The 72,089-nt window shown below is 44.3% G+C and overlaps 1 long non-coding RNA gene across 1 annotated transcript; it reads left to right on the top strand.

The window, feature by feature from the left end:
* The first annotated feature begins 27,031 nt into the window (after positions 1 to 27,031).
* On the top strand, positions 27,032 to 68,422 carry LOC118900221. The gene is made up of 3 exons (XR_005021063.1): positions 27,032 to 27,184; positions 66,674 to 66,774; positions 68,225 to 68,422. It is a non-coding gene; the product is annotated as an uncharacterized LOC118900221 (long non-coding RNA).
* The last annotated feature ends 3,667 nt before the right edge of the window (positions 68,423 to 72,089 follow it).

Raw genomic sequence — 72,089 nt, 5'->3', positions numbered from 1 at the left:
TTCTTCAGGGCTCCCAAGTGCCTCCTCTTTCTTACTCATTAGCAGTCGACAGAACTTAAAGGGAGACTCTAATTAGGGAGAACTTTCATATCATTTACGAGGGAAGGAATGAGGAGGGGGCTGCCTTATGGCCAGAGAGAACTTTCTGAATCTGCAGGAAGGCCCTTTGGCTCCAGGCCTCTGACTTGAGCTCAGGAGCTAAAACAAAAGCTACGGGTCAGGAGGACAGATCTGCCATTTGGAATAAGCCATCATTATTTTTAAAAGATATAAATTCTGAAAAAGTACACAGGTCTGGGGCATCTGGGGTGCCTGGGGATGGGTCTGACTCTTGCTAGTCGAAGAAGTGCAATTATTGACTCTGCTGTTAATGAGGAATGTGGAGTTTACAGGCTCAGGGCAAAGGAAAAGCAGTGGGGACAGCCTGAACCGGCAGAGAAGATTCCAGGGACTGCTCTGCCGTATCCTAACTCTGAGACCCCAACAGGAAGGGGGCAGGTCCACTCCCAGTCCCTCTGGCAATCTGTGAAGGTGAAAAATGTTTAGATTCTTGGGCTGATATTAGCTCAGTGTGTGTCAGCAGTGGAGGAAGGTTGCCTAGAGAGCTGATGTCTTAGGGTCATATCAATGTAGGTAGAGTGTGCTGAATGAGGGAGGTGATAGTCCTGCCAACCTCCATATGGATCATCTCCAATGAAATTGGGGTGTTTGCATGTGGTCTCCAAATTGATCAGGAACATAGACATAATTGGTTAAGCAACAGAACTGAGAAGGTAGAGGAATCTTTCTGACGATGACATCTGTTAGCCAAGTGGCTATGAACATGACCTTGAAATTAAAGGGATCTCAGTGGGAATCCTCGCTCTATATTGCTCGTTGCGTGGCCTTGAGCAAGTATTTTCCTCTTTGTCTCTGAGCCTCAGCTTCCTCATCTATAAAAGAAGATGCTAATGTGTCTGTCTCCTAGGATTTTTCCGAGGGTCAATTTGGGTAATCGATTACATAAAATATTTAGCACATAGCATGCACACAACAGATAGCAGGGATTATAACTATAATTACGCTTACTCTGAGAGAGAGGGAGGCATCCTTGAAGGTGTTTGAGGAGTAGGGTTCTGGAAGGAATTCCTGCCTGGGAAGGCAATGTGCTAAATGACTTGGGAGCTTTGGGCAATGGTACAAGGCAGACCAGGGAAGGGAGTCCTGGGCTATGTGGGCAGCAGCTCTCTCAGGCTGCTCTGCTTCCTCTCCCTACCCTTCTGACTCTGCCAGGACGATGCTTGTGTGATGCTTGTGTGTGATGCTTGTCCTGTGGGTGGGGAGGCGATGGCTCTTCTTAGGTGTGGTCCCTGAAAGTCTTCCTAGGATCCTTCTCACTGTGTTGGGCCAGGATGTGGGAAGCAGTGGCTCACAGGGTGTTTGGGAATAACTTGGATGATGCCAACCCAGAATAAGATCACCTGGGGGCTGATGACTTCAACTCCAGAAGCAAAGGACTCTGGGTGTTACTCTTTCCCATGTCTCTTTTGGTTTGATGTGGACCACCAGCCCGGCTGGGCAGCTCCACATGGGGCCACTGGGACCCTAGAAGGGGTGTGCTCCTGGGCCCCACCTGCAGTTGTTAGCATGAGCCTGAGCCCAGAGGGGAACTGGGCTTTGGTTTCAGCTCGTGCAGTGATAGGAATACAATGGGTCAGGTCTTGTGTGCCTGAAGACCCTGAGTGATGATCCTGTCCTTGCACTGGCCCCAACCCCATGGCATTCCCTGTGGGGTTGGAGTCAGCATCCCCCAGGTAGTCTTGTCCTGGGTTGGCACCATCCACATCATTCCCAAACACCTGGGTCCCAGGCCTGGTGATCAGTGATGGAAGGTGGTCAGGGAAGGGAACACTGTGTTAGGCGTTAGACACGTATTTTCTCATCCATTTACGAGATAGCTATTCTCATCTCCATTTGACTCATGAAGAAAATGCAGCTCAGAGAAGTTAAGCAACCTGCCCAAGGTCACACAGGTAGGGAGTAATGAAACTGATTTTTGCACCTGAGTCTTTGTGACTTCAAAGTCTGTGCTTGCTCTACTGAGACTTGTTTGGCTCCTGAAGGAGATTGGTGATGGAGAGAGGGAGAGAAGTTGAACATCTGTCCCAAGGTCGTGGTTTGAGAAGGAGGACAGGAGAGCCCCCTTGAGAATGGGAATCAAGGTTAGTGAGTGATGTCTGAGTCTGCTCCTGCCCACCACCTCCCTCAGTAAAGCGTGGCGTGGAAGTCAGGGGCTGGCTTCCTTTAGAAGGCGGCCCCGTGGGGGAGTCAGCTGTGGAAGAGCTGGGTGGGGGGACACAGTGGCTATCATCAGGCTGACCCTGCAGTGGTGAGAAAGCCCCAGCCCCAGCTTGGCTGCGGTAGCACAGATGCCACAGACTGGGAGGCGGGGGGAGACACTGTCACCGGCTCTCCCCTGACTTTGTCAGTGGCCTTGCACTCGCCACTTATACCACCTCCAGGGGCCTGCCTAGCTCTTATGTTCTGTGCCGGGGCCCCCTAAACTTGCGAGTGCCTGGGAGTCATCTGGGGGCTTGTTAAAAATTAGATTCTGTTTCGTGGAACTCCCAGACGAGGCTGGTGCTGCCGTCAAGGGACCACACTCTGAGTAACCCGTTCTCATCCTCTGGACTCTGAGCCACACCGTGTAGACAGCGCCAGAGTCAAGGTATTTTTCTTCCGCTGTGTAGACCCCAAGTGTTAACAGATGGGCTTGTGCCACAGGACATGTCCGCCTGGCCTTTCGAAGCTTCCTTCCGGAAGTCTTCTCTGATCTGCTTCCTCCTTCAGTTCCTTTAGGTGCAAAGTGGTTAGGAACATGGACCCTAGAGCTAGATGTTTTGGGTTCAAATCTGACTCGGCCTGTGTGACCTTGGGCAAGTTACTTAACTTCTCTGAGCCTTGGTTTCATTATCTGTAAATTGCAGGTGATGGTAATATGGATCTCACAGGGTAGAGGATTAAAGGAGTGATTGTTTGTAAAGTTCTCAAGGTGAGCCTTATAAATGTTCTCTCCTCTTCATTATTTTTGCCATCATCATGGTCTCTTTCCTCCCAGCCTCTCTCCAGCCCTAGCTTGCTCCTCTCTGGCCCCAGTGCCCAGCACAGAGAATTGTCTCAGAACTCAAGTGGGGCGCCCTGAGGCCGGGCAGAGCAGGGCTGCTTCTCACAGGATGCAGATTTATTGCCCGGAGGCCAACGTTAGGGCCGACTGAGGGATTCTGCTGGGATTACAGGCTCCTCCCAGCAGAGCCGACCTTTTCTCATCTTATCTGGGAGCTGACAGAAAACAGAGGGTGACCCAGTTCCAGTCTCACCCTGCTCTGGGGGCCACGGCCAAAGCCTGTGTGTCCTGGACCTTCTGCCTGTCTCCTGGGTTTTGCTCTGAGGGCAGCCCTCTCCCATAAACCAAGCCTGGTGAGGCTGGGGGAACCCACGAGCGTGGGTGGGGTAGGCTTCGAAGCTGTCGAGACGCGCCGCGGGACTAGGTCTGTTTCATCACCGACTCCCTGGTCTTCTTGCCAAATGCTGGTGCTGCCGGCCCCGCCGGGGGCTGGAGGGGTCCATGCCACACTCTGACAGAATGCAGCCCTCTCTTCAGATCCCTGGCTAACGAGAAAAACACACACACACAAAACAAAGGCCCTGCTGCCCAACATAAAATACTGCTTCCTAATCCCAAGTGTGGCCAAGTACGCTGTTAAGATATTTAGAAGGCTCTTGAATTATTTCCACTTGAAAAATGTTTTTATGTCTCCCATTCTGTTCACTTGATTGGCTAAGGTGTAATTGCTCTCCTGGCCCGGACTTTGCTTCCTCACCGATGGGGACCCCGGTTTTGCATCTTGATATTAAGAACAGATACTGAGAGCTGAATGGGGCATTGTTTCTCGGCCAGATCAGTAGCTGCTGCCTGCGTTTAGCGAGTGAGCACTCCAAGACTGGCAGCCCGACCTAGACCACGTTGTGTCTTGCTTTGATTACTTGGTTCCATCCAGCTCCAATCAGGAATGGATCACACACGTCCGTTCCACCCCACCCATTTTCCACAGCTGCAGCTTAAGGGAGTGGGTTGCGGGGGTTGCCAGCCTGCTTTGCTTTCTGCCTGTTCAGGGGGCTGGGCTGGAGGGGTGGGGAATGTCCCCTGGATGTCCACTCTCCTGCCCTCCACCCTCCACCGTTGAGCCAAAGCAGAGGCTCGGAATATAAGCAATTTCTGCTGATATGGTCCCTTACTTGTGACCAGTAAAAGTTCTAGAAACTTCTCTCAGACTGTGAACAATGAGGAACACCCATTCTTTCCCCAGAAGGCAGAAATCACTTGAAATTTGGCTCTTTCACATTTTAACCAGATAGGTCTAAATATAGAACCACAGAACCTCATTTTAAAAGGATTTGAACACGATCCACTGGTTACTTAAAAACTCTGACTGCAAGTCTTTATTATCCCGCCCATGTCCCCCACCGCCTTCCTCCCTTTGCTCATCATGACATTTGGTCATAAATGCCAAGAACCCAAATAGAAGCCTTTGAGCGGTGCGACCCAGCTAAAGAACAATGGCAGGATGTTGGCTTGCAGAGTGTTAGCATTTGCCAAATAAGTTTATCCTTTATTTATTATTTTCACTGTGGCTTAAAACATGCATCCCTCAAAGCCAAGTCTCTAAACCGAAACGTATGTCAGGCCTGCTTCTGCTCACAACGAACGCAGAGACTTTCCCCTTCACTCCTCGCCAGTGATTGGGACCAAAGAGAGTATGTTTTGAATTTACCGAGAGATCTACTGCTTTGGGCTCAGTTTTTGTACTTTTAAAAAGCAATCAATAACGGCCAGTTTGTAATAAGAAAAATTTATGAACTGACAGGCAAAATGTAATTACGGAGGGGATTCCTTGCAAGAAAAAAGAGGTGATGTTAACAGACATCCCGACAATCTGTTTGCACTCATTTTCATTCATATAAATGATGAAGTGCTTCTGGGTGGAAGCAGCGTTCTCCAAAGCCTTCCCGGGAGCCTGGAAAAGTTGCGCCCAAGTTTTCGCTAACGAGGGGCAATGAGTCTTTGCATTAACTTCTCCTTGTTATTCACAATGTGGATTTTTCACAGTGTTATTTTTATGACTATGACTGTTACCCAGTAGCAATTTCTACACCTCATCTTGTTGGTCCCTGAGGAGACCCAGCGTAGTTGGGAGTTTCTGGAAAACCAGGTGATGTTGCAAGCACCTCAGGGGCTTCGGTTCCTTCCACCCCTCACTGTCTCTGGCCACTTTCTTCTTTCTTCAGTCCTAGCTACTGAGGAGAGATGTCGAACTTCCTGTCTGTAAAAGGTGCCCTTAAAGAGGGAGAGCAGAGATTCCTGGGTAAATAGTAGAAGTTGCCCCCAAACTGCCTGATCCTTATGAGGATGGAGCATAGGACTTTTATATATCATAGGTTTTAACAAATGCTTGAAAAATAATAATAATGACACCTGTCACCTACACGTCACTTCCAAATCATAAAGTACTTTTGATACCAATGTCCGTTTTGACCTTCACAGCAATCTGAAGGAACATTTACTATTGTACCCATTTTACAGATGAGGAAATTCAGGCTAAATGACATTACTTGACTTGCCCACAGTCATGCAGCTTATTAGTACTTGAAGCAGGATTTGGACCCACATTTCTCTGTCTCTTAAGCCTGTGGTCTTTTGAACATGGCAAAAATAGAAAGGCCAGTTCTTTTAGGAAGAACAAGGACCAGAATAGGCACTCTTGTTAAAGAAATACAATTTAGTGACATTTTATTTAAACTTGTTGACTTTTAAAGTGAGACCAAGGTTGCCAGAGGTGAGAACTGTTTAACTGTTTTGTATCTGCAAGGTGTGATGATCTTCCAAGTGTGTCCACATCTTGGCTTTCTGTCATTCACTTTCTGTCACCACAGCTCTGTGGGCGGGCAGGGAGCCATCACTATCCCCACATTGTGGAGGAGAGCAAAGCTACCAGGCTGGAAGACCTGCCTGGGTCAGAGAGGGCACCCCTGGAAAACTGGAAGCTCTTGACCACTTCACCACAGCTCATTGATGTACAAGAGGGGTCTTTTTCTTGCTTTCACAGGAAACCTCAGTGTGCTTTGCTTTTTTTCCTCCACGCTTACCTCTCCGTTGAAAGCCGAGTGATCACAAATCAAGTTGAGATCCGGGAGTCAGTTGAAAGCAAGCAGCATCCCCCAGAAGAGCAGTCACTAGAAAGAGGGGCCGGGGCCGGCACGTCCCACCACAGCCCGACCCCCATCCTGACATTCAGGCCCTCTGCAGCCTGGGCAGCTCTCAGTCACCTAAGTGGACGGTGACGTTTCATAGAGATTTTCAGTAATGAATGTGGAAACAGGAGGGGTCTTGAGCCTCCGCTTACCGAGGATCCAGATGCACAACGTCTCTATTTCTCTGGTCAAGGCTGCTGGGTGCAGGTTGGGTGTGTTTGGCTCTGTGCCCCCTCCCTGGGCACAGTCAACGAGTGACAAGGGTGGCCGGAGACTGCTGTGGCCGTGGGGAGGATGGCAGCCTTATCAGTTAGGAATCTGGTTTCTGGATCTCCATCTGGATCTTTTATTTATTTGTCACTATAATAAAGCTACAAACCCTGTAGCTTAGCGGTTTCAAACCTCACTCTCTTCTTGCTCCTGTGTTTGTGGGACATCTGGGCGTTGGTCAATATAGTCGGGGTCGGCCCCAAGGCTGCGGGTTGGATTCAAGTCTGCTCCCTGTATCCTTCCTTCCTCCAGGGCCAGTGGACCACCTGGGCTAGAGCCATGGTGGTGGCAGATGTGCAAGAGCCCAGCCAAACTGCTCAGCACACAAAGGCCTCTTCTTGTGTCACATTTGCAAACATTCCACCCGCCAAAGCCAGTCATGTGGCCAAGCCCAGCCTCAGTGGACCACGGAAATCTGTTCAGGGAACCCGAGGGGAGTGAGAATTTACTGAACTTTCAAACTATCACACCAGCTGCCTGACTCGCGTCCTATTTCTTTTTTTAAAATTTATTTTTATTTTTTATTTTTTTAACAGATTATTTTTTTTTAATTAATTAATTTATTTATTTTTGGCTGTGTTGGGTCTTCGTTTCTGTGCGAGGGCTTTCTCCAGTTGCGGCGAGCGGGGGTCACTCTTCATCGCGGTGCGCGGGCCTCTCACTGTCGCGGCCTCTCTTGTTGCGGAGCACAGGCTCCAGACGCGCAGGCTCAGCAATCGTGGCTCACGGGCCCAGTTGCTCCGCGGCATGTGGGATCCTCCCAGACCAGGGCTCGAACCTTTGTCCCCTGCATTGGCAGGCAGATTCCCAACCACTGCGCCACCAGGGAAGCCCCATCCTATTTCTCAATTGACTCTAACTCAGAGGGAGAAAAGAGATGTGACTAATTATGATAGAAATTCCCCTGAACCCCTACGCAGGACACACTGAGCCCTGGGAGCTGAGGGCAGAGAGGACTTCGAGAAGGGTGATCAGGCAGGGGCAGCTGCCTCCCTGTGATGGGCTGAGGTTAACCGAGCTTGGGACCAGCAGATCCTGGGCAGTGGCTTGAGGAGCAGCAGGAGAGGAAGACAGGACAGGGATGGAAAACAGAAGCACCAGAGCCGGGATGAACTGGGTTCAAATCCCAGCTTCTCTACTCACTGAAGGCATAGTTTCCTGCTCTAGGTCTCCATCTCCTTATCTGTAAAAGGAGGACAATCCCATGTACCTCAAGGCAGGTGAGCGTGCAGGGAGAGGAAGAGAGCAAGGATGCTGGGTGCAGGAGGTTGCTCAGAAGGGAAGGAGGGAAATGCAGTAATGTTTGAGGAGGCTGGGTTTCTGGATAGGAAGGGAGCACAGGGATAAGTTTAGTGAGGGAAGCTGAATGGGGTGGCTTCTATTTCGGCTGGTTAGAATTTCTCCCCAGTTCCTTCATGCCTTTCAGAAATGTCTACTGAGCTACTGCCCTGTGCCAGGCATCAATCTAGGTGCTGGGATTGCATCAGTGAATAAAACAGATGAAACTCTCTGCCCTCATGGGGGGTGGGGCTGAATTTATGAAGCACGTACTATGTTTCAGACACTGTGCTGGGCTCCGTATGCATCACTGAGAGATGGTTACTGTTACATCTGACCTGAGGTTCAGAAAACTGAGATTCACTGAAGGTAACTAACTTCTCGATGACCATCTGCAGCCAGTAAGAGGCGCAGATGATGCTGCTCAGTCCCTGAGTCTTTCTACTCTGTCACATCCCCAGGCACCAAGATGGCAATTTGAGAATTAGCCCCGAGACTCTTGGAGGAATGTGGGAGACTAGAAGAGAGGTGGTGATGACAGCATGTTAAGGTGATCTTTAAAGACTAGACATGATGTGCAAGAGGCACTGGGCTAGGGGTTCCGGGTTGGGGGCTGGAGCGTGGGTGAGAGTCCTGGCTGCAGGGCACTTCCTCTCCCTGCCTGTCCAGAGGGGCAGAGGGGCCCAGGGCCCCTTTTAAGACTGAGGGAGCAGGGATGGCTCCAGGGGGATCCCTATGAGCTGCTTCACCATTAAGCCCATCCAGCTCCCGTCACTAAAGTCAAATGCTCCCAGATAATGGGGCCAAGGCCTGCCTGAGAGCAAAAGAGAAATCTGGAATAGTTGTTAGTAAAACCCCCTCCTTTTTTTTTTTTTTACTTTAAATGTGAGGATGAGCCCAGCAGTTATTGGCAGAACTCTGGCCCATGTCAGAAACAATTAGCTGCCTGGCCTGAGACCAAATGGGTCCCCCAGCTTCCTTTTATTTCCTTTCCAGCTCAAGCCAGACATTCCTCTGAGGCCTAGGTGTGGCCTTCCCAGTGGGTGGGTGGACCTCAGGCCTCTGATTCAGTCTGGACTTCAAGGCTCTCTGCTCTGCTCCTCCTGACCCACTGTCTTTCTCTCTTCCTGACCTTTTCTTTCTAATCCCCCCACCCCTAACTACTAGTCGTGTAAGCTTGACAGGTGCCCATACACACACACACTCTCACACACACACCAAACACATGCAAATTCCAATCTTGGCAACTGCCTCAGGGTTCATAGTGGGGGTCATTCTTGACCAGACAGGGCCATTCAGAGATTTATAATCCTCCTGTTCACCAAGTAATCTTTCTGTGGAATTTACTCTTAGTCACAGCAACTGAATGGGCTTTGGTCTGGGACCCTGCTTTGGAAGTTCCATGAGTGCTGGGTTCAAGAAGATGATTAACTGAGCACCTATTGTGTGCCAGACAAGCATATTCCAACTCTGTTCAAGTTCTCTCCAGCCTGTAAACCTAGATGGGGTTTCTGTGGTGGTCAGACCTCATGTTTCATTGGTTCCTGCCCCATCCTGCAGGACTCCCTGGTCCTGTGTGGAGGTCCTCAGGATGCTTACCAAGCAGCTCCCGACCCAGCCGGTTGGCTGTGATGACCACATGCAGCCTGTGGGAGAGTCTTCCTCTCCGGCCCTTCTGCTCACGGCAGTCACTGGGGATGTCACACTGGTGAGTAGGGCCAGGTCTGCAGAGCTCCTCCATCTCCCACCCTTCAGAGGCTGAAACATGACTGGGCTCCACGTAGGAGGTCTTCCTTCTGTCCTCTCTCCACCCACATCTGTGTTGCTTGGGTCGCAGACCGTGCTGGTCATGGATTACGTTTCATCAAGTCCCTCTGGAAACCCCTTCCTCCCTCTTCTGCCGCAGCTCTTTTCTCCATGGGACTCAACGCTAAATTTTCTTTAGCTTGATTGGGTGACCAAGATCCCCAGCAAGCATTACGTTGTCACCCCTTCTATGTTTTTGCCCCTTATCTCCTCCTGCCTACATTCTGTCTCCAAAGAGAAAGAGGAGCCCGTGTTCCCTGCCCAACGCCTCTGGGCACACCAAGACGTGACTGATGTCCCAGCGGTACCCACCACTTCATCTCAGCGTAGGTTATGTTGACTCCTCACAACGATCCTGTGAGGAGGCTGACCAGATATAATTTTATGGTCCAATTCAGGGGGTGGAGGCTGAAAGTGATGGAAGAAAGATCACTGTGCTCCAAGAGTCCTGGGTTCTAGACCCGGTTTTGTCACTGATCCCAGTGTGGCCTTTGGCAAGTCTGTCCTCCACTGTGGTTTTCCGAGCTCCTACTCGCGAACTGAAGGCAGCAAGAAGACGGCTCTCCAAATTCTCTTCCCGCTCTAATAAGAGGGATGCCTTGCTCAAGAACAGGCTGCGTGGATCTTCTTGGCGGTCTCCTTACACACTCGCCACCTGGCCATGCACCCCTTGAACATCCTTAACATGTACATTCAGTGCTTGAAGGACTGAGGCGACTCGATACCTCTCTCTGTCCCAATAACCAGTCCGAGAGCCTTGTTGCTTCTCTGCGTTAACCTCCACTTTCACTTGGCCTTACATAATGAACATGGTCCCCGGGACCTGCCAGACCTCCTCTCCTACTGCCCTCCCCTCGCTCTCTACTTCAGCCACACGGGCCTCTGTTGATCCTTCACACACTTGACGCGCTCCAGCTGCAGGGCTGTTCCCTCTCCCTGAGCCACTCTTACTCCAGAGATGCACAGAGCCTGATCCTTCATCCCTCAGGTCTTTGCTCAAGTGCTACCCTCTCAGCGAAGCCCTCTAGGAATACTCTCTTTGAAAGTGCCCTCTACACCACCACTCTTATCCCCTTTCCTGGCTTTATTTCCCCCACAGCGTTTATTACCATATGACTTACTCTATATTTTCCTTATATTTGTGAAATGTATTGTCTGTCTCTGCACATTGAGTTGTAAGCTCCACAAAAGTAAGGGATTTGGCCATTTCTGTTTAGTTTTGTGCCTCAAGCATCTGGAACCTGGGCGAAGACATTGTACAACTCTAGGGGGCACCTTTTACATAGCATGAAATGTAGAATATGATGTAGTGGCTCTACCTGAAACAGTGCCTGGCACATAGTTGGCATTTAAGGCATTTTTGTGGCATGAATAAGCTGTCTATTCTTGGCACAATTAAATCTCTTAGAAGCAGAATGTATACTTGACTTTCCCATTCAAAGGCAACAGAGGCATTAAGTACAATGGTACAAGAGCAAATATCCTTGTGGCCCAAACGGCAGGGCCAAAACATCCTGCTTTTGGTACCTGAATATAAGACATGTAGAGGTCTTATATTCATACGGTGCAGAGAAATAAGGATGGATACAAAAGAAAACAATAAACCACCTGAGCTTAGGGCTACCAGACTCAAACTCAGTGCTCGGGGGGCAGAGAGGAAGATTCCACTTCTTGAAGAAATTAAGAAGGGAACAATGACCACGTTCACTAACCCACCCTGATATGGAAATACATGATTTCTCAAAGTGTTTCAGGAAAAAGGCTGAAATATAGATTAGGGGGGAAAAAAGCTTTTTTGGTTAACTTTCAGTAAGATAGAACTTTCCAATTATCCCCAGTCTCCCCTCTCTCCCCCCTTGCCCTTTCCTGTACACTCTGGTTAATCAAGGTTGAACCGTACCTCCTAGGGGGTCTAAGAGAAGTGCCCTTGAGCTTACTGAACATTCGGCTTCAGGGATGGAAAGACACTTATTACGGTGCTGTGTCTCTTAGACATAACGGGCTAAGTCATCTTTCTTTGTCTCTTTTTCTAAACTGAGTATCTATTAATACATAACCTAGCCTGGTGGTACCGGGACACAGAGGGCTTTGACGGAGAGGCTACACGTGCTGCTGAGAAAGCTTTCGAGGCCATTATCTCCTGGGCCACAGCAGGAGCCAAAGTGGGTGTCATTAGAAGCCTCTAAAGGGCTGGTCTGCATCCCACCAGAGACACAAAAAAGGGTTAATTACAAAGAGGAGCTGGCCGAACAAAGGACCAGAGACAAGAAATTGTAAAAGGCAGAAAAAAAGAAAAAGTGAGACAAGATAACTTGGGACCAGATGGCAGTTTCCTAAACAATAAACACAGTGGGAAGTTTCTGGGCCTCTCTGTAATTGTGGGAGCCATGAGGGAAAAGGGGCTTTTAGAACACCATTAAGATAGGAATCTTCAAACCATGGCTGTTCCTAAATCTGGCAGAGCCAGGCATGCAAAGTCCAGTCCTGCCTGGACTTTCAGGCAGGGTTCTTTCTATACACCTCACAGGCTACCTTATCTCTTTAGATATTTAAGGAAAATACTGTAAGTTTCTCATCTTTGAAATCAGCCAACTCAGTAAAAGTAATAAGATGCATTGCCTCTCCTGGTTTGCTTATAGTGACACTGGTAATAGAAGCCTCTATTAACCACTACTTCATTGATACAACGAGGAAAGACCAACCAGAGAGCGCAGTCTGTACCTGCAGAATGAGTTGGATACCAGGACACAGGCCCAGCTCGAAATCATTACCGGCCCATGTGCTGTAAGCAAGTCTAAGACAGAAAGAATATCGAAATAAAAAAAAGACTTGGATTTAAATCTCAGCTTTGCCACTTATTAGCTGTGAGTACTTGAGTGGTCATTTCACCTCTCAGAGCCTCCATTTTCCTCTCTGTAAAATGGGAACAATATTACCTGCCCCAAAGGGCCAGCAGGATGATACAATGAAATGGTTCCAAGTCTAGGACTACTTTTGCTGCATCACAACTGTCTTCACCTGCTTTCAGTGGCCCCATCAGACTCATTGTATCAAGGGAGCTCATTAAAAATGGCAATGATGGGGCTTCCCTGGTGGCACAGTGGTTAAGAATCTGTCTGCCAATGCAGGGGACACGGGTTCGGGCCCTGGTCTGGGAAGATCCCACATGCCGCGGAGCAACTGGGCCCGTGAGCCACAACTACTGAGCCTGCGCTTCTGGAGCCTGTGCTCCGCAACAGGAGAGGCCGCGATAGTGAGAGGCCCGCGCACCGCGGTGAAGAGTGGCCCCCACTCGCCGCAACTAGAGAAAGCCCTCGCACAGAAACGAAGACCCAACACAGCCATAAATAAATTAATTAATTAATTAATTTAAAAAAAAATGGCAATGATAGTGTCCTCAATAGGAATGGTGATGACAAGGATGGAAGTACAACCTCAAGCTTAGATTTAGCCCCCAAAGGAGGATATCGTACAACAGGGAACTTGACAATCAGGGTAGATGGAGACACTCTTCAGACACTGTGGGTTATTACACCAGGAAGTTTTAGAGTGATCTCCTTCACTGTTCACATTCACAGTGATTATTGATTATATAGGTGGGTGCCTCTCCTTGTGATATTTCTCATGGATTAGCCAGATAATTAATTTCATGGCATACGCCATTTACCAGCACTCTTGGGAAATCTGAAATACAAATAAGCACTTCTACCAGAAGTTATATTAGATTTAATATTTGATTAAGAGATTCGTAGATACCTAACATTACATGGTAATCTAGAGAGAAACCTTGGGAATTCCTGGGTGACTTCAGTCTGCAAAATTTGTTTGCAACCCATGGCATTTTACTTCCCTTCCTTAAGGGCATTCAAGCACATAAGACATCTTTACTCTTTCTCCCATCCTGGGCATCCTTTGCAGGCTCTGAGTTTCCAAGGAGGCCAGGGAGCTCGCGTTAGCTCTGCCTGAGGTCAGCTTCTCTCCTCTCAGCCAGCACCTCCCACCATGCCCATGATGTCCTCTTGTGATGTCCGCAAGTCTGGCCGGTTGCCCGTTGTACTAGGTAGAATGGTGCTTCCCCCAACCACCCCCCACAAAAAAGATACGCCCACCCAGAACCCGTGAATGGGACCTTATTTGGAAAAAGAAACTTGGCAGATGGAATTGTTAAAAATCTCGAGATGAGCTCATCCTGGGTTACCTCAGTGGATCCTAAACCCAATTACAAGTGTCCTTACAAGAGACAGAAGAGCAGAAGACACAACCAGAAAAGACAGGAAGGCACATGAAGATGGAGACAGAGATGCAGCGATGTAACCACAGGGAACACCGAGGACCACCAGAGCTGGAAGGGGCAAGGAGGGGTCCTCTCCCAGAGCCTCCAGAGGAAGCATGGCCTGGCTGACACCTTGATCTTGGACTTCTAGGCTCCAGAACCGTGAGAATAAATTTCTGTTGTTTCAAGATACCCGGTTTGTGATAATTCGTTACAAAAGGCAGCCCTGTGAAATTAATACAGCAGTCCAGCTTGTTTTCTGCCAGGCACTGGTCTCTCCCAACCCTCTCTCCAGTATTGCCTGGGGAGGGTAATTTATATGCACACATTCCAGCTTTATTTAGTTTACTTTAACATTTAATATTCAGAGCCTTCAGACACGTGCACCTCAGCCTCACTTCTTCAACCTGAAGATACCAGGGCTTTGAGGCTGTAGTTAGCAGGCACCTCCCCATCCCTGTGCTCATGGGAGATGGTCATCTAGAGCATTCTCTCTCCTTCTTCTGATTTCTCCTCTACAGCATCTTGGCAGGGGGGATTTTCTGGCCCCTGTTTGCTTGCTTGCATTTATTCATAGATGAGGAGCTCGCCAGCCCTAGGGCAGCCTGTCTGGTTAGAGTCTGTCTGCCTGTTAAGACCTCATAGCGCCAGATATTGAGACAAACTTGCTTGTTTACCTGTAACTTCGCCCACGGCTCTTTTCCCCCTTTGGAGTTACACGGGATGCACAGGCTTCTGATATTTGCAGAGAGCCGTCACCATCCCTAGGGTCTCCTGTCTCAAGGTGAACAGCCCTGCTTCCTCCAGGTAGTCAGTGCCTGGCGGTGCTCTCTGGCCCCTTCCAGATGCAGCGCGCTCTCCTCTGCAGCGCCTTCTTCAGTGCAGGCGTCTCCACGGTGGCTCCCGAGGATGATAAGCGCTCTCCAGCCCCTCGCACCACAGCCCTGGGGGAAGGGATGGGTCAGCCATTGCTCTCTTGCCTGTTCACCTCCCTTCCTTCAGGAAGAGTCCGAGTCCTTGTGATTTTGATGAGGCTGATCCAGGGTGTCAACATTCTCACCACAGGGAGAGCAGGGACCCCAGGCAGAGCACCTCAGACCCCTGGACACAGTGTGTGGGGCTGGACGGACTCCTGCAGGGACTAATTTGTGATCATAAGCTGTTTTTATCATGTAAGCCTGAGCCCCTCAAGGGCTATCTTCCTACCCCTGGAGAGACCCTAATAGAGAATGCTTCAGGCACAATGGAAAACAATGGAGAAGGAGGGAAAGAGAAAGAGAGAGAGAGAGGTTGAGAGAAACTGAACTCTGTGGGTATTCTTGGAGCATCTGGAGTCAGCTGTGTTTGATGCTTTCCCACCCCAGGATTTTTCAGGAGGCTAAAAGTTCCATCTTTGCTTGAGCTTATTTGACTTGGGTTGCTGTTTTGCAAGTAGGAATCTTGACCAAACACATCCAATCCTGCCAGCGCACCTCTACAGGCCATCCTGGAAGGACTAGCTGTGTTTGACTTTGACCGTCACCAAACCTCCTTGCTTCTTTCTGCCTCTGCCTTCAGCCAAGGTCATGCAGATTCCTTCTTTTACGACATCCCAACCATTGCTGTCTCCTCATTTCACATTGGTCATTTGCAATCCAGCCTCCAGTCTGGATGTCCCAGTCTTCCCTGCCCCCTGTGCCCCGTTTCTGAGCTCTGCTCCATTAGATCTCTTGTGCAGAGGGGTGTTCCCATGCACTCTGCAAGGTCCTCCTCAAACCCAAAGTGAGTTCCTTTGACCTGGTTGTTGTCTCTGCATGCCTCAAATGGGAGCCACACTGCACGGGCTCCAAGAAAGCTTGTGCATGCTACCTGAGAAGTATCACCTCCATTCAATCCAATTTAACTGTAAGAATAACAGTGCTGAAAAACAATCTTTAGCAATCAATGCTGTGATGAATTATGCAGCAAATCATAAGCATCACCCCCAAATATTATGTCTACAGGAAATGGCCTTATGCAGCTAATTGTTAACTGGGAAACTCTTTCATGAATTCAAATGGGTCAACGTTTTAAATGATACTGTCATATAAATGCGGTATGAGGGTTTACGTGCAGATCACTCTAAGGTATCCCTTTTTTTTTTTTTTTTTGGTGAAGCTGACTAATGCTGCATTATGTTTTATTGTGCAATAAAATTGTGTGCTAAAATTATGCTCATAAATGTACGCAAATGTAAACCAAGCTATTAGTTATGTTTTCACAGATAAAAGTCATTAGCATAGCTATCAAACTCTTCTTCCAATTGAATAACAGAATTATGTCTGGAGTCTCTGGCTGCCTTGCTGGGGCTCAGTCTCCGGGGGAACAAGTGTAAATCTTGCTGCCTGTTTGTTATGTGGGAATTAGTATCCCGACCTGACTTCCACCTGCTGAGACTTTGTACACCGAGACTTTGTAAGGAGCCCACTGGGGTCACCAGCTGAGGAAGGACCCTTTCAGCATCTCTCAGCATCTCACATCCCTGGGAAGTCATTCTTAACACCTCCCCACCTACTTCCTGCTAATTACACTTATTGAAAAACAATTGCAGATCTTTTGAGATTTCAGGAGGCTGACAGCATCTTTTAGCAACAGTCACACGGAAACAAAGTTTCATGTATAATTCATGAGGTGCGTGGTCATCCTGGTGGGAAATTATCTCCTGACAGACTTGGCGGTGGTGGTGTCCTGTCAGAATGGCCTACAGTGTATAATTAAAACCTGAACAGAACAAATTAATGCTGATTACTTTATAAACAATTTGAAAGCTTGAATTCTGTTCCCTGTCTTGCAGGAAGAAAACAGATATTTCAGAAATGTCTAGATTCCCCCCACCTCCTCTCACTAATAGTTCTGCTAATAAAGGACCCTTGAATAGATATTACAGTTAATATTCTTTGTCCTCCAATTTGCTTTCATGAAGCTCAACTACATGAAGTCAGAGGCACCCAACCAAAAATTTGGCAGGAGCTAAATTTCCATGCCTGAAGTAACTCCCTGTCTCCTGCAAATGCATGTTTGTCTGTCTGTCCGGGCTGATAAAAGCACTCAGAATACGAGCACTGTAAAGGCCCTACCAGGTCAGCTAGACATACCCCTTATTTAGGAGAGACAGGGGCATGGAGGCCAGTGAAGGGAAATGGCCTGAGGTCAAGCAGGGCTGTGATGAGATCACTGCTGGCCAGTCCAGAGCTCCTCAAGCCCCCTCCACTTTTGCCTGAGTCACTGCACCAGTTTTCTAAACAGTCTGTCCCATTGCCTCCAACTCTGATCTCTTCAAATGGATTCTCCACACCTCAGCCAGGGCTAGCTTTTAGACACAGAAAATGCATCATTTCACCTCTGGCATAAAATAATCAGTTCAACAAATCTCTGTTTAGCTCCTACCACCAGCCAGGCACAGTGCTAGGGACAGGGTGTATGTTAGTGACTAAAACAGACCTGGTGCTCACCCTCAGGGAGCTTATATAGTTGGGTGGAGGGGGCAGATGATGGCTCCCTGCTGCGCTTGGGTCAAGATCCAAGCTCCTGAACGTAGTTGAAAAGGCTCACCAAACCTTGGGCTCTGTCTTTGTCTCTAGCTTCACCTCCAGCAATCCTTCCTCCATCAGACCAGTTTAGGAAACCAAGAAAATAGGTCTCAGCTGGCTTTATCCATTGCAAAAACCTGTGAAATTGAACTTCATGCCCTTCTGTTCTGTCTGCCCCACAAGAACCCAGAGCTAGACTTCTCTTTTCATTGATGGAAGTAATATCATGCAGTCTCACATCATATCCCCCCTGGCTGAGCCGTATTTCCATAGAGGAGGGTGGTGAGACTGGGTCAGAGAAGCACAGGACTGAACCAGATATGGCTTCAAATTCTAGCTCAGTCTCTTAGTAGTTGCCTGAACTTGGACATATTACTTTCTCTCTATAAGCCTTAGTTTTTTCATATGTAAAGTGCGGCTAATAGTACCTAGATCTTATGGCAGGGGTGCTCAAACTTTAGCACGCATCAGAATCATCCTGGCTTGTTAAAACACAGATTGCTAGACTCCATCTCTGTCTGATTCAGTAGGTTTCGTTGGGGTCGAAGACTGCATTTCTAACAAGTTCCCTGGTGCTGCTGCTGTTGCATTAGGAAACCTACTTTGAGACCCAATCATTGTCATATAGTGTTTGTGAGTTTTCCTTTTTGTTCTCATTCTTTGAAGTGTAACAGTGCATATATCTTAAGTGTACAGCTTGATGAATTTTTACACATGTATACACCCTTATAACGACCACTCATCCCAAATGAGATATAGACAATTTCCAGCACCCCAGAAGGATCCCTTGTGTTCCTTTCAGAGATAACCACTGTTCTGAATTCCATCACCATCTATTGATTTTGCTTGTTCTCAAGTTTCTGTGAATAGAATCATACAGTATGCACTCTTTTGTGTCTGGTTCCTTTTGTTCAATATTATGTCTGTGAGAATCATCCATGTCGTATTTACCAATAGTTTGTCCCTTTTCACTGTTATGTAGTATACTATTATATAAAAATACCATTATTTCTCTATTCTACTGCTGATAGACATTTGGACTGTTTCCAGTTTGGGGCTAACGTAAGTAGAGGTACTATGATCATTCTTGTATCTTTCTTTTGGAGGACTGAGAACTCATTTCTATCAAGTGTAAACCCAGGTGTGTAATTGCTAGGTCATAGGGAATGTATTTGACTAGCTTTGGTCAATTCTACCAGCTTTCCAAAGGGGATGTAACAATTTATACTCCCATGAACCATGTATGGGCATTCCAGTTGCTCCTCATCGTTACCAACACCTGGTATTGATAATCTTTTTGATTTTAACTATTTTGGTAGGAGAGTTTGTGAGTTTTTAAGTGTGAACTTTCCTGGCTCATAGTTGGTGATTTAAAACGTTAGTTTCTTTTGCTTTCTCTTTTCTCCCCATAAATGTATGAGACGGGACTATTTTTAAACCAAAGCCTCAGATCACACCACTTCCTTCATGCCTTTGTCTTTTCACTGTGGAAGAGAAGTGACACGCGTAACAGAATTCAGAATTCACCTACTCATTCTGCCATTGGAGGAAGAAAATGGAGCCTATGGGATACGGTCCGTCTTCAGGTCCTGGTAGGGCTGGGTGCAAAGTGGTAGCTTCTTGGGCAGTGACTAGTCTCACCCTCCACAACCCATCCAAGCCCTGGCCTCCTGCTCCATTTCCTAGGATGTCCAGCTCCTCTGCTCGTAGGTAAGCCAGGGTGAGTGGAAGAGCCTGTGAGATGCCTGGAAATGGTATGGGAGCCTGTGCTGGCTGAGGGGGCCCTGAAGGACAGGGGCACAGGGAAGCAGTGTGCCAGAGAGAGCACTGGGTGAGGAATCTAGGTTCCAATCCAACCTGGTTACAGCTCAGGGTGTGATTTTTGCCAAGTCTTTCTGCTTCTATGCCCATTTTCTCATCTATAAAATAAGAATGAATATTCCTGCTTTCTTTCAGGTGATTCTGAGGACCAGATAACATGAAAAATCTTTTCATGGCAGAGCCACACAAGTAAAGACAATTAACTGTGTTTGGATGAATGCGTGTAGCCTGGGCATCTAATCTAATCTATTTTTCCTCCAGCTTTTGCTGTAAGTCTGTACTAAAAAGCCAGCCAGTGCCTGCATTCCTTTCATTTCCTCCCCCCTCCCCTTTATGTATTTTGGCTATTAACACCTTATCAGATACATGACTTGCAAATACTTTCTCCCATTCAGTAGGTTGTCTTTTCATTTTGTTGATGATTTCCTTTGCTGTATAGAAGCTTTTCAGTTTGATGTCCCACTTGTTTATTTTTTATTTTAATTTTAATTTTGATGTCCCACTTGTTTATTTTTGATTTTGTTGTCTTTGTTTTTGCTGTCAAAAAAAAAAAAAAAATCACTGCCAAGACAGATGTCAAGGAGATTATGTTTCTCCCTATGTTTTCTTCTAGTAGTTTTATGGTTTCAGGTCTTATATTCAAGTCTTTCCATTTTGAGTTGATTTTTGTGTATGGTGTGAGATAGTGGTCCACACCATACACACAATTTCATTCTTCTTCATAGAGTTTCATTCTTTTGCATGTGGCTGTTCAGTTTTCCTAACACCATTATTGAAGAGACTGTCCTTTCCCCATTGTATATTCTTGGCTCATTTGTTATAAATTAATTGACCATATATACAAGGATTTATTTCTGGGCTCTTGATTCTGTTCCATTGATCTATGTGCCTGTTTTTATGTCAATACCATACTGTTTTGACTACTATAGCTTTATAGTACAGCTTGAAATCAGGATGTTTCTTTTTGATACGTTATTCTCTTGACCTGTAGTATGCACACTTCAATAAGTTCAGGCAATGAACTGGCCCACTTGCAGACAGCCACCTCCATTTCTGCAGAGGTCAATGGCAGCATAGCCTGGTCTGCCATGGCCAAGGAAGTCCTGGCCTACACATGGCTCAGGGGGAATTATCCTTTTTGCTCATGCTTTGGCAAGGGGCTGGGGACTGATGAAGGCAAGGCTTTGTTCTTTCAGTGTTTCTTGATTGGGTGATCTCTGAACCTTGTAGAATCTAGGAGGAAAGTCTATTTGCTTCTTAAGACGTAGCACCCATCTAGAGATGGAAGAACTTAAAGGCCAGAGGCATCATGAATGCCCATGAATCCTGGGATTAGAATATCCTTGGCTCTACTGGTTCCAAAAACAGCAGCTTTATAACTGGATTGAGAAGAATAAGGGTGGCTCACAGGCTGACTCACACAACTGTTCTGGATGTGCATTATGAAACTCTAATGCATGTCATCCATTGCAGATTTGTATATTTATTATACTTCTCTGGCAGATGGCAGGTAGTAAAGTACCTCAATGAAGGAGTGTCTTTTTCTAACTTGTACAAAGCATCCTAGAGGCCGGGGTGGTGCTGATCACATGTTGACTCCTTCTTGCATCCCCCAGATCTAGAATCCACTCCCCACCATCCCTCTAGTCTGCTGTGTGGTTGTTCTTCCTCTTAGGGCAATGCTGACCCTGGTGCACCAGGCCTGGTTGGCTGGGTCCAGATGCTTCTTGGCCAGAGCCAACTTCTGCCTGTGGGGAGAGTGGACTCAGGGTCCAAACAGCCTGAGTGAAGTTCCCAGCTACGAGATTTTCAACAACTGTTTTCTCCCAGGAAGATCTGGGGAATAAATGCTGGATGCTAGCACTGGTTCACCCCCATGCCCCACTTCCCAGGAATAGGACTATCTTACTCCATGTTTTTAGAAATGTGGAGTGAGATATTCACCCCTCTGCTTGGAGCCAGGACTCCTTCCTGGACTTCTTCCCTTCAGCTGTGCAGAAAGAGCCTTGACCAATGAGCTGAAACCTGTGTTCTAATCCCTCCAACTCTCACGCATGGACAATGCAGCTCCGCTCTCTGGGATTCAGCTTTTATATTGATATATATATACATGATGGCAGGGTAAAGTATATAATGTCCAATCACCCTTTTCTATATTCTATTATATTCCAGGGGCCTGGTGCACTTTTTCATCCCTCCAGGTCTCAATTTATTTTCTTGTGCTATGTGTTCAAAATCCACGGCTGGCCTGGCTCCCCACCACCCCTTGGAATTCTCTCTACCCCTGCCATTACTCCTATTAGCCTCTGACTTCATGTTAATGTCTAAGGTGTGGGTAGGGGTTGGGGGTTGTGTTTGCAGCTCAGATAGCCTCTCCTCAGGTTGTATCTTCTGCAAATTTAATTTGGGCTATCCATTTTTACACTTCTTGGCACTGAATCTTTACCAGCATTTTAAGTGAAATCTTCAGATTATTTTATTCCTTTTAGAATGTGAGATCTTCAGCAAGCCAGCAATGGCAATATTTAAGTGCCAAGACTGTGTAGTTACAGAGAAGCATGTGCATTAGAGTGCTTGATGGGGGTGATGGGAGAAAGCTACAGAAGGGGCTAGAAGGGCGTCTGTTCTCTGTCTTAGCAAAGAGCAAGTGGAGCTATACATACACTCAGCCCAGGAATGGAGATTAGACACCATGGAGACTATTGAGAGGGAGGAATGCAGACTTGCAAAGTCTTTCTGCAGGAATGCCAGCTCCCTGTGAGGCACTGCACTCAGGCTGTGAATCCAGAAATGAGCAAGACTCAGAGCCACTGCCTTCATGGAACTTAAGTGGAGGTTGGGAGAAAGATAGAAACAAATAATTTTATGTTTACAACTCTGGGGTAGCAAACATCTTTATAAGCAAGAGGCAAAATTTCAAAGCCATAGAAGAAAAGATTGATACACTTGAAGACATCAAAAATTAAAAGTTCTGTGTAATAAAAGAACATAAACAAAGTCAATGATAAGCAAAAGATTGGCAGAAAATATTTGTAACATATATAACATGCAAAAGATATTCAACTGTGTTGTTTAGAATGCCTGCAAATCAAAAGAGAGAAAAATGGGCAAAGGATGTGTATTAGTTATCTACTGCTACATAACAAATTGCCTTCATATTTAGTGACTTAAGAAATTTATGATCTCACAGTTTGTGTAGGTCCAGAATCCAGGCATGGCTTAGTTGGGTCTGCCTCCTTGAGGTCTCATGCAAAACTGCATTCAAGGTGTCTGCTGGGGCTGCATTCAACTCAGGCTCGAGTGGGGAATGACCAGCTTCCAAGCTCACTCACATGACTGTTAACATGATTCTGTTCCTCACAGGTTGTTGGATTGAGAGCCTCAGCTACTCTCTGGCTGTTGGCGGGAAGCCACGCTCAGTTCCTTGCCATGTGGGCTTCTCCACAGGACAGCTTGAAATATGGCAGCTTGCTTCATCAGATTGAAGAAAAGCCAGAAAGAGAGAAAGAGTGCTAACAAGATGAAAGTCAAAGTCTTTTGTAACCTAACCTTGGAAGTGACAAACTATCATCTTTGCCCTGTTCTATTCATTAGAAGCAAGCCACTAGGTCCAGCCTGTCCTCAAAGGAAGGGGATTACAAGAGCATGAATACCAAGGGGTGAGGGCCATTGGGAGCCAGTTAGAGGTCTGACCACCACAGGGTACCAGTGGGCAACCCACAGACAGAGAATGATCTATAAACTTATGAGAAGATGCTCAGCTTCACTAATGATGAGAAAATTGCAAATTAAAATAATATAGAGGAATCATGTTTTATCCATCATATTGGGGAAAATTAAATACTGGTGATATCTACTTTTGGCAAGAGTTTTGGGAAATAAGTATTGTCACACACTATTGATAGAAGAGCAAAGTGACAATGAATGTAAAATTACAGGTAACTTTTTACCCAGCAAGGGAACTTCTAAGAATCTACTGCAGAAAAATGCAGGTGCACAAAGACACATGTTGAATAATGCTCGTTGAAATAGTGTCTGTGAAAGTGAAAAACTGGAAACCACAGCCATGCCCATTTGTAAGGATGGTTAAGTAAATTACGAGACCTTTAATCTATGGAATTTAAGCCAGAGCTAAAAAGAATGAGTTAGATGGAAAGATCTACAAAACATATTTTTAAGTAAAGAAAGCAAACTGCAGAATAATTGATGTAATGACATGTAAAAACAAAACAAAAGCACACAACAAAACAAAACCATTATTTTTCTATATGCACGGATATGCATGTAGATACATATTGAGAGTATGGAAGGACACAGATCAAAGTAATGACTGCTCACCTCTGGGGGAAGTTAGAAGGGAGGAAGTATGGCTAGAGGGGGTTTTCCCTTTATCTGTATAGTCTTAACTCTTACAATAAGAATGTGTACATGCATTATTCATTTAATTTAAAAAAAAACGGAAAAGAATGGATATTTTTAAAACACGCAATTACCATTGGTAGAAATTGTGTTGAAAAATTCTTTCTCCTAGGAAAAGAGAGCATGCTGTAGCCACAATTCTTAGCCTGGACCCTGAATGTTTTTGAGGGCTATAAACCAGGTTAGGTTACAGAGACCTGAAGCTAGAGCAGCCTCATAGTAAAAAGCAGAAAGTCTAATAGGCAAATAAAAATGGAGGGAACTCTGTGAACTTTTGGAGCTGCTCCCCCAATCTCTCTGACATTATCTCCTCAAGGCAAAATATGAGACAGTTTGGAAATTCCATATATTCTACAGGTCTATGGGCACCTTAGCTTGGGATTGGTGGGAGCCTCCATGAATAATGATGAGATCAGATGAGTATCTAGATGCCTTTCTTGTCTATAGTATCTGCAAGGCTATCATTTCCGGCGAACTGTAGTTAATATATTTGAATGTTTCCATACTAGTAATAAACACCCATCCATCCCCCACACCCAACACTTTGCCTCCTCTTGGACCTGCACCTCCCCATGAGTCAGCAGGAAAGAGAGACTGTCTGGCACACCAGGGGTCCCAGGACCTTTCTTGATAGGCTAGCATCAGTTCTGATTGGCTAGTGCCAAGTCACTGCAATTGTTAAATGTATATATGTTTTGGGTAATTCAGACTGTTTGATGCATGGCATGGGGTGATAATGTTGTAAACCTATGTAGAATATTAAAGGAAGAAACAGGATTAATGGACATCATAACATCTCTTTCTTTCCCCCCCTTTAGTGGTAGGTCATTATGGTAATGAGAGAAATAGAATTGGAAGGAGATTGGAGAAGTTATTGCAATATTGGGGCCTATATTTTTAAAAAAATCCTCTCTGATTGACTTGGCTTAGACATGTCTGATGATAGATTTCATGCTATTAATAATGCATCCTAAGGTTGCACTATCAATAGCATGGGGCAACATAGACAGAAGGACAGTGCAACATAGGCACACATGTGGAAGCATGCATGCTCACAGAATGCTATGGGAACCCAGACAGAGGATGGATCAGGGAAGGCTTCCTGGAGGAGGTGATCCCTGAGCCCACCTGCCCTTTGGAAGACAAATAAGAATTAACCAGAAGAAGAGGAGAAGGAAGGGTGTTTCAGACAACGAAAAAAGTGGCCAGAAAAAAAGAGTCTTGAAAGGGTGTTTAACATGGTTGGAGAAAAGGGTGTGGATCATGGGCTGGGAGGCGACTGGGTCCAGAGGCCAGGACAGGGGTAGGTGGTGGGAGTCCTTGGTGACATAACTATTGTAGGAAGAAATGCACATTGCTGGGTTTAAGTACAAGTGCCATTTCCCCACCTTTCCTACGCTGCCTACAAGCTTTTCTTTAGTCTAGATTCTTCCTCTCAAAAATCCAGCTCTGTGCCTTGCTGCCTCCTCCCACCCTTCATCCAGGAAAAAAGATTGAATTTTGAACCAAAGCACTCGCACGACAGGAATCTCAGGCAGCAACTGCATTTGAGGCTTCTCTGGTAAAGAAGTAACCCATGGCTGCAAAATGACTGACTTGGGATCGTACAACCTTGGTCCTTGACACCAAGGGGCAGTCAGAGTTCACCTGAGACAGATGACCAATTGTAGACTATGGAATTCTGGGTCTGGAAGGGCTTTTCTCAGGGGAGTGAGGTGGACATTCTGTTGCCATCACAAAATCAAAATCCCAGAGGCCGCCCCATCAGGCAGGCTGCAGACACCATCTTCATCTCCTCCACCCCTCCCTCTACCCATGAGGAGTCTGGAAAGGATGGAACTCATTCGGCTCTCATGAGGCCTGGGAGTTGTGATTTGCCTTTTCCAAGCAGATTCTGGTGTCGAGAATTCAGACCGATTTCATGTGTATTCGCTATCTTAACAGTTGCCGGCAAAGATACCATGGATAAGGTGTTTAAATTCTCTGAGCCTCAGATTTCTCAGCTGCAAAATGAGGAAAACAATAACCTCACAGAGCCCCTCTGTAGATACCCTGGAACCATGTGTAGTAGTGACAAGCTCCTTTTGTGACATCTACCTACAATCCTTCCTGCAGCTCCTGGGGAATAGGGTCATTTTTGCAAGAAGCCCATACTTTTGATCTTGGACAAACATTTTGATGGAGTTTTGGATCATATAAAGGGGACACCCAGCTCCTGTTCCCAAATGGTAAAGTTGAGAAAATGAGAAGAGAAACTGCTTTGTACTGGGAATGCCTCTCCGTGGATAATTTTCTGGACGGTGCCAACATGGGGGCTGGTTGACGTGGGGAAAATGGTTTGTTTTATTTCTCTGTTTGTTTCTCCTTCTTACTGGTCCAGGGATAAAGCTGAGGTGCCCAGATGGAGAAGCACTCCAGAAAATGACTTGAATAATGATGGCAAGACTGATGAGGAGACTGGAGGTGGGGCATTTTTCCTCCCCTTTTTATTAGTCTAAAAAGTTTTGAAAGGATAGACGCACATGGTCAAAGGCACTCCCTGGTAGGGGGATGCCTGCAATATGGTGGCAGGTGGAGAAGGGGCAGCCTAAAGAAGGGGGGTCAGAGAGGCTCCCCATGGAGACACACCTGGTGGTCTTCAGGAGCCGTGATGCCCTGAATTCAGTTGAGGTGTTTTTTTCCTTTTTTCAGGTTTTCTCTTCTGATTATTCTCAAATCCTCACCAACATTATGCTAATTGTTTAGTCCTTCCTGGTCTCACCAAGTGCTAGGAAATTACATCAGAGCCAATGTTTATACTTGGGGCAAAGGGCTGCAGGGAGAGCACGGCTGTGGCAGTGTGAGGCGGGAGAGGGGGAATGGCTGGGGCGACCCTCACCCGCACAAGTGGCCCTTCCGGAGGACCTCAGTTTGGGAACCTGCTGGAAGGACAGGCTTCCTGGAGTCAGTCGCCCAGGAATGGAGCTTGAACTCTGGAGTTGGGAGTTGTTTCTGTTTTGCAGAGCTAATTGGTCACCTCCTCCCCGCTCTGGACTCTGAGAAATAGACACAAGGGTCAAGGTGCAGGGTCAGCGGTCCTGCTGACGAGGCAGCTGGCACCAGAATGAGAGTCTCATTCTGCACCTTAGTCTAGCTGTCAGCTGCCTGAGGGGAGAACTGGGTCTGCAAGTCACCCTGGGCTGCTGGCCTGGAGGATCACAGTGCCCTCACCTGACAACAGGAGGGATCAACAGCCCTAACTAGTGAAGCCACCCCTCACCTCCTCCTGTTACAAAGGGATGGACCAAGGGAAGACACATTCCTGCCAGCCTGCCCATCAGACAAACCAGTCGTCCTAAGAGGGAGCCTAGGAGAGGGTGAAGCAAAGGGCAAAAGATTTCTTCCTAACACCTTGGAGGAGAGAGAGAACGGTTTCCCCGTGTGTATTAAGATTAAAATGATCCTTGAAGGAAGGAGAACCTGGAGACGTATACTTACAATGGTAAGTTATGAGAGGCAGCTAAGGGACGGGTTAAAAGCACACACACAGGAATCATCCTGGTTCTGCTACTTGCTAGCTGTGTGGTCTTGGGCATGTTACTTAACGTCTCTGGAACTAATGTTCTCATCTGTAAAATGGGGTTTGATAATAACATCAACTTCAATTTTTGTTGGATTGAATCTGCGTTGTTATAAGGATTAACTAAGTTAATATGTGTAAAGCTACCAGTTCAGTGTTAACTCATTGCTTTTATTCTTACGAATGCCTATGTGCTCAACCCAATCCCTGGCACACAGCTGGCAGCGGTAAATGGTGGTTGAATCCACTATTTTATCTTTGAGGTGAAAATCATCACTAGATATCCTGACAGTGAGAGGGAGTGGTCAGTGGGAAGAGCCATGGTTCTGGGCATGGTCCACTTTTCAGAGAAAATATAACATTGTTCCAATAATAGCATTTGGAGAGAAATTCCTTTCCCAAGTGGGGCCAGTGATTTACTCTCCAACTGTGAGTATAGATCGTTGCTAATGCAGTGTATGTGACCCTAGCCCTTCTAAACTTTTAGTGTCTCTGGGTTTTAGCAATCCCTGGCCTCTCCTAAAATTCTGGAAAGTGGGCCTGTCTCTCCTGCCCTTCCTTCCAGCTCCTCCCTGCAGCCCTCTAAGGAAATGGCAGCCCCTGGGTAGAAACTGTGAGCTCTCAGAGCCCTAGCCAACGAGAGGCTGGACTCAGCTCGCCTGCTTCCTTACGGAGCGCAGGACGAGGCAAGAGGCCAAGGCGATTTCCTCTCTTTTACTGCATCGTAAAAAAGCATCTCATTCTGCACGTGACACCTCTTGGGTGCTCATGCCCAGGCCATGATTAGCAGATACTCATAAAGGCCTGTGGTCCAGCTGCCAAGACCCACCTGTCGGAGAAAGTGAGGCCTGCGACAGAGAGCCCTTCCCACAGCCTCGAAGGCTTGTTCTGTTGAAGTCACCCCTTTTGCATCTGGGGAGAATCCAGGGCCTCCTGCCCCTTGCTGGCTTGGCTTCCTGGCCGCCTTTTCACCTTCTCAAAGAGAAGCCTGCCCCCCAACCCCCCAGACTCTACCAAAAAAAGAGATCTCATTCTCTGACTGAATCACAGAAGTACTGAGCTGGGAACTTTGGAAATTGTCCAGTAGTAAAAACTTTTCACGTTATTTTTGGGGAAAATGAGGCTCAGAGACATCAAGTGACTTCCCCAGGGTCACACCAGAGAGGAATGGTAGAGGAGGAATTAGAATCTAGACCTCCTGACCCTCAGCTGAGGGATCCATTGTCTGCACTCCCACCAACCATCACTCAGACCTCCTTCTTGACTGAGCGTTTCTTGTGTCAGAGCCAGCCAAGAGATACCTGCTGAGAGGGGCCATGAGTTCCCAGACTGGCCCTGGAGCATCTCAGGTCATCACCGGAGCTGTCATTTGCCTGTTCAGTTCTGCAGGGGCACCCAGGAGGGGACGAGGGGATTCAGTACTGTGGTCATCAGCAGAGCCCCCCATGCGCTCTTGACAAGCAGCCGACTTGTAATCACTAGGAGACCCAGATGGAGTTAGGGCCGCCGGTCACAGCCCCTATGGGTGACCAGCACAGGCCACTCCTCTTCCAGCCTAGAGAGAGCACAGGGTAAAGGAAATGGCATGGCATGGGTTTGGGCATGGGACAGGCTACTTTCTAGCTGGGTGACATTTGGCTGTACAATTCTCTCTGAGACACGTTTTAAAAATTAGAGTAAAAATTGCTGGTATCATAGGCTGTTGTGAGGATTAAAAAAGGGATTCTTCATAGATATGCCTAGCATGGAGCCTGACTCATGGTAAGCACTCAGTACGCAGTTATTACCATTATTATTATCCCTCCTACTTGTACAAAATCAGACAAATCACAGCCTATCTGAGCCTCAAAATTTTCATCTAAGTGAGATTATTCCTACCCCAAAAGTTGGTGGAGAAGCACTCAGTGGGTTCTCCAGTCAGCACTGGTTTCCTTCCTTCCATGTAGCAAATGTCTTGTAGACAGAAGGAAATGCAAGTCAGCTGGACGTTAAAGCTCAAGCTCTGTTATTCCCACCATGGGTGCTAAATATCTGTATCTATATCTATCTATATCTATATCTATATCCGTATCTATATCTCTATCTGTCTCTATAGCTATTTCTAGATGACATACATGCTGCCAGTCTTTCCCTTTTTAAAACAAAACGAATGGGCTTCCCTGGTGGTGCAGTGGTTGAGAATCTGCCTGCTAATGCAGGGGACACGGGTTCGAGCCCTGGTCTGGGAAGATCCCACATGTCGCGGAGCAACTAGGCCCATGAGCCACAACTACTGAGCCTGCGCGTCTGGAGCCTGTGCTCCGCAACAAGAGAGGCCGCGATAGTGAGAGGCCCGCGCACCGCGATGAAGAGTGGCCCCCGCTTGCCGCAACTAGAGAAAGCCCTCGCACAGAAACGAAAACCCAACACAGCCAAAAATGAATAAATTAATTAATTTAAAAACAAAAAAACAAAAACAAAAAAACACGAACCATTCAATTGTATTTGAAAAAAGATACAAGCTTTTTATAAACCTCATAACAGAGTTTAAAGATAAAAGTAGTAAAATAACCCCACATACTACTGCTCAGAAATAACCCTTATTGAGAATAAACATCATCGCTGTTATCTTTGTATTTGTGTACATAGACAGAAAAACAGATATCTAAAAACACTTTAATAAAAATGGGATCATTCTAAATATTGTTTTAAAATCTGAAGTACTACCTTTAACTTTCCTGGAATTAACAGAAGAAAATATGCCAGAGTCAAACTACAGATTATTGAATACATGCTTCTCCACTGTAGCATAGTATTTCATGAAAAATCCTTTTAAGGTTGATCAAAGTGATTATGGATACATCAAGAGGTGGCAGCCATTGTTTCTTTTTAAACTACATGTTTCAATTTTAAGTATCAATTGTGTTTGGGCTGTGAAAGGTTAGGACACTAGTACTCTCACATCTCTTCCAGCTCCCCTCCCCACACAATTTGAATTTTGTTAGCTACATAATTCGTTTTACATTGTTCAGATGTACGGCTCCGACTAAACGCTCTGTTAACTAGAACAGTTCCCACATTTCATGCAACTATTCAATCCCAGCTCTCCTGACTGACTTACCTTCTATGGGGTGGGGACAGATAATAAAGAACAAAAGAGTAAAACATATGGTATATTAAAAAGTGATGTGTGCTATAGCATAAAAGCAACAAGTAAAGCGGAGGAAAGGAGATGCAGAATGCTGGGGTGGGGTGGAGCTCCTCCCACCAGAGTCAATAAGGCGGTCTGGGCAGGCTTCATTGAGAGACAGTACTTAATATTAGTATGCATATTAAATAGATATATTGCCTACCACTAGGGCTCCCTCATGGTGTTTTCCTTTCCTTTTTCCCCCTTCTTTGTTTCTTAATTGGCAGAATGTCACTGTCACACAGTTTTGTTCAAGAAGGGCTCATGGGTGCTGTATTCCTGGGTTTTTCAGGTTTGAGAAGGTCTGTTTCTTTTATATTTAACAACGTTCTTGTGTGGCTACAACATCCTGGGGTGCACTTTCTTTCTCTTAGATCATTGTGAACACTGTCTTTTGGCATTAACTGTTGCTGTGGAGAAGGCTGAGGCGAGCTTGATTTTAACCCCTTGTAATGATTTGCTTGTCCTGACTGAATGTTTGAAGTGTCCGTATTTAACTAGTATAGATCTATCTTGAGCTGTCAGTATTAAATTTTCCAAGAACATGGTATGTCTTTCAATTTGCATATTCAATTCTTTCCTTTATTTAGATAACTTTAAAAAGTGTTACCTTGGGGTTGGATATTTCTTATTTTTTATTTATTAGACTTTAAAAAAATCTATTAGCTTCTCTGTACCTGTTTCAAATATCTTTGTTTTAATCTGCATTTGCCGTGATTATCTCAAAGTCTCCTCCATATAAATAATTTATTTTCAGTGGAATATACCTGTTCCCTGCTCTAATTTTTGTATTAGCTCTATAATGATGTGGTTTGTCTCCTCAATTTGTTTCCTTAGATCCTCAATCTCCCGTTTTGTTTTTAATCTCATTATCTTGTCTTTCAGCCCTACTGCTCCTGAATTTATATTCTTATTAAGATGTCCTATAGCATGAAAGAACTGTGAAGAATTTTCTTTTGTTTCTTTACTATTTTTTTCTCCTAGGTTGGTTCTTTGCATCTCTCTCTCCCTCCCTTCTTTCCTTTCTTCCTTTTCCTTCCTTTCTTCCTTCCTCTTTCCCTCCCTCCTTCCTTCCCTCTCCTGCCTCACTTTCTTTCTTCTTTCAATAACATGTCTGCATAGTTCTTTCATAAATAAGAGAGGAATTTTTATGATGCTGTTTCAACTCCCCAACATAACATTTGTAGAAGCTCATTATAAAGTGTCTGATTCCGTTTCTCTGCCTTAGAAAGTACCATCTGGGGAATACATTTGAATCTATCTCTCTGAAAGAGGCTGTTTCCCTGTCCAGTATAGTGAATTGAGACTTAGATCGGGAACTCCATGGGGCATCCTGACTGGCTGGAAGGCTTGGACATAGACAGTGGGGGAAATGCTAGGGCTACACTACAGGAGCGCAAAGAAACTGACCTGAGGGAACCAGGAATCCAATTTGTAGTATCCCAAATGAAAACTTAGGATCAGTATCTACAGAGGCTGAGAGATACAAACTGGTGTTTCGTCCTGGCTCTGCAACTCACTGGTCTTATAATCTTGATCCTCTGTTTTCTCATCTGTACAAGGGGGTTAACAATGGTAGCTCCCTCATAGAATTGTTGTGAGGATCAGATGAGGCAATGAAAGCAATAATGACCTCAGTGCTGACAGCTTTAATAAATGCTAGTATTTTCTATCATTATAATTAATGGTACACAGAGCTCTGACAGGCATTGATATCAGAGAATGTCTAATCAGAAGGTAGCGCTGAGCAGCAGAAATATGTGTTAAAAGTGACACAAAGTTAGTTTGGTGCCAGCCACAGTATTTAAGGCTGTTGGTTAATCATTCACCATAGGACCCCATACTGTGACTGGGAGACCAGGGAGCTCAAACTCCCACCTCCATGGTGCTGGTGAGAGGTCAGAGAAAAGGAGGCACCTATGAGAGCTAGATAGAGTGACTTGCTGTGGTCTAGTGGTTTTCAAAATGTGGTCCCCAGACCAGTGGCATCATCACCTAGGAATTTGTCAGAAATACAGATTCTCAGGCCCCATTCCACACCTACTCAATCAGAAACTCAGGAATTGAGATCAGGAAATTTGTGCTTTAATAAGCCCTCCAAGTGATTCTGATGTCCTTTTAAGTTTGAGAAGCATTCTGCGTTCTCTTATTGGGCTACTGTTTGGGGAATTGAGTGGCCAGGATGGGAAGGCAGTAACCCTGGAGTACCTTGGCCAACATCTTGGAAACTTGAAGTAGGCTGTGACACTGTAGGCAGAATTAGACTGAGTTGTGCTTGTTACTAGCAAAAAAACATTTAAAAAAAAAAAAACATTTTAATAGGCATACAGTCAACCTGTATATTTATTCTCCTAAATATACGTCTTATCTGTATCATCTGCATAGATGAGGATACTACTATGCTTACCTAATTTTTTAGTGAACTATAACTTTGGTTATAAAATGATAAAATATAGAAAAACACTTGACTCCCATAGTTAAGGTAAAAATCTGGAGCTTAACATGAAACCAGAGTATCATTTGCCACCTGGTGGCAGCCTACCCTATTGACAGGTTTCCACAGCAGTAACTACAGAAATCTCAAAGATCTCAGAGACATAGGAATTGGGGGGGCATCTTGGGTCTGAAGAAAGTAGGGGAAGCTTTCCCCTCCTGTCAGATCACTGTGGTTCCCTTTCAGAGAAGTGGGTTGGGATGGGGGGGGGGAACATGGATGTTAGACTCAAACAGAACTGGGTTAGAACAACCTTTGGAAAGGCACCAAATGTCTCTGGGCCTCAGTCTCCTCATTTTGAAATGCAGATGATAGTATAATAATGCTTCCAACTCCAGATTATTGTGGGGGTCAAATGAGGGAATTGGTTGGAAACAGCTGGACGTGTTTGGAAAACTGTTAAGAGCTGCCCAGATGTGAGTTGTTTATTATTTAGGTTTGAAACTTGGTCTTTGATTGTGGAATGTAATGTACTCTGTTGGAAGAATTCTAGATATTAGCAAGCAGGTGGAGAAGGTATTTGGTGTTTGGGTTTGTCTTGAAAATTTTTTTTTAAAAACAAGGACCTGGGGGAGGGATAGTCTGCCCTGCGATTACCCCAACTCTAATTTAGGAAGGAAAGAGGCATGACCAACTCTATGCCCCGCTGAGCTGATGGGCAAGAAGACCAAGAATCTTGGCTGTGAGCCATTCTGCTGCTTCTTGTTCCTGTGCTGTCTCAACTCGGGGGAAAGAAGGATGGGGAGAAGGGGAGGAGACTGGATGGGAGTTTAAAGAGACAAAGGTGGGAATGAGAAAAAGGGGGAGAGAGAGAGAGAGAGAGAGAGAGAGGAGGGCAAGACAGAGGGCAGGAAGGGAGTTAGTAGCAGAGAGGATCAGAGAGAAGAAAGAGAACTTGGAGGAAACCAGGTTAAAAGAGGGCTCAGATAGAGGGAAGAGGGAAGAGCATGTGCCTGGTGCTGTGACCTTAGTTGGTTCTAGGCCTTTCCAACTGGCAGCACGTTCTGTGAGTCTGCTTTTGCAACTGAAACTCTTCTTTCTTCAGGGACCCTGTGCTTTTGTACCCGTGAAGTGGCTGGATTCAATGTGCTCAGTGAAAGAGAAGAGTCATACATTGCTGGAAAAAGAGACCAGATGTCTTTGAAATCATCTAAATTGTCTCTATTTTTAAAAAAATTTACTCTTTCCATTGCTGCCAGATCTGAAAGTCCAATTTGCCAGGATAATATATCCGGTGTGGATAAAGATTTCCAAACTTGAAGTGTTTGTCACTTAGCAACCCGGAGGTGTGAAGGGCTCACTTGGGCTCGGCCATTGAACCTTTCGGGGGATGCAGCTGCCCCCAGCTGTGGGGGGCACACCGGCAAGGAAGGCGGCCTCCCTCAGGCCCTGGGCCCACTGTCCCTCCCCTTCCAGATTTCTTCCCAGGTACATGAGGCTAATAAAACATAAACAGAGGAAGAAAGGGAAGCAGGGAGAGAAGCAGAGAGAAAGGGAGCCACCTAAAGACCAAAGTCCCAGGGATGGAAGGAGTTGAAAAGAAAAACACCAGTTGTGCCTATGACTTGATCCTTGGTCTACAGCACACATCCGGATAACTACTTCTCAAGTGGTGTGGAACAAGAAGAGTTTTGTTCTTTCACAAAGGCTTTTTTAATATTAACTTTTTAAAAACCATGCACAGTATCATTATTGCTATTTTCCCTGCTGTTTAGGAAGAATGCTTTCAGTCCCTACGTGGTGGGTTGAGCACTTCTCTCCTCACTGACCCAGAACTCAATCAAAAGTTTGAGGCCTCAAGTTCCAATGGAGACTTGTCTCTCCACTCAACTAGGTCCTGCCGGGGACTGGGAAAAGGAGAGGTGGACATTGTAGATGTTCCCTCATTCCCACTCCTTCTCTTGGTAAGTACTCTGACTGTGGGTCCAGTTTCCATCTTCCTGCCTCTACACAGTTCTTGCACTGGCACCAAAGGTGACTCTACACCTAGGGCTATGGTCCAGACCTAAGCTAGCATGTACAATTCCACCTTCTGGCCGTAGTTATTGGTTCAGGGACAGGCCTGTAAGCTCCTGCTGGCTATTGAGCTACAAGAGGAGGAATTTGCTAAGGATTCCTAGGAGCGCTCTTCCTCACACATCTGGGAGAAATTTCTGGGTGTGGTCCTTTTTTGTTCTCTCTGGATGCTTACACCCATTCTGGGGACCATGAGAGGGAGATAGCCTTAGGGTAAAGCTGAATCTATGAAGGGCAGGGTGAAGAGAGAGGAAACAAATGAACAAATTCTTGGTTAGGCCACTGAATCAAACTGCTCCTAAAGCCCAGATTTTTCTTGAATCTCCAGTTATATAAACCAATAATTTTCCTTTATTGTATAAGCCAGTTTGAATTGGGTTTTCTGTTACTTAGAAGCAAACATTCCCTATTGATACAGTAACATTTATTGAGCACCTACTTTATGCCTGACACTCCATGAAATGCTTTTATGTGTATTAGTCTCACCTAATCCCCATGGTAACCTGGCAGAGAAGGCACAACGTCTCCATTTTTCAGTTGAGGAGAACTCCAGTTTTAATACTGAAGTGGTTTGTGGCAGAGCTGGAGTTTTAACCAGCAGTTTGACTGCAGAGCTCAGGCCCGCCCCCAGGCTCAGATTCTCAGCTGGCAGCAGAGGACATCTGCTCTGAGCAGAGGTGGCAGGGAAAGCTGAGGGTGAGGGCAAGTCTGAGCTGTCAGGATTGACAAAGGCCAAGACGAGGGCCTTAAGTAGGATCTGCAGCGGGTTCAGATGAGCTGGATTGTTCCGGGTCCTCACGTGGCACACCGTCTTCAGATACCACATGCCCCGCGCCCCCCTCCCCCCCCCCACTATGTGCAGGCCACAGCTTGCTTTGAATGTCAGCTTTCTGGACACCATGAGGAATAACAACTTAATGACAACTACTCATCCCTATAAACATATGAAAAGGCTTGTGAAATTTTATTTTACTTAACTCATGTTTCCTAAATTAATGTCTTCCTTTCAATCTCCCTTTTCCAAGTCAAGACAAATTAGCAAACCCCTGGAATGACAAGACCATTGGGACATGAAAATACTAGTTAACCTTCACAAGATATTTTCTCTGTGCCAGGCACTCTTCCAAGTGCTTTCCATATGTTTCGTGTATGTTACGAGGCAGTGTGTTGTCCACCCCCCTTCATCGCAAATGTGGACATGGAGGCTCAGAGAGGTTAAATAGCTTGGCCAAGGTCACACAGCTAGATCCTGTGCTCTCAACCCCTATGCTATATTGCCTTTTCATATGGACAGAATGAACAAAACCTCCTGCCAAGGTTCTTGGCAAACAGGACATAATAGATCTAGTGATAGATTGGGCATGCCTGACTCTAAGTACCAGAATAACACCTTCGGTATGGAAATGAACTGGGTGTGGCTTTGAAGTTGTGAGACTGATTTTTTAAAAACACAATACATCTCATAATTCATATTACTGCCATACTATTAAAAGTTACCCTCCCTCCCCACACCCTCACTTTTGAAAGAAAGAAAACCAGAAAAAGACTATATAAAAATCTTGAAAAAGAAAATGATGAGAAGAGACTAGCACTGCCAGACATTAAATATACTACAGAGCAGTAATAATTAAAGCCGTGTGGCCTGTGAATGAAAATAAACAAGTAGATCAGTGCAAAATAACAGAAAGCTCCTCAATACTATTATTTGGTATATAATAGAAGTAGTATTTCATGTGTGGAGGGCTGGGCAAAATGTGGTACCTAGAAACATATTAATTTGGACTCTTTCCTCTTACCATATACCACATTAAATTCTAGAGAGGTTAAAAATAAAATATAAAAACTAAGGCCACAAAATATGGGAAAATTTAGGATATGGTTAGGGAAGTCTTTCCTGAATATTGCATCAATAGCAGAAACTATTAGCAAGTTTATAGATTTCACAATATGAAACAAATATTTCTCTATAGCAAATATACCATAGAATATATGAAAGACAAAAGGTTCATAGCCTTAGCATATAAAAAACTCATAAAATCAGTAAGATAAAATGGTGAACATAGCAATATAAAAAAATGTCAGGCCATTTTCATCAGTTGTTAATGGAAGTATGCTAGCTTTGAAATTAAGCTAGCTTTCTGAAGAGAGAATAGATTAAAGAAATGACATCTCTCCATTCAAAGAACATTTAACAGTGATTAATAAGGATGGTATAGATGTATATTGCTGACATCAAAACATGTTCTTGATCTGTTGTTAAGTGGAAAAAGGAAGTTACAAGTATGTATCAAAATATGATCATATTTGTGTATAGATGTAACCTTCTTCCTCTAAGTATAAAAATGCTTGGCAAGCAATTTACATAAAAGTAAATATATTTGTTGTGTGTGTGTGTGTGTTGTGTGTAATTCTATGTTTTCCAATATTTTCTAAAATAAATATGCATTTCTATGTAATAAATGTAAATACATTACAAATTATTTTGTATGTATCAAATATTACATGATAAAAAACAAACAAAAACTGAAGATGTGCCTATAAACAACAAGACCATTTTTCCCTTTTTCTGGCCTGAGTGACTTTGGAATTGGCCCATTAGGTTGCAAGGAAGAGCATGAGCTTGGAAAGCCCACTGACCTGGGTTAAAATCTCAGTTATTACATACCAGGTGTAAGATTATAGGCACACTGCTTAACCTCCCTTAGACTCAGTGTTCTCACCCACAAAATGACAGTAATATTTACCTTACATGATTATTTTGTGGAATACATTAAAATGATAAAACGTCTCGCTCAGTGACTGGCACATAGATGAGTCTTAATAGATTGCAACAAATATTATCATCCTTTGATACTCAGCTCCAATGCCTCTCTGGATGTCTTCACCAGCTACCCCAGACAGTTCATTCTTTACTGAGTGTTTTCTTATAGCTCTTTATGGACACCTATTACTCACTCTGCTTTGACCCATTAGATGTGAGCTCCTGGAAGTCAGGGATCAAGTGAGCTTACCTCTGGGTCCTAAGTACCTAGGTCAGTGCTTGGAACATAGTGGGGCCACATGAAATAATTGTTGAATGAATAATAGAATAAACGAATAACAATTATGATCAATGACAGCAAAGTTTTAAGTAATCATTTCCCTAAGGGAGTAATTTTGGACGCTTACACTTACTCACTGGTATGCATAAAAAACTACATGAATATTATTTTGGAATCTCATTTCATAAAGAAATTTGATTATAAGATTTCATAAGGAAATGGGATTATGTAATAGATATGATATAATATATAACAATAGTGATTGCAAATATTTAACACTTAACTGAGTACCTGGCAATATGCTAGGCACTATATATATAATATTTATATAATGTATACTACTTATATAGTATATGTAATATTTATATAATATATACTACTTGTATATGTAATATTTATTTAATATATACTACTTGTATATGTAATATTTATATAATGTATACTACTTATATAGTATATGTAATATTTATATAATATATACTACTTGTATATGTAATATTTATTTAATATATACTACTTGTATATGTAATATTTATATAATGTATACTACTTATATAGTATATGTAATATTTATTTAATATATACTACTTACATAATATATATATTTATTTAATATATACTACTTGTGTATGTAATATTTAATATATACTACTTATATAGTATATGTAATATTTATATAATATATACTACTTATATAGTATATATTATATATATGTATAAAATTTCATTTATTACTTTCAAAAGATACACAGTGAAGGAAACTGATGACTAGAGAGTATAAGTCACTTGCCTCCAGTATCTAGAAGTGGCAGAACCAGGATTTGAACCCGAGTCTTTCTGGCTGATTCAGGATCCTATGCTCTTAACCATGACCCTCTCCAGATGACATTTTAATGGCTTCACTGAGAAGAATGATGAAGGTTCTGTAGCAGCTGGCCCAATGGGCCTCAACAGCACTCTGGAGAAGCCTACAGTGGTGGAAAATGAGGAAGAGGAAACGGGTTATGCTAAGAAGAGATAGGAGGAAAGAATGATGGCAGGGAGGAGGCGGGAAATGATGGGGAGAAACAAGACAGGATGCTAGATTGAGTGGAAAAAGTCTCCATTGACTGCTGTGGCCTGCCATGTTGGGAGGCAGCATTTTTATTATTTGGGCAAAATTGTGAAGCAGGTGATACTTACTGCATAATCAAAGCAGAGATGAAAGGTATGTAAATGGATTTTGTTTAGTTTTATAGTTTAGCAAAAATCAACCTTTATTGAAATAAATATATTGATTTGTTTTTTAAATTTTTAAATTTTTTATTTTTAACATCTTTATTGGAGTGTAATTGCTTTACAATGGTGTGTTAGTTTCTGCTGTATAACAAAGTGAATCAGCTATATGTATACATATATCCCCATATCCCCTCCCTCTTGATTTGTTGTGTTGAATTAAAGCAAATTGACTGTCCAGGAAAATCTTGGCAGGAGGAAGAGGTCTTTTACCTCCCGTCCCCACCAGCCCTAACCTTCCCCCCACCCCATAAGGCTTTTCGGTGTTCTATTTCTGCTAATCCTTGCTAAGAAGTAACTGGTGAGCAAGAGGTTAGCTGAAGGGGTCTCAAGGTGTGACCTTTCCCAGGGGCATTTGCATGTTAATAGAGGATACTGGGAACCCAGGAATAGCTTCCAGGTCTCAAATGAAAGCAGTCCTGAAGGTGGAGGAGAGGGGTGGCTCGGACCCCCAGGGGCCCTGCTGTGTAGGCCATGTTGAGTCGGCCTGAGTGGATGGCCGCTGGTCTGGGCTTCCCTCCAGCTGCTTTTACAAAGAAATGGTTTGGAGAAGAACAAAGCCATTGTGTTTATTCTCCCGCGAGTTCTCCACTGCCAGGGCTGTGAGCTTGGTGCCCAGCTCGGAGAATCTGGACCCAGTAGGCTTTGCTTAATGGTAATTCACTGAATGATTGAAGAACAACCTCCCCACTCCCCACACCACACACACACGCCTTGAGCCCTGTTGCGCATGAGCGCCTTACGCCCAAAAGCCCGGACCCAAGACCTGGGCCACTTCTTTCTAGCGATAAGAACATTGCCAAGAAGAAATTTCTACCATTGCATTTTATTATTTTCCTGCCTTATAACTAGAAAACCTCAAAACTTGTGCTGAATTGCATGACCTCACTGACCATGTTTCACGTTCGTCGTTGAACTGTGGTTAAAGCAATCTCCTTCTTAAGTACGGCCCAACTGCAGAAAAGGAAATTCCTACATGGACACGATCTCATGCACACGCAGACTTCAGGGTCCTGGGGCGGGGAAGGGGGCGGGGGATGGATGGGGAGAGAGCAGTGAGGACAAGACTACTTTTCTCTTTGGCTGAATTCATCAAAAATCTCCAAACCCCATACCAAACATTCATCACTAATTAAATCCTAGCACCATAATTCAGAGAAAACAATTACAGCATTTAGAATTTTTAAAGGAACTATTATTGCTGCCTTGGCCCTTTTAAAAATTATGCTCCCCAAAGGACAAAATGTGATCCATTAATATGTATGTATTATTACTTTTTTTGTAAGGGGAAGATTGCTGATGCCTGTGAATATGGAAGCATTTATCGGTGCCGACAGCCGCTTTGTTGACTTGCAGTTTTAAGTGCAGTATTTTCTAGAGTCTAAAAGGCTATAACATTAATTACCTTTTTGCTTCTAGCTGGTGGCCTGCTAGGTTCTGTCCCATCTTCTCTTCTCTTACCCTGCCACACGGGTAACTGGTTATCCAGGGTAGGGGTTGGTCAGAGCCAGGAGGAGTCAAAACCATTACTGGGAAAGATCATGCAATATTTCATTCAATGGAGGGCAGTTGCCTTTGATGCCCAGAATGAGTGAGTCCTTGTGTCTCATTTTTCAGTTGAAGCCCCTCATGCTAGTCCCTGAGCAAAAGGCATTCTGAATTCCTAAGTCAAATCTGAGATTCTTCCCTGTCAAGTATCCCCAGCTAAACGGGGGACCACAGCTCTACTCTTTTCTCTTTCATTTTATTCTTCTTTGCCTTGATAATTTAACGAAGTTATTCAAAGGTGAGTTAACTGAGTCTGGCATCAAGGATTACTGTTAGGATGTCCTGTGTGTGTGGTGTGCATGTGTGCGGGCATACACAGAGGTGCATGCGTGTATGTTCGTGTGCATGTATACATATATAAAAGCACGACTCAGAAATTTTCATTCGGCTCCCTGATCAGTCTATTGTCACATGCATTTGGCATTCATTATCCGTGAGCCTCCGGCGCCTCTGGTCCTGTGCCCTGGCTAACAGTGATTTGGTTTATAGAGATCATATGGCAGGGAAACAGACCTTGAAAGACAGAGCTCTGAGAAGCACATTTGATGAATTTCCTACGATTTGAGTCTGGGTTTATTCTTCCCTGTGGCGGGGCAGACACCCCAGAGCACACACAGACGGCCTGGGAGCCCAGGGAGGAGTGGAGGCTATGACAATAAGCGCAGTGTTTTTTTCTTCACACGTCTCGGGTTGCATTTCCTATCTGGGAAAAAAGAAAAGGGAGCCTTGTAAAGGATCCAGAATCTGGGCAGGAAACCACACAGAGTGAAGGTTGCCATTGTCATTAGCAATTAATGTAACCGCCAGGGCTGGAAGGAGAAAGCCCTGCCAAGGCGGTGGGCGGTGGGCGTAGGGAGGGGGTAGGGGCTGCTGGGGGGAAGCGGCTGCTCACCCCCGTTCAGCAGCCGGTGCTTGGTTGGAGGACTGAGCAGGACATCTCGCCGGATACTCCCGAGAGACTCCATGGTGCTAAATGTGTTTTATTTTAAAATAAGGTGCCCAGGACTCGATAAGTTTTAAAATGTCTCGGTCACCCATTTTCACTCTCTGTGGCTCCATGACCAATTCCTTAGTCCCCTCGATAAGTGAATTTTTTCTGCCTAAGTGAGTCTGTTGAGACTCATTTCTTCAACAGTATTTACTGAGTGACTTCTATGTGCCAAGCACTTGGGGTGCTGGTGTTAATCTATAGCATGTGTTGAGTGTATGAGTACCAGGCCCAGTGCTATGTAGTTTCCACTTATTACGTCATTTAAGAATCACTGCAACTCTATGAGCTAGGTTTCTTCTTACCCCATTTTACAGAAGACATAGCTGAGGCTCAGGGAGGTTAATTAACTTGCTCCAGGTCATAAAGGCAATACATGAGCCCAGCTGGGATTTGAGCCCTGGCAAATTTATTTCTTCAGACCTACGCATCCACTCCTTATTTTATGCCTTCAAGGAGCCCACAGTCTAGGCGGGGTTCCAGCAAGTCAATCAGTGATGAAATGACAAGTTGATATGGGCTACGATGAGGGTAAGCTTAGGGCCTCTGGGAGTCCAGAGAAGAGACACCTAATCTAGCTGGGGGGGGGGGGGCAGTCAGGGAAGGCTGCCTGGAGGAGGTGAGTTTGACATTCTTCCTGTCCTCTCTTGTTTCCCAGTGGTGCCTTGGCCACACTAGTCAGTCTGGAAGGAAACGTTAATGTATCAGTATGTCTGCACCGCTTACTCTACAGGTGTTGGGATATTTGGCAGATCTGTCCAGTCGCTGAAAATGTCTGCTTCTTAGGTCCTACTCAGTGAAGTCCCAGCTTGGCTGATAAGAGCTGGGACTTCCACATTTCTTCTATACTTTAGATGGATTCAATCTCTCTCCTATTCCTCCTTCCCCCTCCCTACTTCGTCTCTCTTCCTCTTCATCCCTCCCCTCTCTGACCCCACCCTCTTTCTCTTTCTTTCTGGTAGTTTAAAAAATGCCACTTTTCATTAATGTGACCAAAATGTCATCAAGTAGTTTAATGCTCTTTAATGTCCTTGTATCGTTTACATTTTGCGAACAGTGTGGAAATGAATCCCATCTGTGGGTTCAAGAACATCAAAAAAGTTGGACAGGCTATTTAGACGTGCTCCTTCACATTGCATTAGCGTGTACAATGTCAGGGGGCCGAGCCAAGCACGGCCTGTCCGGGCCTCAGCCCGCCCCTTCCCCAGTCTGCGAGGGACAGATCATTTACTGCGGGAACTCAGAGTCAATCCTGGAGATGGGGTCTGGAAGGCTGCCCGGAGGCCCCAGGAAAAGTGTGAAGGCTAAATAAAAAATGAGAAATGATTCAGGAAAATCTCTCCCTTCCTTTCTGGTGCCAAGATGCCCCAACAATAGCTTTTTCATCACTTGGGTAAGAGACTGGTTATAATGCTGTCTGACTTCTTCAAAAGTAATTAACTAGTCTCTCTCTGTCTTTCTCTTTCTCTCTCCTTCCCCCACCCTACCCCAGTTCGCCAGGGAAGGAAGTTCTGGGGCCAAAATTAAGCTGACAGTTTGTACAGAGATGTCTATAAACCAAAAATGACTGCAGAGCATCAAGTTCAGGGCCAGCAGAACTCATACCAGAGGTGCTCTCTGGAGGACCCTGAGAGGGTCTCAAAAGCCACATCAGCAGGGTGATGATTTCGGGATGACCGGTTTGCTGTGGCAGCCGGTGAAGGGTGCTGACGCTAGAGTCACCCTGCTGCAATTCTGGCTCCTCTACCTTCTAGGAATATGGTCTTGAGCAAGCGAAGCACTGTGTCTCAGTTTCCTTACCTGCAAAATGTGGGTACTGATTATACCAACCTAATTAAATGAGCTAATGGATGTGAGGCACACAGATCAGTGTCTGGCCGTAGTGAGTCCTCGATAAAGGTTAAGGATCAGCTGTTATTAGTTATTTGTGGCCCCGCTCTTGCCACCTCCCTCCCTCCCCCCACCCCGCCACCTACCCTGGGCCCCTTCAGCTGTACTTCCGGGTGGAGTCAGCCCCCCTTCCCTCCCAGCTGAGCTCTCAGCCTGCAAGGGCAGTGGCGAGGGGGAGGGGCAGGGGACCTTGACTCCAAAATATCCTGGCTTATTTCCAGCTCTGAGGAAACCCCTCATTCTAATGCATTCCCTGGAAAGAAAGATGTAGCTTTTCGTTTCAGAAAAAAAAAAAAAACACATCCCAAAACAAAAGCTTCTATTCTTCCCCCAGACATAGAGAACAGCAAGAGTGGATTTTTAACTGTTAATCATTACAGCGGAATGAATAATAATCCACCTCTCTGAAGGCTCTTAATCAGTAACCAGTATTGTAACCCCCTCCCTTATTTTGCATTTGCTTATATGAATACCTAATTCTAAATATAAACATAAGCAAATAACTTCTGATTGTTATTTCACAATTTTCAAGACAAGGTCATTCTGTTTAAACTTCTAAGGTAAACAAACATGTTCCCTTAATGCAATTACCAGAAGGGCAACTTGCTTCTAAGTTCTTTATAGGATGTGGTTTATAAGATGTGCGTCAGTCAACCTGTTGGTTATTTATGCTGAGGCAACTGGGAGAAGGCCAGTGGGTGTTATATCTGGAGATCCCTGGAGACTCGTGAGCTCAGCTTATAGAAGCCACCACTCCAGTCTTTGTGCTCAGCCTGGTGGGAACGACACTGGATTCTAAACACCACCAGGCCTGACTCTAAGACCTGAATCATCCCTTACTTGCTGTGTGATCTTGGAAAAGTCCTGCAGTATCGTCCAGCCTGACTTTTTCCATCAGTATAAAATGGGGCCGGTCAGTGTGTGCCCTGTGGAGCTCTCAGTGTCCTGTCTTTGTGACACTAACATGTGCTCATCTGCAGGCTTCAGTTAAGAAGGTTTTCCTGACCTCCTGACTGGGTTAAATGCCAGAGCCTTCTTGATCCATCCACTTTCCATTTTAACTCTCGTAACACTGCCGTTGGCTGGTGGTTTCAGTGCTATGGCTAAGAGCATGGACTCGGGAGCCAAGCTACATGGGTTTGATTTCTGGCTTTGTTACCTGCTGGCTGGTGACCCAGGATGAGTTACCCAACTTCCAAGGCTAATAATAGTATTCTCAAAGGACTATTGTAAGGATTAATTGAGTTAATATGTGTTGGCACTTAGCCTAGTGCCTGACACACAGTGAAGGCTAGGTATTAGAACATCAGCTATTATTTTCTCTTCAATTATTTAATCTCTCTTTAGAACTACACTGAGAGTTCTTGGAGGACAAGGACCATGTCTGCTTCTACTGCCATAGGCCACCAGTGAGCACAGTGCCTGGCACTTGGAAGACTCTCATTATTATTTGCTGAATCGTAGCGAAGTGAAATACACAATGTAAAAATGCTTTGTAAACCACCATGCAAGAAATTTTTTATTATCAGCTCTGGAAAGACTTTATTAGATGAAAGATCTCCAGGGCGCTCTCAGAATTGCTGCTGCTGTTGAATGTAACACAATTTTGACCAGTTGGCTAGTCAGTTTATGAATCACCTCTGTTATCAGTCTTCTCTACGTTTAGTTGTTTCTTCCTGGTTTGTGCTGAGTGGGTCTGCCAGAGAAAACCTTCAGGTTTGCTAATATATTCGACTCAACTGAGGCTGACTGACTGTGCCTTACAGGGCGGGAAAGGCTGCAGACAGGGAGCAGAGTGAGACCCTGTTCCAATCTCATAGCCTAGTAGCGGAGGAAGATGTATGAACCCTGGCCTGGCCATGCATAGTATCTTTTTTTTTAAAGTAGATATTCTTTTATTTTGTCAAAAAAAGGTTACAATTTTCTGTGACTTTCTACATTCACAGAGCAGGCTAACACACAGATTAAATTAATTCTGTTTTATGAAAATCTGCACTAGGGGACAAACTGGAATTTATGCAACAATGCCCTGATTGTTTCAGATGTTTTATTTTTAATTTTCATGCATAGTATCTTATGGCCCTGGCCACGGTAATAAAACAATGCCTGATCCAACCTGGGCCAAAGTCCTTCCTCAGGATTTTGCATATGGTGACTGAGAGATGCTAGCTCTCTCTTTTCTTTGGGGTCGAAGGCTGGTTAAATGCAAGCCAGGACACGTCTGGAGGCCATACTTACTACTTCCATGTTGCCTGGAGGGAGCCCATCTGATGTAGCCAAGGATTAGGACAACTCATGAAGTAAAATGGGGTGGGGAGTGAGGGAGGGCTTTGGGTGTTCTTTGTTATTGCAGCAAAGCCAGCCTACTCAGCTAATACAAGCTCCCTCTTCTCTAAAGCTCTGTATGATGCCACATACCATGGCCTGAAATTCCTACCCTTTGGAAAGCTTGGGAAATGAGTTAAGGGATTCCAAAGCCATGGAATGTGCAGGAATCTTAAGCAGGGCTCTGTTTGTATCTGTCTTGTTGTTGACACCCAGGTCCCTAATGAGGTCATTTGAACATCTGTAGTGTATCTGCCAGGAGCCAGTTAACTGGAAGTGACATCAGTCACTGTTAGCACAGTGTCTCTTCCCCTTTCTCCCTTGGCTCTGTGCCTTGGGGACACTCAGTCATAGCTCAGAGGTTCTTAGAGCCCAGACATCAAAGGGAGGGATATAGTCATCAGCAGCCCCCTGTGAAAACATTCAACATTTTACTTGCTGCCTCCCAGCCTTTCTGATACTGAAGACTTCTTTTAGTAATCCCTCCCTCTGAGTTTTGAAAGATCAAGTCTTCAAACATAAAGCAATGATTAAGTCATAATCTACTTATTTGCGCATTCCCTATTAACCCACCTTCATATATAGTACTGATCAGATAACACTAACAACACGGAATTGATATATTGATAATTTCAGACCAAAGAAATTTTAGTTTGGCTAGGCGGGCTTAACTATAGTAAGAGGAGGGTTTCCAGTAGGTCTTTTATTTTATTTTTAATTTACTTTCAAAACTGAGAAATTACTGTTAGACCTTTTAAATGAATGAAATAGCCCAGAAATCACTACCTTTGAGCACCTGAAAAATATATGAGATCTAAAACGGCCTTATACTCTGCCATTAATGCCTCTGGGGCCTGGGGGCCAATGTACAAGGCAGTCTGCACACTCACTGTGGGCTGGGCCTAGGCCAGGGGCTTTAGAGTCGTAATTCCTTTTACTCATCCCCAAGCCCTGTGGTAGAACCACAGGAGTGTCCCAGCAGGGCTAAGCTTTGGCATTCTTCGTGTAGCTCTTAGCTCCTGGGGATGAGGGGCAAGGGAAGCCAAGAGCCCCCCTCAAGAAGAACCTAGTGCCCACCCTGAGCAGAGGATGTACTCATAAGGAGCCAGGGTGCAACTGGTCTGAAAGGAAAGGCTTGGTGTCCCCTCCCAGGTTGTGTGTATGTGTGTTTTTGCACGGAGGAGTTGGATTCCTTATAAATATTTCTCGCCTCGAGGTTTTCACTATTTCTATCAACACAAGTCACCAGGCAAATATGCTGTGACTTAATGGAAATTCATGTTGGAAATCTTTATTTCAGAGATGAGGAAATGGTGACAGGGAAGAGCTCTGAGGTGCCAGAGGTCACACATCAAGCAGGGAAAAGTTATTTCTCCCAGAGCTTTTGGTTCCGAAGCCCATGTTCTTAGAACTGGGTAGAGTGGCGGGGCCAGGCGAGCCCACAGAGACTATCTGGCCCAACTTCCTCATTGTGCAGATAGAGAAACTGAGGCTCAGGGTATACCCATGACCAGGGTTCCAGTTAGTTCATAAAGGAGCCAGGGATAGAACCCAGGTCTCCTAACTCCAATTCCAGTGCATCTAAAATTTTTGAATGACCATCAGAGATGAATGGAAACTTAGAGATTCATTCATTCATTCATCCAACCAACCAACCTTCATTCCTCATTAGAAATGAGGAAGCCTTGCCCAGAGGTCTCCTTCAGCCATGTCTCATTGTCTAGAATTGCACCTCATGCTGAAGTCTAACCAATGCACTGGTCAGGGAACTAGGACCAACCATTCTCCTGATCGTCACGCTCCTGTATCCACCTGCTGACTACTTAACATCTGCACCTCGGTGTCTAGTAGGCACCCCAAACCCAGCACGTATCAACCCAAGCTCTGGATCTCTTCCCACTCAGAAATGCTCCTCCTCGGGTGTTCTTTTTTGTTTTAATTTTAAATTTATTTATTTATTTATTTTTGGCTGCATTGGGTCTTTGTTGCTGTGCGCAGGCTTTCTCTAGTTGCGGAGAGCGGGGGCTACTCTTCGTTGCGGTGTGCAATCTTCTCATTGCGGTGGCTTCTCTTGTTGCGGAGCAGGGGCTCTAGGTGCGCGGGCTACAGTAGTTGTGGCTCGTGGGCTCAGTAGTTGTGGCTCGTGGGCTCTAGAGCGCAGGCTCAGTAGTTGTGGCACACGGGCTTAGTTGCTCCACGGCATGTGGGATCTTCCCGGACCAAGGCTCGAACCCGTGTCCCCTGCAATGGCAGGCGGATTCTCAACCACTGGGCCACCAGGGAAGCCCTCCTCTGGTGTTCTTTATCTCAGTTAATGGCACTCTTATTTACTTAGTTGTGTGGGCCCCAAACTTTCATTCTTTTCACCAAATTCATCAGCAAATTCTTTTGCCTCTACCTTCAAAATAGTTCCCAAATCCAACCAGTTATCACCCCCTCCCTGGCTACCACGCTGGTTCACCATGCTCACCGGTCTCCTGCTCTTCTTCTTGTCCTACTTGAGTCGGCTTTCCACATGGCAGCCATGGTAATCCTGTGAAAATGGAAATCAGATCAATTCTCTCTCTCAGTGAAGAGCCCCCAATAATTCATTATCACATTTAGAAAAAAATCCAAAGTCCTTTCCATGACTCAGTCCCTGCTCACAACATTGCAGCTGCATTGACCTTCTAGCTGGTCTCAAGATGTAGGTTCATCCCTGCCCTGGGACTTTTGCACCTGCTCTTCCCTCTGGCTGGAATGTGTCCCACCCCCCACCTCCGAGATTCACATGGCTGGTACCCTCCCTTCATTCATATCTCTGCTGAAATAATCACCTCCCTCTGCCCCCTTATCTAAAACAGCGAGCCTGTTTCTCTCTAGCCCTTTATCTGGATTTATTTTCTTCATAAAACATATCATTGCTTGGCTTGACATTGTATATTTATTATATAATATATATATGTGTGTTTATTTCCTATCACCCCAACTAGAATTAAGGTCTCATGAAGGCAAAGACTTTGTCTGATACTTTCATGACTTTACCCTCAGTGCCTAGAACAATGCCAAACACAAAATAGGTGCTACATAATGTTTGTTGAATGAATGAATGAATAATGAATGAATGATTGGCTTAGACCCATGAGGATCCACCCCTCGAAGTTGGGGATAGGCCAGTCTTTCCTAGAGGAGGGTGCAGATGTGAGCAAAATTGGGTTCTACCAGCTCAGGAGGAAGGGTAAATGGCAATGGCTGCTGAGTAGATGACCAGTAAACTCTGCTATATCACCTTTGTCCAGTTTCTATTGTTATGGAGTTGCTGAGCACTTTTGGGTGAACTCAGCATGTCCCATTCTGTTTTGTTTAAACAAAGCAGCCAGCAGGAGGGTGTGCACTGGCTGTCTGGGGCTTGGCCAGGGTGGGAGCACAGGGTGTCTACTCTCTAGACCCACAGCAAAGCCAAGAAATGAATTGTGACTTCCGGGGGCAGCGGGGACTCAGGGCTGGGCTCCATTTATTAACTCCCTTGGTGACAGGCTGGTCCCCAGTGATGTCATCTGAGCATCTGCAGGCACCTCTGCCAGGAGCCCACTAACTGGAAATGACATCAGCTACCAGCAAAGTGACTTGGGCGCCCGGCAGACACGTCCTGCTGATACCCTGTCTGGAGCTCATCTCCTGCCTACCTGGAAGTCTTCTGGATGGCACTTTGGCAAACAAAGAGGCATTTGAGAGGGAATTAAGTTGACTTTGAAAGATAGCCTCAAAGTATTTCCCAACACATTGATGCTTACATTGAATTATAGGTGCTAATAAAGCTGTCAGAGCCTTGGCGCGAGGACCGAACTCAAGCTAACGTATCCCTGAGAAATGATGAGAATTCCTCTGGGCCTGGAAAATCAGTCACTGGCCCAGCTGGAGGCTCACACACACACTAGAAAGGTGAGGAAGGGCTGGAATTACCCATTCTGACTACCATGTTGATTGGCCCAAAGGGCTTGCTGTAGTCTTAAAGCAGAAGGTAGCTTTGCTGCAGTCCTCCATGTTTCATTGTATTCTGGGATGCCCTGATCCTTTCCCTTCTAAAATACTCAGTGTGGTCGTCAAGCCTGGGTGACTACCAGAATTTGCAGTAAAGAGTAGTGCTTAGAGTGTTAGGGAAAAGGAGATACAACAACAGAGCACTCCTCCTGGGACTTATCTAAGATCAGGTCTGTGATTTTGTTCAAAAGACACACAGATAAGTCCCAGATCCCACATAGGTCTCTACTTCTCAGGAACTTATTAAATGTCAGGCCCTGTACCAAGTTCTACACATTCATAATCTTTAGAAAGCATCCAAGTCCTATGAACAACTATGTATGTATATATATACGTATGTATTCATTTCACCAAATATTTATTGAGAACCTATAACATGCTAGGCCTTGAGCTAGACTCTTGGAATACAATGAGGAATAAGACAGACACAGCACTGTACTCTGTCCCTTGGATTTGGTCACATGAGCGACAATCATTAACAATCGCAAATGCAGTGAGTATTAAGGAGAAGTCTGGGGTGCTGTGTGAGGATATAATGGGCAAATATAAGGTTAAGGTGTCAAGGAAGGCTGCCTTGAGAAGGTGAAATTGAAGGTATGAGCTGAAGAATAAGTGGGAGTTAAGGAAGGCAATGGATGCGCCAGAAAAAACAAGTTGTGTTAGTGCCACTGTATTAGTTTCCTATTGCTGCTGTAACAAATTACCACAAACTTGATGGCTTAAAACAAAACAAATTTATTCTTTTACAAATTCTGGAGGTCAGAAGTCCAAAATCAGTTTTACTGAAGGAGAATCAAGCTGTTGGCAGGACTGGTTCCTTCTGGAGACTGGAAGAGTTTGTTCCTTGCTTCTTTCAGCTTCTGGTGGCTGCCAGCACTCCTTGGCTTCTGGCTGCATTACTCCAATCTCTGCCTCCATCCTCACATTTTCTTCTCCTCTCTGTAGTCAAATCTCCCTGGCTTCCCTCTTATAAAGACACTTGTGATTACATTAGGGTCAACCCAGGTAATCTAGGATAAATCTCATCTAAAGTAAAGATCCTTAATCACTTCTGCAAAGTCCCTTTTACCACATAAGATAGCATTCACAGGGTCTGGAGATTATGATGTGAATATAGCTGGGGACCATTATTCAGTCTACCACAGCTACAAAATGGGGAAAATCCTGTGGAATGCATTTAGAGAGGTAGCATAATGTAGTAATTAACCTATGGGCTCTGGATACTGACATCTAGGTTTGCAACCTGACTATAGTGATTCTTTACTGGATGACATTGGACACCTTATTTAACCTCTCTGTGTTTCAGTTTTCCCATCTATAAAGTGGGGGTAATAATAGTACCTACTTCATAGGATTGTCATAAGGATTAAATGAGTTGTTTCAAGTAAAGCATTTAGAGCAGTGCCTGGCATCTTGTATGTACTCAATAAATGTTAGTTTTTATTATTAACTATTACTATTTATTATTAACTATTTGTTGCAGTTTTATTGAGATATAATTGACAGATAGCATTGTGTAATTTAAGGTATACGACATGTTGATTTGATACACTTATATATTGCAAATAATTACCACCATAGGTTAGCTAACACATCTATCATGTCACATAATTACCATTTCTTTTTTGTGGTGAGAACATTTAAGATCTACTATCTTAGTAACTTTCAAGTACATAATACAGTATTACTAAATATAATCAACATGCTGTACATTAGATCCCCAAAACTTACTCATCTTATAACTGAAAGTTTGTGCTCTTTGCCCAACAGCTTCCCATTTCTCCCACCCCCTGCCCCTGGTAATAACCACCTTTCTAGTCTCTATTTCTATGAGTTTGGCTTTTTTAGATTCCATGTCAAAGTGATATTACACACTATTTGTCTTTCTCTGTCTGACTTATTTCACTTAGTATAATGCCCTCAAGTTCTATCCATGTTGTCGTAAATTGATTGACCATATATGTATGGGTTTATTTTTTGAACTTTATTCTGTTCCATTGATCTATGTGTCTGTTTTTGTGCCCAAACCATGCTGTTTTGATTACTATAACTTTGTAGTATAGTTTTAAATGAGGAAGTGTGCTGGCTCCAGCTCTGTCCTTCTTTCTTAAGATTGTTTTGGCTGTTTGTGGTCTTTTGTGGTTCCACATAAATTTTGGGATTATCTTCTCTATTTCTATGAAAAATGCCATTGGAATTTTGATTGGGATTGCATTGAATCTGTAGATTACTTTGGGTAGTATGGACATTTTAATAATATTCATTCTTTCAATCCATGAGCATGGAATATCATTTCATTTATTTGTGTCTTCTTCAACTTCTTTCATCAATGTCTTCTATTTTTCAATGTGCAGATCTTTCACCTCCTTGGTTAAATTTATTCCTAAGTGTTTTATTCTTTTTGATGCTAATGTAAATAAGATTATTTTCTTAATTTCTCTTTTTGATAGTTTGTCTTTAGTGTATATAAATGCAACTGATTTTTGTATAGTGATTTTATATCCTGCAACTTTACTGAATTCCTTTATTATTTCTGGTGGAGTCTTTAGGGTTTTCTATATATAATATCATGCCTTCTGCAAATAGACACAATTTTACTTTTTCCTTCCTGATTTGAATTGTTTTCTTTCTTTTTCTTGCCTAATTGTTCTGACTAGGATTTCCAGTACTATATTGAATAAAAGTAGCAGGAGTGAGCATCCTTGTCTTGTTCCTGATCTTAGAGGAAAAGATTTTGGCTTTCCACCCTTGAGTATGATGTTAGCTGTGGACTCATCATAAATGGCCTTTATTATTTTGGGGTAGGTTCCCTCTATACCTGCTTTGTTGAGAGTTTTTCGTGAAAGGATGTTGAGTTTTGCCAAGTGCTTTTTTTCTGAATCTATTGAGATGATCATATGATTTTTATCCTTCACTTTGTTAATGTGCTGTATCACACTTATTATTAATTATTATAGTTTTACTGTTAACAGTTTTTCAAGAAACCGAGTGAAACAAGGAGAAAAGTATCTAGGTGACTCAAATGATAAGCAGGATTTGATTTTAGACAATGCAGAGACTTGAGAGCCATTTCATGAATTTGGATCACCACCCTAATGATGACAGGAATCATGAAAATGTTTTAATGGGAGTGACGTAGCTGACTTGCCTTTAAAAAGTTTGTTTTGGCTGCATGGTTGAAAATAAGTTGAGACCAATTAGGTATCTCCAGTGAGAGATGATGGTGGGTATCACCATTCACATTTACTGAGGAGGAATCTGAGGCTTAGAAGGATAAAGCTACTCATTTAAGTGGCCTTAAACTACTTTGAGCCTTCATTTGCTAAGGACACTGAATTAACAGAAAGCGAGAGTTTATAACCAGTGAGATCTGAAATCAAGTGAGTTTGATTTCAAAGTCTGTGCTCTTTACTGAACGACATGGCTGCCATAGCCATGGTAACATGAATGAAAGACTTGCTGCTTCCTGGATACGCCAGGAGTAGCTGCTTAAGGACCTGATGGGAGACCTGTATGTGAGAGAAGCCTTTACTTTCCTTGTCTTTGCTCCATCTCAATTTCTCTCAGGTTGACAGACAAATGTTTCTCCAACAATAGTAAAACAGCATTTTCATCTAATGAATCTTCCACTCTACTCCCAGATTCACATTCACTTAGTCCCTTTAGGTTAGGTTCTCTTGGTCCTTGACCGCTTGGTCTTTTTCCTGAAAATCTACTCCCTCGATGGTTACAGTGGAACCTGTCAACCATGGCTAATATCCTTAGCCCCTCTGGACCAGGGTCCTTATATTACACTAGATTCTTTCAGGTGTTAATGATAAAAATTTAAATCAAACTGGCTTAAGAATAAAAGGGAATTTTTAAACTCATAAAACTAAAAAAGCCAGGAGGTGTAGTCTTCAGGTATGGCTGGATTTAGGTATTCAAATGATGCTGAGAAATCACCATGCTTTATTTCTTAGCACTACTTTTATTTGTAGTGACTTCCTTCTCAGGGTGATTCATTTCATGACAAGACATCCACTAACTCTTACAGCTTCTGAACAGCATTCCATCTAAGTCCAGTGGGAAGATGGAATCCAGCAAAAGGTTCAGTGTGAGTCTCAATGGATCTACTTGAGTCACATGCCCATCCTTAAACCAATCATTGTGGCCAGGGGAATGAAATACCCTAATTTGCTGGGTCAGGACTATATATTTCCCCTGGAGTTAGGTGGGGGTGGGATCAGTCTTATCCAAACCAGATGGACTGAGTGTAGGGGAGTGGGTACTCCTGAAAGGTGAATTTAGATGCTGTTAGCCAAAGAAAGGAAACTGATGATGAGCTTATGAAAACCCAGTAGATGTCGACTCTTTTCACAAATCCCATGTGTTTTTCAGTCTTTCCACTTTGACCTACCTAATCTCTTCCACTCGAAACATCCTACCTGTACACTTTACCTGTTGGGGCCAAACTCAGTTTCTTCTTCCCAGGAAACTTTCCTTTATCTCAGGAACAGGCTCCCTCTCTTACTCTGCCCTGTACTCCTCTATCTACATCTTTCTTCAGCTCAAGAAGCTCTGCATTGCAGTTATCTGGGTCAGTCCTTCCTACCTCTTGTAACTGGCATGGCCTGAGAAGGCACTAGAACACCCACATGGAAGTTTGTCCCTCTGGACCAGGTACAGATGAGATAGTCACATGATATTTGCCACATTAATGATTGCCCCTGATATAGTCATGAGAAAAAAAATATTCCAAAGATACAATTAATAATGATACTTGGGCTTCCCTGGTGGCGCAGTGGTTGAGAATCTGCCTGCCAATGCAGGGGGACACGGGTTCGAGCCCTGGTCCGGGAGGATCCCACATGCCGCGGAGCAGCTGGGCCCGTGCGCCACAACTACTGAAGCCCGCATGCCTAGAGCCCGTGCTCCATAACGAGAGAAGCTACCGCGGTGAGAGGCCCGCACACCGGAACAAAGAGTAGCCCCCGCTCGCCGCAACTGGAGAAAGCCCGCGCGCAGCAATGAAGCCCCAACGCAGCCAAAAACAAATAAATAGGGGCTTCCCTGGTGGCGCAGTGGTTGAGAATCTGCCTGCCAATGCAGGGGACATGGGTTCGAGCCCTGGTCTGGGAGGATCCCACATGCCACGGAGCAACTGGGCCCATGAGCCACAATTACTGAGCCTGCGTGTCTGGAGCCTGTGCTCCGCAACAGGAGAGGCCGCGATAGTGAGAGGCCCGCGCAACGCGATGAAGAGTGGTCCCCGCTTGCCACAACTAGAGAAAGCCCTCGCACAGAAACGAAGACCCAACACAGCAATCAATCAATCAAATAAATAAATAAATAAGAATGTGAATTTCTTAAAAAAAAAAACAAATAAATAAATAAATTTATATTAAAAAAAAAAGTTAAAAAAAAATGATACTTTAGTAATGAGTTGAAGTAAGATACTTCACTACTCCTCATCCCTCCCTGCTGCCTTTCCTGCTCCTCTATGCCCTCTCAGGCGTCCCTACCTCATGGAATGAGCCGGGAGAAGCCCCAGGGAGCACCCGATTCACATGCAGTGCTGGACTAGACCTGAGTCTCCTGACAACCTGTTCAGTAATCTTCCCATTCTGACGCATTTTCCTTTTTTTTTTTTGGAATAATTGTCGTCATGACAATCTTATAAATAAGATATTATTCTTCTATTTTATGTTGTAGAAACTGAGGCTCAGAAAGATGAAATGGCCTGCCTTAATTCAGGTTTCATTTTTATAATCCTGCACCTTACATTTGCCTAATCTTTTCTTCTTAATAGGTGTGCATCTTTTATTTTAATTTTATTTCCTTATATTATGTTAAAAGTGTTTAAGTGACGCACCTGGAAACTGTTTCGTAAGGAGGTAGGGTATGAACAAATGCTGATATAAAGAGAAACTCACCCAAAAACACAGGGCCTGGAGCTGAGGTCTTGGCCACTCCATGGCCGGGTTCCCTTGACTCCCTGCTGCCAGAATGTCCCCACATACTGAGGCTGAGAGTGGAGGTTCCCTGGAGGAGGGCAGGAGGATAGGATTACGCTTGGAGCCGAGAAACAATATGATTCACTTCCCATCACCCTCAGATGCCGTTTTCTTTCCCCACCAGACATGAGCTCATGGAATTCTGTTTCACGTTCCTTTCGATAGATTTTCCTTTTCCTGGAGACAGTTAAATGGAACCATCACAGGGACACATTCATCCAGAGCAGCCATTGGATGGTAACAGGATAATTGTGCCGGCCCTGGTACCACAGAGATGATCACTAGCGTCGCTTTAAGAATGTGCAGAGGCCACATTTACGTTTTAGGGCAGCCCCTTTGACAACTTTGGCAAAGGTCTCCAGCGCTGCTTTCCTTTCCACAGTGTGATGTGAGAACACTGCTACAGTACAATCCTTGTTTAAGCACAAGCCAGGCACTGTGCCGCCTGGGCGGTGGATTACGTCCCAGATGATGGCGGAAAGCCTCGGCGGGGAGGGATTCGTTTCCTCCAGGCTCAGTGTATATATTTTACAATAATGTGTGTTGCCCACAGACTACGTGGTTATCATACCAATGTAAGGAGCAGCTGAATCCACATTCAGCAGAATGTTTTCATTATTCGTATTCTTGATCTTGACATTCAAGGCCCTCTGCACTTTGGTCTAGTCTTCTTTTCCACTACTGGCTTATATATACCTTAAATCGAGATGGTAAAGAGGTCTCATTCTGTGTATCCACTGTGATCACTTGGGAGTGGCTGCCTGGAACACGGTGTTGAGAAGGATTCTGAGGCTACATCCTGACTCAGCAGGATGAAGCTCTGTGATTGATTGGTGAGGTCTGCCATAGGTGAGGGTGGGGAGTTAGCAGCACACACATCTGCCCTTCCATATCTCTGCCCAGTACATTACATTCACTTTATTAGCTAAGCTGCAATTTTATACCTATTTGCTTTTTCCCATCTTCTCACTTGTTAGGAATTCTTTTCTTGTGAATATCTGTTAATATTTTTCATGGGTTATCACAATCTGCAGCTTTTTTCTAAAGCTATTATCAAGTCCTCCTAAGCAGGCATATTTATCTTTCTTCATCATTCCTTTAGCCTTTGGTAACATTCTTAAAGTACCATTTTCCAGCTTGAATTAGAGAGTTATGTATGTATGAACCTTATTTCTCCTGCAGGTTCATAAACTCTTTGATGATAGAAATCAAATCTCTTTTATTTTTATCTCCCTATGGCCAAATGCGAAAAGAAAAGCTAAAATCCAAGAATGAATCTTAGCTCCTTTGGTTGAGTTCTCACATTTTACAGATGGAAAAACTGAGACTTAGGAGAGGGTGAGAGAGCTGCCAAAGGTCACAATGAAAGTCAGAACTATTGGTTCTGACTCTAAAAGTCAGACTCCTGGAATGTTAGATTTGGAAGGAGTCTCTTAGGCTGCTTGGTTTATAGCTTTGGTGGCCAGGAAGCTCTAAGTGAAAGGACATCACACTTTTGATTGTTCTTCCTTATCCTGGTCTTTGATGTTCTGGTTTCATTATGATTGCCCTGTGGTAAACATGGATCATAACAAATCATTTTTGGACATAACCTGAGAGTGAATAGTGAACAAATAAAAATAAATTCTATACATTCATTCATCCATGGAAAATTACTGACACTATTCTATGTCCTAAGGATACAATAGCATACAAACCAGACAAAAAACATGCCCTTATGGCGTTTAAGTTCTAGGAGTGTGTGTTTTGTGTTTGATTTTAATTGTCTTAATTCATTAAATTCTCGCAAACTATATGTGATAGTTAATATTAACATCATCCCCATTCTGCCAATGAGAAAATTAAGGCTCAGAGAGATAAAGTAATTTGCCCAATGTTGCACAACTAGAATGTGATGGAGACAGGATTTGAACTCAAGTAGTCTGGCTACTTACCGACAGAAAACTAAGACTCAGAGAGGGTTGGCCATTAAGCCAAGGTCACACAGCTGTTGGGCTATCGGACTCTTAGATCAGGTTCTTTCCAGCCCACCAGTTGTGCCATTCTTTCCCAATCTGTGGGGAGGAATGGGATAGGCAGAATCCATGGGTGCGATGGCCGGGTAAGATCTGAGAACACACGATTTCTCTTGCAGGATAGACATGGGCTGTTTGTTTCTCACCCGGGTGAGATGGTGGGAGGGTGGGGAGCAGACTTCCAACACACCAAATATTGCCCTAATTGGCTCAAAGGCCATGATTGTATCAAGTTCCAGAAATTATGAGTGAACCAGACAGTTAGGGCACCACAGCTGGTCGGCAAATTCTTGGCTCAAGTGCTGTAATTATTAAATGTAGCAGAGAGAGAGAGAGCAAGAAACTCAGACACTTAGTCCAGGATAATTGATCCAAAAATTATGGGTTCCAAGAAGGCCAACACTTGCTTAAATTTAGATTTGGACTCGACTCCTGTCACACGCACACAAATGACTACTGTTTCCTGGACACCCACTCAGCGCACACAATCGGCCCCTCAGCTCTGCCAGCCCGCAGGAACAAAAGGGATTTTGATTCTGATTATTTTTAAACTTTAATGACAAATCCTTTCCTTCTCCACATTAAAAAATAAAAGCTGTGCAGAGCACCATTAAGGGACTGCTTGCTGCCACTCGATTCTCGGAGGCACTTATGTTGTTTAAATTTTAATTTCCGGGTTGAAATTTTTATTGAAAACATCACTGTCTTTCTAAACAACAAAAAAAAGTTTCTTCTCTTGTCACCGTACTAGTTTGTTCTTTTACCTGCTCTCCCTTCTCCTCCACGGGAGGTTTTCCTACGTCTCCGTGGCTCTGTGGCTCCCGGCAGCCTCCCTCCAGCCCTGTGATCTGAATTTGCCATTCCTGCCCCAAACAAAAGGTTTTTAGTAGTTTGTTTGTTTATTTTGTTTTGGTAAATTAGTTTGTCTTAGGGGCAGGCTGAGAACTTAAGCCTGTAAATCCCTGACCATTCAGGGGCAGTGTCCCTCTAGTGATAACGCTGGTGATGAGGGTGATGATGATGATATAATGAGAGACCTTGGTAACTGAGCCCTTCCCATGCACCAGGCCCAGTTCGAGGTACTTTTCATGCATCATCTTCTGTATCCTTCAACATACTACAGGGAAGCAGTTTTTACTCCCTCTTACAGAAAAGGAGACAGATTCTGAGAAATCATTGCATCAGGGAAGGTGAGATGTCATCTCTATCATTCTAGAATAATGCTGGCCATGACAAATACCACTAGAAAGGCAGACGTGAAGGACTGAGCGAGATCTGAAGAGAGACGTGTTTTAGCAAGTGCCGGGGTAAACCAGGAATTCTTCATGGCAAAGAGGGCATTGGAGCTAAACGAGCCGGATTTTGACATGCAGAGAAAAGGCCAGTGAATGCCCTTAGTGAAGACAAGAAAACTGGCGGTGTGTTTGGGAATAGCTGGCTTGGCCAGTGTGGGAAGAATGAGGAGTGGAGTTAAGGGCAAGATATAGGGATGTGATGGTCTGTTTTTGGAGGGCCTTGAATATCAGCCTAACGGCATTGGTCATTCCCCATGGGCAGAGGAATCATACAATGGTTTTAATCAAGGGAGTGACTACATTGGAATTGAAATTTTGAAAGACCACTCTAGCAAAGGGTGAGAGGGAAATTGGAGGCAGTAAGACAGGAGGCCGGGAGGCCAGAGGATGGCTGTTGGAATAGACTCCACCCAGCTCCATGTCTTATCTTGCCATGCTCTTCCCGGTGACTGGCCTTGGATGCCAACCCTCCACCTGGGACTCCCAGGTGGCCCACTGGTCCCAGCTTGTCCTCATATAGCTCTCTGCTGCCCCCACCTGGCCCAGAGCCCCTACACAGTTCACGTGCAGGACCTGGCCCAGGGGATCTAACACAGGTTAACATCACTATGAATAATGTAAGTGCTACTATTACTAGGCAAGATTCAGATCACCTACTCTGTGCCAGGCACTGTTCATGTCTATTACATTACTAATGCTCACCTCCCATAGGAATGCTAGGAAGTGGCTACTATTATTACTTTCATTTCATATGTAAGGAGATTGAGGCTTGGATCTGTTTTATACCCAGGATGGTAAGACGTGAGAGTTTTGCCAGGAGCCTACCTGACAGTCTGGGGTTCCTGTGTTAGAGTCACTTCTGTCCAGATCCTGCAGGGGGACCTGGTCAGAACCCCAGTGGGGAGCTCTGCCCATGGGGTGAGATGAGGGTGTGGCTATTTTAGAGAGGTGACCAGGCTGGGGAGGGCATGAGGAATGAGGGGAGGGGAGAGAGTGGTCCTGTCCAGGATCGTAGCACTGAGAACTGGGGTGACAGGGAGGGCAGACCTTTGCATGAGAAATGGAGGCATCACACCATGGAGACAAACAGAAGAAGCCAGAAAGGAGCATGGGGAGAACCAGGGCAAGGCTTCAGTCTCCTAGCTGTGACTGGCGTGAGGGTTTGGGCTGGCTCTGTGTGCTTGATGGTTCCTTTAAACAGACAAGTTTCTTACTACTCAAAGTCATCTTTCACACTTGAAAATATTTGGGGTTAAGGCACTGACTCTTAGGAGATTCCTGTTAAGGAAAACCCTCTGGTATATTTCAAGCTGAGAGCAGGGCCCTGAGGAAGCCGGAGACAGACAGGGCAGTTTTTAATGGCAAGATGCGGGGCATGGGCACAGCTGACAGTCAGCAGGAGGGAGCGGGCCCAGAGAGGTGTGTGGAGAGCCAAATGCTAACTTCTCCCACTTCCCAGTCTTGCCTGGGGCCAGCCCTGGGCACAATGATGACATTTCTATAAAGCAATTCTCAGCAAGGCTGGTATAAGAAGGCAACGAGTACCTTTGCACAGTTAAGTCCATCCTGCCCAGTTAAAGGGCTCTGTGGGACGAGCTGAGGCTGGGAGGCTGTTCCGAGTATACATGAAGCATCAGACCGTTAGTGGGAGTGAAAGCCGGGAGTATGTGTCTGTGTGCACATTCTCAGTGTCACGTCTTCCCTGCGTCCAACTGGTCACCTCACTTCCCCAAACGCTCAATGTCTCCTGGCTGATGGTGTAATGCAGAAGCAGCAGAGCCCCGCCCCAGACACAGTAATGAAAGGATGTGAATAAGAGTGGGAAGGAAACCATCTGGGGAATGTTACTCAGATTATTGTTGGCAAAAAACAAAAACCATCTTAAGACAAGAGAGGTTTATTGTTAGGATGAGTGTAGACCAGAATTAAACTTGCATAAGCTTCAAACCAAGACAGCCTACGGACCCACTTCTCTCCCCATCTCTCTCTCATGAGCTGTGAGAAGTCATGTGTTCATAGCATCTCTACTTCCACCTGCTCCAATCAGATCCCAAGATCAGTGGACAGTCATGTCTGTACGCTGCAGCCCAAGTTGTGGAGGGTGTCTGTGTGACTGGCTTAGCTAATTACTGTTGGTCCCACTGGAGAATGTCCTTCATGACACCCTCATGGGGGTAGAGTCTGGCCAATGGGCAAGCCCCCTTGGATAGGATGTCCACCGTTCAGCCAATTGCTGATCACCTGGTACTAAGAACAGCGTACGGCTACTTCCCTCAGTAGATGGGTTGGATTTGGATAGCAGAGCCCGTGGAAACTGGGGGTCAAGCACCATAAAATACACATTGTAAACAGAGGTGCATCTGACGTTGATCTCATGCAAGTCATCCTAGGCGTAGGAGAAGGAATTAGGGAAGCAAGAAACCATAAGGACATGCATAGAAACAAAAAAGTATTTTCTGGAAACACGAAAGTCAGACCTGAGACATACCTTAAAGAAAACCTGGTCATATGGGACCTAAATGGGGAGGAAATCCAAAAAAGAGTGGATATATGTATACGTACAGCTGATTTGTTTTGCTGTACAGTAGAAAATAACACAATACTGTAAAGCAACTATACTCCAATAAAAACTAAAAGAAAACCTGGTCAGACGCTCCTATGTTACAAATGGGGAAACTGAGCATCAGAGAAGGAAACCAATATCAGGACCTTACATCGATTCTTCTTTCATTGCTGGCTGTCTTGTCTCCTTCAAGCCACCTACACAGGAGAAGAGATTTCTCAGAGCAGATGATTTAATGGGTCAGCCAACCTCTTTATATATAGAGGACAGATCTGTCCTGTATTAAACTGGGATTCACTGAGACATGCTTAAGTAAAGACCTTGTCAAGGAAGGACACTTGAAGTACCTAGGATTAGCAGTTAAGATCAAACCACAGGAATGAAAGAAAAATTTAAATTAAAATTTGATTAAATATCTGAATTAGGAATGGCTTTATAATCTTAAAACCAACACAAATACCAAAAGGAAAGATTGATATATTTGACTACATAAAAATATAACACTTCTGTATGTGAAAATTAACATAAACAAATTAAAGCAGAAAATGGAAAATTGGCACAAATGTCAAAGGATTAATATCTTTGCTGGAGTATGGAAATTTTATGAAAATTGATAAGTAAAACACTAAGGTCTCAATGGACAATGGGGAAAGTATATGAACATGCATAAAAAGAGGAAATATATGATTAATTAACATTCAAAAAAAGTATCTGTGATGTTATTCAGAGCAATGAAAATGAAAACAGCAACAGGACGCTCCTCTCCCCTTTTTTCTACCCAAATTAGTAAAGATTACAAACAATCCCTGGTGCAGGTGGAAAAACAGTGAAACAGCCACCTTCTTATACTGTGGAGAGAAGTTTACTTTGAGGCACTCATTTTGGAAAATAATTTGGGAATACGTATCTGGGAATTTGTCGTAAGGAAATAATCTGGAATCTAAAGATATTTGTTAAAGTACTATTTCTCATAATGAATAATTAGAAAAACCCGTTGTACCACCACAGAGGAACGTTAAAGTAAACCATTGTTCCTCTATATGTGAGAATATGTAGCCCTTAGAATATTTCCAACAACCTATGGAGATGCTAGCACCACAGTGTTAAATCAAACCTGTATGCACGTAGAGTGAATACGACCACGTATAAAAAAGTCACAGCAGAAAAGCACACCTGCCAAAATGTTTGTGTTTCCTATGCTTAGTGGACATTTTGGATCATTCTATTTTTATTTTATTTTTAAAATTTTCTCTTCAGTTAAAATAAGCATGTATTATTTTTATGAACAAAATAAATCAGAAAAAAATGAATGTGGGAATTCATTTGAACTTGAGCGCAGCAAATAAAAGCGATTGAGAGAGTGAGGGAAGAAATGTGCAGGGCAGCGTGCTGCGTCCCCCATCCGGTGTCAGCCTTGCAATTTGGGAGGGACTGATCCAGTGCCCATCTCTGTGGATGGGCCCTCCTTCCCACCCAGGCTCAAGCCAAGGAGACTTTGGTGGTTACGCTGGGGCCCCAGTGGAGTGAAGTGAAGCCATTTGCATTGATGTGTGTGGGATTCTCCTCTCTCCAGGAAGCATGTGGCCCCAGCTGCTGCTGGTGGTCATCCCACAAACTTGAGGGAAGCCATCGTACAGGCAAAACCAAGACCAAGAGGAGAGCAGAACCTGGAGGACAGCAGAGGAGCAGCGTTGCTGCTCCCCGACCTCAAAGCTTTTCTATTAAGTGAACTTATAATGCAGGAAGTTGGTTTGAGATTTCTGGGGTTTTTTGTTTTTTTTTTTTTTAATGCTGTTACTTACAACTGTAAGGATTCCTGATACAGAGTGATATCACAGATTGCTTTCCACTGACAGATTGTACCGGAAATAGAAAGGAATGTAAGAAAAGGTGAGGGTATGTGTCTGACTTCACTATTGAGAGAAAAGAACCTGAGAAAGAGGTCCAGAAAGCAGGATGAGTCTTGGAAACAAGCAATGTAAGAAAGAGGTAGAAATGCCCGGAAGGGAAAGCCCTTTATGAAGGATGCTTGGCACCATCAGCCTTATCGCATCTCATCTTTTATCTCATCTGTCCATTTGATGGTCCTGCTAAATCACACAGACTGGAGAAAGAAAGAACGACATCTCCCGAGAGAGATGTTTTTGTTCCCTCTTGACTGGCTAGCCAGACTCTAGATGGTCTGTGGGAATTGGGATGTGCGCAGCTGGTCATCTGGATGAATCCTGATGCCACCAAATACACAGCACCTTACGACAGGCGTTAGAGTCCACGCTCTACGGGTGACCGACTCCACCAAAGAGAGACTGATCAGGGATGAACGCAAGGGATGTTTTGCAAGATCTATGTAGTCCTGATTTTGGACTTGGGACAGAAAATCCTCAGCTCTGGATTTGAGGAAGAAAATCCTCAGCTCATCTAAGCAATTCTCACTTTGAAATTCAATACAAATTGCTGCCTAAATTTTGCTGAAGAGTTGAAAGCGCGCACACACACACATACACACACACACACACACACACACTACTAAAACGGTCATCTTCCTATTTGAGACTAAGATTTCCAGGAGATCTCTGTGTACTTAGTATGTCTTCTCACTCTGCTCATTCATCAGAATGAACTGAATTATTCATTTGATCCTCTATTCATTTAACAAATATTTCCTGGGGACCTACCTATCTAAGGCTGAGGGATAAAAGAATAAATAAAATAGTAAATAAAATATATTTATTTAACCCTTACTATATGCGAGCACCAAAGTAAGCACTTGCATTGTATTATTTATTGCATTTCATCCACTGAAACAGACCTATAGCTCAGCATTATTATTTATTACAATTTAACAGATGAGGAAACTAAAAATTTGATATGTAGGTTTTCCCAAGGTCATACAGCCTCCAAGAGATGGAACCAGCAATCAGTCCAAGAGTTACACACATTTAATTAACCCTTATGCCAAGGAGAAGACAGAAGCCCCCCAAATGAGGCTAAATTCCCATGGGATCATATATATATAAATATCTATCTATCTATCTATCTATCTATATATATATATATATATCTATATATCTCTATCTATCTATCTATCTATCTATCTATCTATCTATCTATCTATATCTATCTATCTTTGGTGCAGGGGAAGCTAAGAAGGTGGCTACTAATCCTGCTAGGGAAGGTTTGAAAGACAAATTGTCACTTGATCTGCATCTTGAAAAATATGGAGAAAAACAGTAGGTACTGGGGAGGACGTGTACTCCTAGTAGAGTGCAGAGCTGAGCAAAGGTGTGGAGATGAAAGAGCATGGAGGCCCTGTGTCTGGGGAGCACCTCAAGTTCAGTGGGGCAGTAGCAGAAAAAAGGATGACAAGAAAAGACTTTATCTGCCAAGCCAAGGAGTTTGAACTTGAACTTGAACAAGAGGAGCCAAAGAGGTTTCCCAGCCTGGAGGCAACAGGCTTTGTGTTTTAGAATGATCTTGTAGCTGGTGTGCCAGGGGGAATTTTTAAAGAGGGAGAGACCAGATGTACAGAACCTTGTTGGGGAGGCCTTTGTAAACTCCAGGCAGCAAAATGAAGAGGACTTGAGCCATCCCAGCCCCCACCTCAAAATCATTAGAAGTTTGTGCCAGTTTGGAGTTCTGTTTTTCTAGAGTTAGGGAGCGACAATGTAATATAATAAAGAGAGCACTGATGTCAGGCCCTCCTGCCTTCAAATCCTATACCTCTTACCTATGAATGTATGACCATCAAACCTCTCTTTTCTCTTGTATAAATTGGTCATAAGACCTAACTCATAGGATATCAGGAGGATTAAGTGCAGTAACTTATACAAAGTCCCTAGCATAAAGAAATTCCACAAATGGTAGTTCCATTCCCTACCCCTTCATACTAAGAAATGACAGATTGGGCCCACAGATTAGATAGAAGACCTGCCACATGCTGACACTTTCCAAGACTGAATAAAACATTTAGCCTGCTAATCCAATTTTTCTGCAGCATTGACTTACTAAATTGATTAATTTTTAGTAATTTTTTCTACCACTTTAGCTATATTAGTCAGGCTAGACTAGGATATGCTACAGTAACACATTAACTCTGGCGCCTCAGTGGCTTCATAACATAAAAGTTTAATTTTTCACTCATTTGATATGATCAACAGCAGTAATCAAGGGACTTTGCTCCACGTAGTCACTCAGGGACCTAAGCTGACAAAGGCTCCACAGTCTTGTAACCTCACAATCTGGAATGCAAGGTCTCCAAGGGTCCTGCGGCAATGAAAGAGAGACATGGAGGAGGTACACAGGCTTAAAACTGCCTTGACTCAGAAATGACCCATGTCACTTCTACTCACGGTCCCCTGTTTTGAACTAGCTACATGCCTAAGCCTAACTGCCAGAGAAGCTAAGTAATGAAAGCAAGGACATGCATATTTGGTGGGCACTGTTTGCTCTGCTACAATAGTGATAGCTATATAAAAATTGTAAAAAAACCAAAAAACTAAAAAACCAAGTATATTTTCTTCTGGTTAAAGTCTCAAGTTATCCTTGACAAATGGAGTCATTCTTCCTTGTGTTAGTTCTCATCACAGCCCTTTGCTTCAGAGTAACTCGCTGTGAAAATATCTCCCACTCTTTACCCTGTATGACTTCAAATAACAGAGCTGGAGGAATCTCAGAGAGAACTTCCAGGTCGACTTCTGCATGGAAATCGGGTATCCTGAATTGGTAAATGACCCATTAAGGCATCAATTTCTGTTTTGACTCTTGTTGCTTTAACAGGAGAGTGACCAGAAAGCTTCTATCAGTGCTCAGCCTGGGGTGGGCTAGAACCTAGATGGTCGGCTCATGGAAGATGTTCCCCCTCACCCCACATAAACTCAGTAAGTAAATAGAACAATTTGTGTTTCTAAATCACTTTTTCTCTAATTTGGGAACTCAGGACATGCTGTACGAGAATCATCTCTGGTGTCTTAAGTTCTATCCTAGATGTACTAAATCTATGAAAAAGGGCTCAGGAATCTTTACAAATGTTTAGCCTTGCTTTGAGATTAAGCCCAGGAAAACTTGATCCGTTTGTGTATAATGGTTCGTCATGGGCACAGCATCTCTGAGGCTGGGCAGGATGAAGATGGAATGGCTGGGTGTTATTGCAAAGGCTGGGCTCGAAGAGATACCACCTACAGGATTCAGTGGGGAGCAGCCCCTGGGTAAGTGAGGCCCTGTGGGCGTGGAGTCACCCAGTGTCCACCCTTCCTTGGAGGATTATATTGGCCTGTGCCAGAGCTGAGACAAGCCAGACATTGTTCTGCATGTACCAGCAGTGCCAGCGACAGAGGAGTGGGCCAGCGCTCTACAGCGGCCTTGTGTGGCAGGGAGAAGCTTTGCCGGCTAGGATGGCAGCTGAAGTAGGCAGAGAGGGCTTGCTCAGAAGTGGATGTTCTGTAGACCCCTTTTAGAATATGCAAGCCCTCAAGGTCCTTGGACAATTGGAGGGTAAAGTGCTCAAGAGTGTGACACTGAATGTATCATCTATCTGTTGGCTAGAAGCTCTAGTACTTGAAACCGAGTTTGGAGATCTGGCTCCGAGAGTTGTAAAGAAATTCATACTGATTATACCAGATGGGAAAACTGAGGCCCAGACAGAAGGCTGACCTGAGCTAAAACAGTGACGAGTGGCAAAGCTCGCTTCGTCTCCTTACCCCCAGCTCAGTGCTTTAGCTATGGAACCATGCTGTTCACAGTAAAATCTTAAAAGTCTAGGAAGTCTCAAGGTACAGGTCCTTTTTCTTCTCTTCTTCTCTAGCATACCTTTCTTCTTGTTTCTTTACCTACTTTTCTCCTATTTCTTTTCAACTGATCTTTTCTGTTGCATCTGATTCAAACTGGTGAGCATAGACATGGGCAGCACAAAAGTAAAGAACTTATCATGGGGACTTAGGAACATCTGTAGGGCGAAATTGGAGCAATGACATCAGAGATATCAAATTAATATAGATGAACTCATTTGGTGTATGTGATGCCATCTCTCATATCTGGTCCCATCAGCTTCCCTAAATCACCAGGGTCAAGTCTTAGTTCAACAGCAACTTCATTTACACAGTTCATACCCCCTCCTTATCAGACATGGAAAACCATGTACATGGAATAGATATAGAGAATGGTGTGTGAAAATTATTTAACCTCTCTGAGCCTAAATCCATTATCTGTAAAGTGGGCATACTCACAACTGTCTCGTAGGATTAAGCAAAACAATGTAACATTGTGCCTCTTATAGGGCCTGACATATAGAAGATAACTTAAACAACACTTTGTCTCCTTTTCTTTTTTCAGGCTCACTCTTATTGATGAGGAATGCTGAAATGGGAAGAACCTAGGAAACAGAAGCCCCAGGACTCTTGTTGCACCCTTGCCAGCCCACCTGGGTGCTTGGCAAATGTCTCAAGATTTGACATAGCTAATTCCGAAAGTCAGATACTATGATAAAGAAATGTGGGAGGAAAAACTATTGACCTATTTCCTGGAGAAAGAAAAAAATTCTGCCAAAACAAAGATGTTTTCAGAGAGTGGGTTGGTTTTGATAAATAATTAACTTGGGTTGGTTTCATTGTGTCTGGAGGAGTAATTACAGCAGCATGTTCACGCCCCTGGAGTTCTGTTGTCACATTTTCCAGGATAAAAATCTCCTTTGAAAAAAAAAGTTCAGAAACTTGGCTGTAAAATAGTGCTCTGGTCTGAAGAACGCTGTGAAAACTTTCACAGTTTGTGAGCAACATTTTTAATTGGATCAAAAGATGCTCTATCATTTCCAACTGGCCTCAGTTAAACCCAGGTAAATGAAATTGTATTGCCTTGGGAGGCATTTCATGGCCACCAAAGTAGAACATCCCCTCTGTTGTCCTATTGAGAATGTTGCTCCTTTCAACAGTTACTAAGTATACTGTCACCCTGACATTTTTTTTTTTATATTTATTTATTTATGTGGCTGCATTGGGTCTTCATTGCGGCTCACGGGCTTCTCTCTAGTTGTGATGCGCAGACTCTAGAGCGCACGGGCTCAGTAGCTGTGGCACGCGGGCTCAGTAGCTGTGGCGCGCGGGCTCAGTAGCTGTGGCGCGCGGGCTCTAGAGCATGCAGGCTTAGTTGCCCCGTGGCATGTGGGATCTCAGTTCCCTGACCAGGGATCGAACCAGCGTGCCCTGCAGTGGAAGGCAGATTCTCAACCGCTGGACCACCAGGGAAGCCCCACCCGGACATATTTTTCGCTGTGCTAGGTGCTGGGCTGGTTGGAGGTGGATACAGAAGGAGTTTTCGTCTGATGTTGAGCTCACAATCTCACTGAAGAGATGATAGTTTACAGTGTAGTGGAAAGAGTGCTGAGCTCAAGATGTTGATTCAAATTTAAGCTCCTCTGCTTACCAAACCTAAGGGTCTCAAGTCCCTTTTCTGTGAAATGAGATAATTGGATTATATGGCAAATGATTTTGAATTCTTAGGCCAACTCTGGTGGTAGTGTCTGCTGTATGGAGTAGCTTTCTGAGGTCATGACCATGTTTGGTGGGAAAGAACACTGCAAAAGAACAAGAGAATGCTTAAACTATTCTGTATGAAATAATGAGAGACACATAGGGAAGGAGGAGGGAAAAGGAGAAGTATGAGGGAGGAACCAAAAAGATGGTATGGCAGGAAAAATGCTGTATTTTCACCAACTTTTCATTTTCCCTCGGGGACCGCTTATTACTCTATTTCCCAGCTTCCTCTACAGTTGCATGGGCCAGGTGACTAAGTTCTGCCCATTGGAATGTTGGCAGAAATAGCGTGTGCCATTTCCTGGCTTGGCCCCTGAGACATTCTGTGAGGTTCTCTATATTCAGTTCTTCATACTCACTTCCTTGTCTCCCAACTGAATGCAGAAGATCCAGAGGAAAACTCTGAGATGGAACCACTAGAGAAAAAGAGAGTCAGTTCTTGGGTCACTGCATACAACTTCCCTCTGAATATCCATCTGGACTGTGATGTGGGTAAGAAACACATTTTTTTTTTAAAGCTACTGAGATATTGGGGTTGTTTGTTACAGCATTGAGTCCACCCTGACTAATACAGATTGTGGGAAGCAGGAAACCAAGTGGGGAGTGACCAGGGAATACTCCTAAAGGCCGAGTGGTAAGGGTGATTTTTTGGTAAAGAAATGCCCAATATCTAATTTGAAGTCATTAATTTAGCCATGATGGAAACGCTTATTCATCTCAGCCCCACCCCTAAATCACAAGTGTTTTGTGAGAATCAGTTTTCAGTGAAATTTCATAAAAAGGATGAATGTCATACCTGAGCTGCTACAAAAGAGACCACACCCACAAAAGCAGGGAGCTCAAGGCAAATATGACCAAAGTACACAAGTCCCCTGGGAATTTGCAGTAGACTCACACAAGACATGAAATGAGATTTTGACTCATTTTTGTCTAGACTGTAATGGTGCAGGGAGACTCCTGCTGACCTCAGGGTTACCAGGCATTATAGCTCAAAACAAATCAGCAATCTAGCCAGTCCTGAAGCACAGGTCTCCCTCCAGGTCCTGCTGGACTCCCAACCTGACTCTTGTTTTGCCACCTCCCTCTGCTTTTTCATGTCCACTCAGACCACAGGAATGCCAAGCTCTGGAGAATCTTATCTGTCAAGAAATCCAAAGGCCCGACATCGTTTAGTGACAGGGTTAGTGTCTGGCTCCAAACTTTGGAAAAGCGAAATTAGATGAGAACTTTGTGCAGCAGGGCAGCCTATTCCCCACCCTTGGAGGTGGAGCTGCTTCCGAAACAGGATTGGGTTCTATGAAATTTTGGGGGGATTGATATTTGTCTATTTTCTTAAACTATATTTAGATAAGGTTGGATTGGCCATGATTAGCTCACCATGAACCAGTGCCAATGGACAGCGGAATGATTTTCGTTGGATCAAGTTTCTCCACAACTCTCAAATAATACATATTTTTAGATATGAATTTCAGATTCAGAGTCTTCTCCTTTTGCTATGATTTTGGAAGTCTTGCCAAGTGGATGTGTTAACTTTCTAGGCCAATGGCTGAAATCAGAACCATTGTCTCCCTTTGGGATTGTTTGTCAGACTCCTGCAGTCTCATGGCTGGGGATTCAAGATGTATCCGCTTTACTGTTCGCAGTTTGTGTGCTCTCAGATCCAGGATGATTTAGTTACCCGTAAGAACCCAACAACTTTCTGCCCTTCCAGCCCCTCCCTGGGCAGCCCAGAAACCAAGGACGATGGCAATTCTCAGAAATCCAGGTTTAGTATTTACCATTTCATGGACTTCTAGTACTGCCAGCGTGCTGAGAGACCACCTAATGCAAAAGGGTTACTTAGTAGCTGAGCAAAATAATGCCCAGAGGGATGAAGTGTATAAAGAAGATTATACAGTGAGTCTGAGTCATAAGCAGAAAGCAAAAAATGATAGTATGTTTTTGAATATGCTGTAATTTTATTAAAGTACACTGTAAAACAGTACAGGTTTAACTGAAGAATAAAAAAGAAGAAAAAGATTTTAGAATTAGAGTATGAAAAAGAAATCAATGATAGACATCCCAAAAAGAAGATTTATAAAACTTTCTTCTTCCCAAAATAACAAGAATAAAAAAATTGAAGCAAAGCTAAACCATTAACGCAAAACTAGGGAAGTATCTCAATCTCATACTCTGAGTGTTGTGAAAGGGTTTTCATATTTAGAACAATTTGGACAGAATTGAAAGAAGATGCTGGCTGCACGGAAGCATGACTCCCCTTAGAAACAAAATTGCAACAGAACAGGAAGTAAGGGGAGGTAAAGCTGAACATTGTTGATATTCAGAGTTGGAGAGATTAGGACTAAGGTTCAGGTTGTTCAACCGGGAAAATGGGGAGTATCTTCTGTTGAAGAAGCTTTTTCTCACTGTTGATTTTCAAAAGCCCTATAGGCCTGGGCTTGGATTGCTGCCAGCTTTTCCTCTGGCCTTTGGCAGGGCAGACGGTATGAGACAAATGGAGGAATCATTTCTTAAGATTCCCTGTTTGTGCTGATCCAACAGCAGCAAACATAGGCTCGGTAGGGTGTGGCAATCAATGCATGTCGAACTCAAATCAAAATCATGTGAGAAACAAGGACAGAAATAAGGACAGCACCTTCTTATACCCAGTCACCCAGAGAAGGGTGCAA

The sequence above is a fragment of the Balaenoptera musculus genome, chromosome 8 (assembly GCF_009873245.2).
Source record: "Balaenoptera musculus isolate JJ_BM4_2016_0621 chromosome 8, mBalMus1.pri.v3, whole genome shotgun sequence".
Classification (NCBI taxonomy): Eukaryota; Metazoa; Chordata; class Mammalia; order Artiodactyla; family Balaenopteridae; genus Balaenoptera; species Balaenoptera musculus.
Note: the sequence above shows the minus strand (reverse complement) of the source record. Positions and strands in the feature narration are given on the sequence as shown.